This window comes from Anoplophora glabripennis, unplaced genomic scaffold (assembly GCF_000390285.2).
Source record: "Anoplophora glabripennis isolate ALB-LARVAE unplaced genomic scaffold, Agla_2.0 scaffold104, whole genome shotgun sequence".
NCBI lineage: Eukaryota > Metazoa > Arthropoda > Insecta > Coleoptera > Cerambycidae > Anoplophora > Anoplophora glabripennis.
In genome coordinates this window covers 936,920-1,009,008 of record NW_019416210.1, presented here as the reverse complement: position 1 = coordinate 1,009,008, position 72,089 = coordinate 936,920, and the positions used below count along the sequence as shown (strand labels likewise).

At 30.5% G+C, this 72,089-nt stretch overlaps 8 protein-coding genes across 8 annotated transcripts; 2 read left to right on the top strand and 6 right to left on the bottom strand.

Annotated features, from left to right (window-relative positions):
- Positions 1 to 564: 564 nt before the first annotated feature.
- LOC108904802 lies at positions 565 to 10,435 on the bottom strand. The gene is made up of 4 exons (XM_018707478.1): positions 10,243 to 10,435; positions 6,494 to 6,685; positions 1,585 to 1,842; positions 565 to 993 (listed from the first exon to the last, which is right to left on the bottom strand). Exons 1-4 carry the CDS (start codon positions 10,427 to 10,429, stop codon positions 722 to 724), a joined length of 909 nt encoding a protein of 302 aa, XP_018562994.1. The 5' UTR covers positions 10,430 to 10,435; the 3' UTR covers positions 565 to 721.
- Positions 10,436 to 13,883: 3,448 nt separating this feature from the next.
- Positions 13,884 to 17,180, top strand: LOC108904816 (tetra-peptide repeat homeobox protein 1-like). Its single transcript, XM_018707492.1, has 2 exons — positions 13,884 to 13,919; positions 16,255 to 17,180. Exons 1-2 carry the CDS (start codon positions 13,908 to 13,910, stop codon positions 16,897 to 16,899), a joined length of 657 nt encoding a protein of 218 aa, XP_018563008.1. The 5' UTR covers positions 13,884 to 13,907; the 3' UTR covers positions 16,900 to 17,180.
- Positions 17,181 to 29,277: 12,097 nt separating this feature from the next.
- LOC108904801 (ejaculatory bulb-specific protein 3-like) lies at positions 29,278 to 29,974 on the bottom strand. The gene is made up of 2 exons (XM_018707477.1): positions 29,722 to 29,974; positions 29,278 to 29,501 (listed from the first exon to the last, which is right to left on the bottom strand). Exons 1-2 carry the CDS (start codon positions 29,972 to 29,974, stop codon positions 29,305 to 29,307), a joined length of 450 nt encoding a protein of 149 aa, XP_018562993.1. The 3' UTR covers positions 29,278 to 29,304.
- Positions 29,975 to 33,246: 3,272 nt separating this feature from the next.
- Positions 33,247 to 34,457, top strand: LOC108904844 (ejaculatory bulb-specific protein 3-like). The gene is made up of 2 exons (XM_018707537.1): positions 33,247 to 33,466; positions 34,202 to 34,457. Exons 1-2 carry the CDS (start codon positions 33,286 to 33,288, stop codon positions 34,396 to 34,398), a joined length of 378 nt encoding a protein of 125 aa, XP_018563053.1. The 5' UTR covers positions 33,247 to 33,285; the 3' UTR covers positions 34,399 to 34,457.
- A 9,985-nt stretch (positions 34,458 to 44,442) lies between these two features.
- Positions 44,443 to 45,393, bottom strand: LOC111691426 (histone-lysine N-methyltransferase SETMAR-like). The gene has a single exon (XM_023454242.1). It carries the CDS (start codon positions 45,391 to 45,393, stop codon positions 44,443 to 44,445), a length of 951 nt encoding a protein of 316 aa, XP_023310010.1.
- Positions 45,394 to 46,492: 1,099 nt separating this feature from the next.
- On the bottom strand, positions 46,493 to 47,551 carry LOC108904846 (ejaculatory bulb-specific protein 3-like). Its single transcript, XM_018707539.1, has 2 exons — positions 47,351 to 47,551; positions 46,493 to 47,142 (listed from the first exon to the last, which is right to left on the bottom strand). Exons 1-2 carry the CDS (start codon positions 47,541 to 47,543, stop codon positions 46,955 to 46,957), a joined length of 381 nt encoding a protein of 126 aa, XP_018563055.1. The 5' UTR covers positions 47,544 to 47,551; the 3' UTR covers positions 46,493 to 46,954.
- A 2,031-nt stretch (positions 47,552 to 49,582) lies between these two features.
- On the bottom strand, positions 49,583 to 53,541 carry LOC108904845 (ejaculatory bulb-specific protein 3). Its single transcript, XM_018707538.1, has 2 exons — positions 53,310 to 53,541; positions 49,583 to 49,834 (listed from the first exon to the last, which is right to left on the bottom strand). The coding sequence occupies exons 1-2, from the start codon at positions 53,491 to 53,493 to the stop codon at positions 49,638 to 49,640; spliced, it is 381 nt and encodes a 126-aa protein (XP_018563054.1). The 5' UTR covers positions 53,494 to 53,541; the 3' UTR covers positions 49,583 to 49,637.
- A 5,893-nt stretch (positions 53,542 to 59,434) lies between these two features.
- On the bottom strand, positions 59,435 to 67,137 carry LOC108904851 (ejaculatory bulb-specific protein 3-like). Its single transcript, XM_018707551.1, has 2 exons — positions 66,853 to 67,137; positions 59,435 to 59,697 (listed from the first exon to the last, which is right to left on the bottom strand). The coding sequence occupies exons 1-2, from the start codon at positions 67,034 to 67,036 to the stop codon at positions 59,501 to 59,503; spliced, it is 381 nt and encodes a 126-aa protein (XP_018563067.1). The 5' UTR covers positions 67,037 to 67,137; the 3' UTR covers positions 59,435 to 59,500.
- Positions 67,138 to 72,089: the final 4,952 nt, after the last annotated feature.

The window sequence follows — 72,089 nt, the reverse complement described above, 5'->3', positions numbered from 1 at the left end:
GATTATATGATGAAATTTATAAGAGAGATGTTTTTGTGTTTATTGTGAGTACATTAAACATTTGAAGTACCTAAAACAGATTAAGCTTCCAGTACGCCATTTGAAACAAGTCTCTTTTTATCAAAATTGTAGTTATTGATAAAGTACTTTTCTTTATTTAAAAGTAATATTGCATTTAGATATAATTTTTAATTTTGGTATGCCTAATTTTTGTTCGTAAAATAAAAATGTTTTATATATATTTATTGTATATGCAACCAACAATACACAATAGAAGAAAGATGAGTTGAAGTACACAAATATTTTTTTAACCTTTAAAGTGGTATTTAATAAAATTATAGATTATGCAAGAATTAAATACATAACTGAAAGTATTTGACAATACTGAAAATAATATGATAACTTCGAGCTTATTAAAAGCCCGATAATTTTCAGTAAAACTTTCAATGCAAACTTTGGAATGAAGTCCGATTGCAAGAATGAATTTTTATTATTAAAATAATAGCAGTAGTGATTCATTTTTTTTATTCAAACGTATGTATATTTTTAATTAAAAAATCCTGATACTAATTAATACAATTTTATTACCTATTTTGTTGGTATAACGTTACGCTTAAATTTTTAAATCTAGTCACATCTGATTTATGGATAACAAAATCAAATCTACAATCTTTTCTCATAAAGAACAAAAAGATACAAACAATTTACATGTACTTATAACTTATTCTTTCTTTTCAATCTTAACCTCTTTCTCGACTTTCTTCTCTTTCTCCTCTTCCTTCTTCTCTTTCTCTTCTTCCTTCGTTTCTTTCTTAAGTTCTAACTCTTCCTCGTATTTCTTCTTGTATACTCCTTCTTTGTCGTATTTTGCCTCAAGCTCTTTGTACCAGTCAGGTTTGTTGTCTATCAAGTGACGGATGATTTTCTTGCTGCCTTTCTTTTGGGTCTCGCTGCATTTTGAACAGTCAGTGAGGAGAGCATCAGGAAGAACCTCTAAAAAATGGAAAACCTTATCAGTTCAATCAAAGACAAATCCGTTATTAGGTATAATTGTTCTTATAACCATCATTTTGATATTTACAGAGTAAGTTAAGTTAATGTTCTCATTAGATCAGTAGTACAAACTAAAACACTTTGTGTATTAAGTAACTGATGCTGACAATCGAAAGCGAGCGGAAGAATTATGCCGTGAAGATAAATAGATAAAGTTCATAATGTTGTTTCTAATCAGTGAAACAATGGGAAATGCAATTCATTATTTTTTATTTAAAACCTATATCTCACAACTATTGTATAATTTTTGAATCCAGAAAGTAATTATCCACATTTTTAATAGTGGACAATAGTCATATCAGTTACAATGTGTACACCCAAAAGCAGAGGGATCATTAAAAATTTCTTAAAGATCTTAGGGACAATATTCCGAAGTCATGATGATATAAACTTCGAAAACACCTTGCACATTTCTGTAGTGTATACCATTTATGACATCACCTCAAAATCATTTGTGAAAAAGAATTTGGAAAATTCTTGCAACAATATTAGTTTCGATATAGGTATTGTGATCAATGAATCTTTGCTTACTTTTCAGTTCTGCTCCGTCAGGTGTGCAGTTTCCTTTATCCAAAAGGCAGTTTACGTAATTTTTCAACAAGCGGTCACTTTTGATGATCTCATCCAAATCAACATTGTCATACTTGGTGGTGTATTTATCGTCGGCACGTGCACAGACCACCAAAGTTACAACGACGACAAACAACAAGGAGACCTTCATGATTGCAAGAGCATGCAACTTATAGGTCTTGGAATAATCAAAGGGCACATATTTATATGGGAATGAAAAATATGTTGGGGTGGGGTTGCAATTATCACGTGTATTAGCGTTTTTTAATGGATTTTATGATAAAATCCAATCGCTACAGATAATTACGCATAATCTGCATAAAATGTAGGAAACAATTGCTTCTGATTGAGCTACAGGGTGGGTTATTGAATATTATTCTCGGTGATGAGAAGGTATATGTTAATTAATACCTTGTTAATTAATTACTAGCCGACAATCAAAGGATTTTTTAGTTTTTAGATCAGACTTATCCTTTCTTAAAGATTTTGATGTGCTCAAACCAAATTTGAACAGGGACACTTCTCTTTTGTAATAAATATGCAGTTATTTCAATACTACCTTTGGTAAATGTGAGGAATACTCGACTCTAGTCCGAGTTTAACCTAGATGACTGATTTGCTATGTATTTTTGGGTGCTTGACACGAATCTGATGTCCAAACTTGGCTGATGGCCCTTTTTTATGATAAAAAGGGCGAAATGGCAAAAACACATTATATTGAAAAAAAGAAGTGTAAAGTGTGATTTTCTATGTATTTTATGGCCCCCCAACATATAACCAATGTCAAAAAAGGGCACTCTGACCTTCCAAGGGCAAAAAGGGCAACAACTTAATTTTATTGAAAAATCTCAAGCTAGTGTTTTTTAAGAATACAAAAAATCTAAAAGTTGAAAATTCTTTACTTTAAATTCGATTTCAGCATCAAAATCTATAAGATCTAAAAACCAGAAAACTGTTGAATATGTATAAAAACGCCTAGCAATAAAATTTAGTGAGTTTCATAGGTGTCCCTAAAAAAGTTTTCTGCTAAAGGTAAAAAATAATATTAATTGGTATATACTGTAAGAAAATTTCTATTATATGTTCTTTTGGCCAACAACATACTTTAATTTATTTATGTCCTCAAATAATCTTATTATATTCATGGTAAATTTTGGTTATGACATATCAACATACATTTACATCCTCAGTAAAATATATTACTGTTCGCCAAGAACCAACGGGAAGGTATGAACATATCCTTGCCAGGAAAGGATGAGGAAAGGTTGTTAGTGTAGGTTAGAAAAGTTATTAAATAAAAATAACAATAAAATAATTCCGCATTGCTGCACTGCACTGCTAGGCAATTTGGCAACAACTGAAAATTATGGCCCAGTCGCCCAGTGCGGCTGTGTTTGTGCAGCATTTGCCCGCGCGCATTCTACAACTGGTCGCATACATTTCGACTACCTCCACGTTTAGTTCGACCAGACCTGTATATGGGTATGGCTAAATAAATATGGGAACAAGTTTTTCAGATATTTCAATGCCGAGTTGCTGCGTTGTGACCGAACCTGATACGTACTGCCTAGCTCTTTGGTCTTCAGTTGTGATAGGAAAGACTATACCTATATACATTTTTAAGATAACATTACGAAAAAAAGCAAGTGGGGCTGGAATTTGGTGATCTTGGTGGTCACTAAAGATATGCGTTATTCAGGGTGTACAATCTTAAAATTTGTTTTAAACTCAGTGCTAGTTTCAATTTCGTTACAATTTTGAACGTACAATTTTAAATTTATAATTATGTCTCTTCCTGAACCAGTAGAGATGAAGTTAAGTTTCTAATATTTCTCTTAATCCTGCAACATATATTTTAGGGTTTTGTACTAATAAACTAATAATGCTTTTTATTAAATGTATGATATTTAATAGAATCACGTACTATGAACTTTGATTTAAAGTTTCTTCCTGTATATTATTACCTTGACTAAATAAACTAAGATTATAACTCAATTATTGTCGTTACTTTCATTAACTTGTAGCATAAATTTACAGACTGCTTAAGCCATATACAATTGTAATAAGAAATACTTGTCTTGAAGTTGTTGGAATCAAAAACAGTTTTTATATTGAACAGTGCTGTAAAAGTTGATTGATATCTAATAATAAAAAATATATATATAATATATATATGTTGAAGAGATATCGGATTTAGCAATATGTTGGATGATACAATTTTTAAGCATTATAATAAAGAAAAAAATTCTAAAATTCTGTTTTAAGGTGGATGTGTGAGGGGGACAAGCAAATATTTGTTTGATTACCTTCAGTACAAATCACATAATAAAAGTGTAAATCCCTAGATCTGGGCGAGGTCCGGAACATTTTCAAAATTGCAAAAATGTTTAAAAAATTTAAAAAAATACATATTTTTTTACTTATATCTTGGAACCTGTACGTTTTGGAAGAATATTGAAGAGGAAAAAAAGTTTTAGAATCGAATTTTGTACAATATACTGCAAATTAAAAATGTTTAAATTTATTACCTATGTTGCAAAATAGCAATAATTGATGAAAAAAAGGCAAAATAATCAAGTTTTTTTGGTTAATTTTTTAAAAATATTTTAATTGCTCCGAGGGCATTCTAATTTTAGTAAAAAAAAACTTTAGAGCATAATAAAACAACATAGCAAATTTCATTAAAATCGGTTCGATAATTTTCGCAAAATAATTTTTTGAATAAACTTTAAAAAAAAAATTTCGAATTTTCAAAATGTCGCACAGCCATCTAGATACTTGAAACTTTTTTCACATAGAAAAGACCGCTCAACCTATCAAATGGTTTTTGAAAAATTGAAATCGGTTGATTAGGAAGGTCACAGTAAATTTTTAAAGTTAACACTCTTATTTATTTTTAAACAACTGAATTACATTTATCAATTTGCAATGCAGTTTTTTTCAAAAATTATTATTTTTTCTTAATTTTATCTGTATTTAACAAAAAAATTCATTCCCTAATATTTTTTTTAATTTGTTTAAACAAAAATTATTTAAATAACTGTAATAATTATAACTAAATACATTCATATTCAGAGTGTGGAAATATATATGTAAACAAATTTTTGTATTGAAAAAATGCAATAGCATAGGGTAAAATATACAGTATATTTAATGCATAAATAATAATAAAAGCAAATAAGACAGTTGGCATTACGATATTCGAATTCCTTGGCTCGCGACACATCGGATTAAAAAAAAAAGATCGGAATTAGTCCATTAGAAGCGGAGATAATGCAATTTTTTTTTGTACCTTCGCATTTTGAACCCCCGAATCTAGTCTCGGAGCGAAAGCCCCCTCCCCCACTTTTCGTGTTTTGAGTCATTTATTTATGTTGCCGATAACTTATGGATATGACAAATTTTTTCCAGCTTAAAACTCGGAAAAACGAAGCCACTGGATTAAAGATTATTGCTAAATTGTTTATAAATTAACGGTAAATGCCGATAAATTTTGACCGCTTATATCTCGAGAACCAATAAACGGAATTTATCTTTTTTTTTATTTAAAAGAAGCGTCTTTCCGAGTTCTTTAAAATTATAATTTTTGAATAAATTAAAATGCAAATTGATAAATGTAATCTAATTGTTTAAAAATAAAAAAAGAGAGAACTTTAAAAAATTACTGTGGCCGTCCTAATCAACCGATTTCTATTTTTCAAAAACTATTTGAAAGGTTGAACCGTCTCTTCTATGTGAAAAAATTTTCAAGTATCTAGATGCTTTATTTGAGACTGTGCAACATTTTGATAATTAGGAAACTTTTTTCAAAATTTTTTTCAAAAAATTATTTATATTATACTCTATAGTTTTTTTTACCAAAATTAGAATGCTTTCGGAGCAATTAAAATATTTAAAAAAAATTATCCAAAAAACTTAATTATTTTGCCTTTTTTTCATCAATTATTGCTATTTTGCAAGATCGGTAATAAATTTATACATTTTTAACTTACATATTGTGCAAAGTTCAACTTTTTTTCCTCTTCAATATTCTTCCAAAATGCATAGGTGCCAAGATATAAGCAAAAATTCAGATAAAATAGGTATTTTTTAAAATTTTTTAAACATTTTTGCAATTTTGAAAATGTTTCAGACCTCGGCCAGATCTAGGGGTCTACACTTTTATTATGTAAGTTGTACTGAAGGTATTCCAGTAAAAATTAGGTTACCCCCTCTTACATCCAAGAAGGGGGATATTTCAACAGATCCCCCCTGGTGTAATACTCATCTGACTGTCCAGAATCTAGAAAATGTTTTCAAAATATATTTGACAGATTTGATTTCAAAATGCGTTATTAATATTTCAATAAAAAGGCTAATAACAAAAAATTACAAGTATTTTTTGATTTAAGTTCTTAGTGGGTGATATAAATAAAATGATAGTAATAAGGGTCTGTTACTGTCATTTATCTAAAGTATGCTTACGTTTAACATTTTCTAGCAATGTGACAATAAATTCGATCAATTTGTGCTAATAACAGTTTTGCTAACCGAGAAACTGTTATTCCAGTAAATCCAGTACAAAATATACCTGTTTCGAAATTTAAATAAGGCTGTTAACCTAACTACTATTATATATTTTATTTTCACTTAAGTTTACATTATGTATAAGTAAGTCTTAATTAATGTGTTTAAATTTGATAAATAAATTCGGCAATAATTTTGGAAAACAAATGAAGTAAAAGTTATTGTACAGTCTTTAATTTTCTTATTTTCTTATTATTATTTGTAGCAGTGGACAGAAAGCCCAATGTCAAACATGTAATAAAACCTGCTGTAAACAAAATGTGAAAGTACAAAACTATTTTTGATACATCGCTTATTTATTATAGGTGGACGCCGTATCGTTTTCCTTCTTCTTCATATTGTCTTCTATAGTTCCCTTGCGGATCGTACTTTTGTTCCAATTCGTTCCACCAGGATCTCTTGTTGTCAATCAAGTAGCGAATAACTTTTGTTGCGCCGTTTCTCTGCTTTTCACTGCACATGTTACATCCATTTTGCAAAGCATTAGGAACAGCCTCTGAAACAGATGAAGTACATGTTGAAGAAATATAAGGGTAGTTCACATTTAACACAGAATGTAACCAATGATCTTGCAATTAGGTCAAAAATAATGATGGCCCTGGAATTTTCGGAAACAACATACAGTTTTTTTATACAGATTCTAAGGAGTTATAGATTTGTGACCTTGAGCAAATCATTCATATCGAAAAGCTTCTTTTTCAGGTTCAACGTTCAAGAATAATTCGAATTCTCTGACAATCTAGTTCTATAAAAATGTTTATAAAACTTTTCATAACCTATATTTCTGTGACAGTAATCATAGGAGGCTATTAAATTAAAAAAGAACCCAAAGAATAACGATCCTTAGGAGGCTGTCAAAGATAAATACTTAAGTATTAGGCTTCTATAAAATGTATTTTTTTATAAAGAACCGATTTTGTTATTTCTTACAAGCATAAAACATTTACACAAGACTATTTTGTCTTAGATCAGAAGAGGTTTTCATGGTATCATGAAAAGCTTAATTTGTCTTAAATAATAATTTTTAAAACTGTTTGACTGATATTTTTAGTTATTGTTTCTGCAGCATATTTAAAATGTATTACACACATAGGAGACGACATGTTAGGTTTTATTTTATAAGTATTTTAAAGATTTTATAGGAAGAAGGCTAAAAGATGTTTTCTGTTGAAATGTATGTATGAAATTAGCTCTAAATTTACAATACCAAAAATATTTTAAATTATATGAAACATTCATTTTTGTAATTTTTTGTATTGGATTTAAAATATAGTTAAATATTTATATTTAATTATGTTTATCTAAAAAATAGTTCACATGGGACGACAGATTGTAAAAGTGAACATTATAAGGTATAAGGTAAGGAACATTATAAGGTATAAGGAATATTATAAGGGGGTAAGGGTAACATTATAAGGTTTCTTAATAAAACGTTGTATTTTCGTTAAATACTCTAAGATATTCAGCTTTTTCAAATATCTATTGCCTAACTTTCAAACTTATTTGCTAGTGCTTGTCATTTATTTATTTATTTATTTATTTATTTATTTATTTATTTATTTATTTAGTTTATTTTGCTTATATGACATTACATGAATGTATAGCAATGGCCAATATGATGGACAACAGTGCCCCACACAAAATTACATGCCAATTCTGTTCCTGTGCTGTCGTTAATAATTTCAAAATAATTTATTTTAATCATTATCAGTATTTTAAATATGCACTTGCGTTGATTTAGACAATTTTACCCATCATATCCGAATATGTGACATCTTTTCTTATATTAAGGAGGTACAAATTTTATCATTGCCTTTTAATATTAAATTTTAATTAATGAGATAATAAAGATAAATACAATAATTAAAAAACAAAATAGAGTTCATTATGGTTCATTATATTTGTAGCTATTTTTTAGCGAGTTTTCTCATGTCAAATATATCAATTTTTTGTGGATACCGAAGTCTACCATACAAGAAACGAATGAAGTTTTGCACCACCCATAAACTAAATTTCTTAAGAAATTAAAATTTTATTGAAATACATTTATTGAAATACATGAAATACATTTATTGAAATATATTAGAACCTAGTAAGATACATAATGTACCTTTATTAAGTACATTATAAATCTTATTGTCATTGTTTTATCGTACATTTCGAAAAGATAATATTTTCTTAAGAGGAAAAGGGTTTAAAAGGGGATACAGCTGGTTTTCAGGAATATTTTGGGTTGAAGTTTCTACTAGTGTAAAAAATATATTGGAAATCAAACACATAAAAGTAATCGACGTTTACAGCTGCCGCACTGGGTATTTTTATTATATGTCTCAATTTGTATTCAGTGTTTGTAATATTTCGATGTAAAAGAGGAAACCGATAATAGTATACAGGGTGTGCCATTTAACACTCCCGCTGCCAATATCTCCGAAATGAAAAAATTTATTTTAGTTCCGAAAATTGGGGTTGTTAGGTCCCTCGAATAGCTTCAAATTGTAGTTAGAATTGAATAGAATTAAAATCTTTCGGTATAGATGGCGTGGCGATACTAACAAATTTTTTGATCCCTGGAACGTGGAAATGCTGTCCATCTGAATGTTCTTTAAGTTTTGAGTATTTTTTTTTAATATAAAGATTTTCCTTATATTTACTTGATTTCGAGAGATATGTCGACTTCAATATGCAATGTATGATGTAACAGGAAAATCTATTATTTTATTTAAATCTCACTCAGACAAAATATTCTTTTAAAATATTGTTATGGCTTTATTCACATCACATACTAACAAACAATAAATTATAAAAAAAAACTGCAGAAAAAAATTGTACAATGGTAAATCTTATAAAGGGCAGAGACGAACCGAATTTTATCAAATGTTATTAAAAAATGCAGTCATAGGTGGCTCATGTCATTTGTTTAAAATAAAACAGTGATAGATGACACATATTAGTTTTCCAATAATTACAGTTTTATTAGTTTGCGTCTTTCAATTTAATTGTACTAGTTATACGATTTACCATTGTACAATTTTTTTCTATAATTCATAATTTGTTTTTTTATTATTTATTGTTTGTTAGTTAGAATGTGGTGTGAATAAAGTCATTATAATTGAAAAAAATGTGGATAACTGTAGACGAAACTACAGATAACAAAGATAATACAGTCGCATTCTAATACCTGATGAAACAAAATATGTTTCACTTTCACTAATAGAAGTGTGTGTCTAAAGGAACCTACAATACAACCCTTTTAATGATGCAGATATGTATATGCTACGGCTCACCTTTCAATGCAACAGAAGGAGGCGTTATTAATTTATTCATAGTTAATTGTCAAATAATTTATCACAATGAAATATGAAGTTGTTTGACGCTTTTACATTGAAGAAATTACTGTATGCAGTTATATAAAAAAAATCCACATGAAATTTGACGAAGTACATTTTATTTTTATTAACTCTGTAAAATGAAATAGAACTCAATTATAGAAAAAAAATTATCTTGGATATGATGGATTTGTTAATATTTGAACTTGTTTGAATTTACATAAATTATGTTGGAAACAATGAACAACGTCTCTTACGATCGAATAAACTTTACAGCAGAACATTTTTACTGAAGGTTATAATTGTTTATAGTTTTTCATGTAATTAGTTGTCACTTATATAACACACATTTGCATTGATCTATTTAACAAAGGCAGCCTTTGTTTATTATTAGACAGTTATTAACTGCATTTGCTCATGTTCATTTTTATCGTAATTATCCATTTCAATTGAACATCTGAAGAAGGTACTCAGATTGCTCTAAAATTTTCCTTGATCTTTCAAGGAAAAAATGATTTGAAGAAAAAGTATAACTATATACCTAATTTTCATCATTCCAAATTTATAACATTAAAAAGTGTTTGTTCTTTTGAAGAAGCGAGAAAGTTAGCTTTATCAGAACTGATTCTAGTATTTAGTGTTTCAGATATGCAGCTTCTAATAAAGTTGTAAAAGCAAATTATGCATCTTAAAAAACTGGTTTAAAAACAATAAAAATAATACTCACTTTTAAGTTCTAAACCATCTGCAGTGCATCGTCCTTTATCCAGAAGACAATTGACGTAATTTATCAACAGCCTATCGTTTCTTAAAATCTGATCCAAATTTACGTTGTCATATTTGTCTGTGAATTTTTGCGTATTTGCATAACCAGATAGGAGCACTATAACCACGCAAAGGCACAAGAACTTCATGTTGACTGCCAAGAAGTTATCAAGATGTTATTTGCCCATTTGCTTTTATACCAAAAATTTTAACGAGCGGTTAATGACCCTTTCCTCCTCACGCATAATTTGGCGTCGACTAGAAAAATCGGTTTTACCTGTATCTTTGAGTCAGAGGCGTACTTCCTTTTCCAAGAAGCGGAGACAAAAAATAAAAAAGTGTTAGACACTTAAGAGATGTACTTGAAACTGATGTATTAAATTTTGTAGAAAACAACTACTTTGCCCCGTCGAGTATTGAATTACACTTCCAATATCTAGTAAACTGTAATTCTAAAGGAGCATTCGTTGGATATACAGGGTGTTCAAATTAAAATTTCCCACTTGGAAAATATCGGAATCAAAAATTAAAAAAACACCTCGATTTTCATTTCAAGGGGGACACGTGATGGCGTAAGTTATGATCTCTTGGAAACTACCCCTTAGGCATGAGCGTAAAATACTCTTAAACTTTAAAAGGCACCCTATGTTGAGGACACCGGTGACACCTCATTTTAAAGCTTTTTCAATTCTGTTCACGACGACATACGACTTTTTAAATTTTGGTTTGGATATGACAATAAAATCATCACTTAAAGAATAAAACAAATTATCAATGAATGAAAGAATGTTATTTTATTAAATGCTTAAATTTAAATCTGGCGATCTGAGAGGCCACTCAATTGAACCTCTGTGTCCTATCCAGTGATTAGGAAAGTTATGATTAAGAGAATCACGCACAGCTAAGGCATAATGTGGAGGAGCACCATCCTGTTGAAACCACACGTCCTCCTCTGGCAAAGCGTTGTCATTTTCCAATATTTCCGCAATCATCGGGTAGATATTAGTTTCCAGTAGATTCAGATACGTGATTCCATCTAGATTTCCTGGTGGGAAGAGAGTCCCTATGAGGTGGTTTTCCGGTATACCCGTCTAAACATTCAATTTTCTCGGATGCTGCGTACGAATTTCATGAAAAATGGGTGGATTTTCATCACTCCAGTAGCTGCAATTATGGCGGTTGACTCGACAATCCAGTTGAAACACATTAATCGGAAAAACAGATTGAGTATTGAAGTTTTAAGATTCGGTACAGAATTTCTTGAAGTACTTGCAAGTTTCCAGAGACTCAAATTTGGTCCCATTGTGATGTGGCCCATCAGGACAACTACCTGATTACCCTCATTATGTACGACCTGTTCACCTTGATGTTTTCTGTTTACAACCGATCCGGTTTCCGAAAATTTATTTACCAAATTCAGGACATACCGATGCAAAGTGTTTCTGTCAGGATGACGATCATCAAAAATCTGTGCGGCCTGTTGTGCAGTCATTGTTTGTGTGGAACAAACTAATTATTTCCACTTTTTCAGCAACTACATAAACTATTTTCACGAATTGGAATTCAATCGAGTTTGTGATGATTTTACGGGATATTGTCTCGACAAGTCAAGACGAGACAATATTGTCTCGTTTAAAGTAAGACAGGTAAAAAAGTTGAACTGATTGAGTGTGAAGTTTTTGTATTGACAGATAAACGAAATATCAGACGGCTTAGCAGAGTTGAACTCTCGCATGAGGAGTTCAATCGGGCCTCAGTGCTGTAGCTCAGTGTACTGAGTTACCCTCCAAACTATTGTAGAATCCAGAAAACGAAAAATCAAAACAATTTTTTTTTATCGAGAAATTGTTGAAGAATGTACGAATATAACGACCGAAATGCTTCGAAATGTTCTTTCGGAAGTGGAGCAAAGACATTGCTTGGAAGCGAAGGGATACCCTTTTGAACACTTAATAAAATTACATTATTTTATTTATTAATATTTTGTCTTATTCTTTAAGTGATGGTTTTATTGTCATATCCAACCAAAATTTAAAAAGTCGCGTGTCGTCTTGAGTAGAATTGAAAAATCTTTAAAATGAGGTGTCACTCAACATAGGGTGCCATTTAAAGTTTAAGGGTTTAATTTTACGTCCTGACTAAGGGATAGACACCAAAACTTACGCCATTATGTGTCCCCCTTGAAAAGAAAATCGAGGTGTCCCAGGCTTTTTTTTTAATTCCTACATTTTCTAGGTGGGAAGTTTTAATTGGAACACCCTGTACACTACGCTATGGTATGCAGAGTATTTACAAACTTGGATAGGATATCAACAGTAAATAAATCGAGCTGCGAAAACTCAACAGTACCACAGTAACACAAAACATTTTTGGCACCGCTGATTTCATTCAGTCCCCAAGCAACCTTGAAAAAATCATCTTGTTTGGAATTTTTTTTGCGGCCCCTATCAGCCGAGCACAACTTTATTGGATTATATACAAAATTGCCAATGCCTATTTAGCAAACAGCTGACTGTGCGCAGTAAGCGAATAGGGAGGAAAAATGATCAAAGAGAAAATTATCTATACTGTATGTCCAATTTGTTTGTTCTAAGGATAGAAGAAATTCTTTGCTGCAAACGATATCTACAAGTATGCAAATAAGAATATAATTTTTGTTCATAGGTGAACTCTGTACTCCCCTCCACATATGGCTTTTACATATTTAAAAACGTCTTATACTTTCTAATGAATGTTAAGTGAAAATGTCTGTAAATATAATTTTTTACTGCGATACCACAGTAATCTGAAGAAACATTTTTGAAACCGCTGACTATTGACAACCCGTTTGATTCCGTTTACAATTATTTACAGATGTTCACACAAATCGCTGTGGTTAAAGATATTCAGTTGATAGATACAGAAAATTCATAAAAAATGTGTCAAAAACTTGTACGGAAAAAGTTATAGGCAATTATTTAAATTATTCGCTAAATTTATTTCTCGAGATAGAAAAAAAATATTTGCACAGTACAGACAAATACGATAATAAACAAAAACATTTATTTGAACCCTTTACTACCCTGCGCCTATGGATAGTAGCTACATAAAATACGTATTACATAGTTTCTAAACAATATTAAGGGGCACATTCTGTATAAAATATGTGATCTGACAGATTTGTTTACCTGTGTTCAACAAAACTTGTATTTTAAATGAGCATCTTCCAAAAACGCAAAAATAAGTAAAATAGTAGAAAAATATGTGCATAATTATGTGTTTTATCACATCCTAAATATTTTAAAATATAAAAAATCTTGTTTTATTTTTGGTTTATAAGGTTTATTATTTAAAGATATACCTAGATATATTTAAATGCAATAACAACAGGCCTGCTAACACTGGTCATCCGAGGGTACTAATGAACTAAATTTCATAGATTAACATTTGTTTCATATGTTGTAATTCTTTTCGGTCTGATACCACTTATTACTTATTTCATTGGAATAATTTAATGGGCCCGTGATTAGCGCATTACGGTCTTAAGAAAGTTATAAAAAAATAGGGGAGGATGGCTAGGTATATAAGGCAGTAACTGGTGCAATTTGTTAACAGTTGCATCTTCTGTCGTTTTCTTATCTCAGCAATATGAAATTTTTGGTAAGTAGAACAATTAAGGAATAATTAAAAATAATTATTAATTAGTATGTTACAGTAATGTACAATTTTTGCATTGTTTATTATTTAATTGAGAAATTAAGTAATACTTGAAAGTGGAATGCGGTATTTGCACATAATTATTGAAACTCTTAGGAAACAATGTCTATAATATGTACTTACATTTTCTACAAAATTTTTTGGTAATATAGATTCATAAATTTTTCATTTTATAGATTACAATCAAAATCCAATCAATTTTTACACCTCTAATAAGGTTTAATTGAAATTTTGTACATTCTCATTTTATATTAATACCTATATAGGTAACCTAAGTACCTACTTTAATTTAAAATGTACATGGATGAATAAATAAATAATTTTTCAAAATATCTGCATTATATTATAATCGGTATATATGTTTTAAATTGTTATTAATTATATCTAATTTTGGTACTCGTTTTTCTTTTATAGAATTATCATAAATTAATAGCTTTATCTGTTTTTTTTTACTTTAGAAGTATTAAATTAATTCAAATTAATTAATTACAAGAACATTCCTAAATATTCAACAAATGAAGCCTTTCATATTCTAGATAGTCGTTAATAATTATCTAACAATAATGTACATAAATAAAATAAAGCGTATACCTGACATACAGTTATGTAACCGTTTTAATGGGCATAACAAGTGATATAATTAGAACTTCTGACAGAGGTGAGATCACAAATTTAATTTTATTAGATTTTTCATTTGAGTCATTCAATTTTCGATATCATTAATCATGAAGTTGTATTAAACATTTTATTTTTATTAATTTTCATAAATTGCAATTTTATTAATTCATAGTGCTTTGACCTATAGATTTCAGTATGTATAAGCGAATAGAGGGAGCTCGTCCAAAGTATGAAGAACTACATTTACGACATTAATTTAGTACTCAATTCACACTAATATAGCAAAACAAATTATAAATAATTTTTAAATTGATATGTGCTTTTAATATATTTTTATTATAAGCCTCAGAAATAATCTACATACCTATAATGAACAATGTTCTATATTCATGTCTACTTATATCGTTATGTCAATATTGTAACCTATGATTACCAAAAAATTATTGATTTGGTAAAAAGGTATATGTTTACTTATCTTAGATTGGCTTTTATCAGATTTAATTATATAAAAACAATTCAAACATAAGTAAAAAAATATATAAATATGCCATAATTAGCTATTTTAGCAACACTAAATTACTACATTTTTCTTTATATTGGCCTTAATTTTTTTGGTGCAATTAGTAACATTAAAACAGTCTAAAAACAGGCACGTTTTCTGTTTGCCTTTTTACCACAGAATTATGTAGAGGCATACATATTGCCTTTTAAAACAATTGCCTACGCGCATGTCACTGGTTTTTGGAGACATGTTAATATAAACTTTTTTTCATAAGGTGATTTTAGGAAATTTTTTAGATTACTCATATTTAAAGGTCATTTTCTCTTCTGTTTTCTGCTTGTTATAAAAATTGTCCATATAAATAAGAGCAAAAAATATTGAAAATCAAAATACTGTGGATACTAGATTTTACCAAGGTAAATTGATCTAAATTAGTTTATTGTCATCCAAGAAAATTACACCCGAATTATCGCTGGCTTTTTTCTTGACACTCTGTACATTAAAAAAATTGAAACTCAAAAACAGTGGATTATTTTAACAAAAGTACATTTTTTGTATACAATGAAATTTTATGTTGTGGTTAAAAACATAATTTCAATAAAGTAATGTATTAAAATGTTATTAGGAGAGGTAGTTGCAGATGCTAAAGAACACATATTAGTATCTTTATATACTTACTTGTACCTAATTTTAATTAAATATATTGCTTTTTGGGAAAGATACAGCTAAAATTTAATTTAGTGTAAAAAATAATTTTTGACGCTCTTTGTTTAAAAAATAAACGACTATGGGTTCATGGTCTGTAGGAAATAATCATCTTATTTTTTAATATTCTCTTTTTTACACTCATTTCTGAAACAACCTGTATATTATGCGTAATGTAGTCCCATTTCTTTATGTGAAATAATATCTAAATCAACTCAGGAATTGAACCCTAAACTTTTTTTATTGTTTTCAGTTCCTTTTTGCTGTTTTGTAAAATTGTAACATTACCTTTACCTACCTATAAAAGTCTTTAAACAATGTTGAAAACCTTCCAAATTATCTCATATTTTTGTTTCTCCACCACTTTGAACATAGACCAAGACGAAATTTAACTACAACTACTACTACTAAGTATGAATAAGATCCAAAATGTATGTTCGTTCTTTTTTAAAGGTTTGCTTCGTTTTGCTGGCGACAGCGACCTTGGCGGAGGAACAGGCAAAGAAGAAACGTGGTCTTGAACTAGGAGGATTCGGTGAACACGGGGGACTCTCTCTTGGCGGCGACTTAGGCGGTATTGGAGGAGGCTTCGGTGGAGGCTTAGGTGGGGGCTTGGAAAGCCACGGACACGTCAGCCACATCACCCTCACAAAACAAATCCCAGTACCCGTTCCCCACCCCTATCCAGTACATATAGAGAAGAAGGTTCCCTACCCAGTGAAATACGCAGTCGCTGTTAAGGTCGATAAGCCATACCCTGTTCATGTAGCAAAACCATACCCCGTCCCAGTCGACAAACCTTACCCAGTGAAGGTACTCAAGAGCTACCCAGTGCCAGTTAAGGTACCATACAAGGTGCCATACCCAGTTAAGGTACCAGTCCACATCCCAAAACCATACCCAGTCCCAGTGCATAAGCCAGTGCCAGTACATATTCCAGAAATCAACATCGTGAAGAAACCAGTGCCTGTCATCGTCCATACCGGTCATGATGAAGGTCTAGGAGGTGGTCTTGGTGGTGGACTTGGAGGTGGTTTTGGAGGACATGGATTCAGTTCTGGTGGATTCTCTTCCTTTGGAGGAGACTATCATCATTAGGAATCTTCATTCTTCCGCCTCGTTACAAGCTAGCCTTAAAGTCATGAAACGTATTGAACGTGGTTGAGATGCAGATGATGCAACTGCATTTATTGTTTTGGTAGCGTGTTTGTTTGCTAAACTCTATCGTTCGTCGCTTTCTGCTTTTTATTTTACATAATTATATCTGTGATATTCCGTTGTCAGCAGCAAACAAATCATGAGTTCCAATTCAATGACTATCTTTTTCTCATCACCTCTTTTATACTTGTTAAAATACTAATAAAAATATTATTCAAACCTGTAAGCTGTCTTATTTGCATTTAAAATTGCGATGTAGTGTGACATTGAAACACGTGTTTGCTTTAATTTAATTACTGTAATGAATATCTAAATTTCAAATATAATTTTTGTGACAACTTCATCATTTTGTATTGATGATTGCATATATTCAGTTTATTTATTAAAAATTAATTCTTATTAAATAAAATGAATATAGTTCATGGCAAATCAATCAGTTACATCCAAATAATAAAATCAGTTTCAGTTTTTTGTCATTATTAGTTGACCTTGTCGGAATACTTAGAAGAACAAAACTTAATGACCAGTTATTTTTAATATACAACAAATATTGACATATGTTGTCAAGAAACCTATTTAAATATTTATGAAGTATGTGAAACAAGATAATATCATTGTAAAATTATCTTTTTAAAATAATTTAAATACTTTAGGGTTATCTGATCTTGTGACAACCAGTTTAAATAGTTGAAGTCGAATTATGATTGACATTAATAAATCGGAATGTTAATGAAGAATTAAAAACATAGGTACCTAATTAGCAGGTATTTTAGTAGGTACCGTAACAAATATGAAAATGGTATTGTAATAGTTAATTAAATTGTTTTTAAAAGTAATTGTTTTAAATTCTTTAAAGAATGTTAAAATATTTAAACCCACAGGGTGGTTCACAACTAGGGTTAGTGCAGCTTCGTACGTAAACATTTGTAAGGGTAAAGGAATTTTTTAAATTAAATTTTCTGTAATACAGATGAAACTATTTAATAATTGGCATACTGATAAAAAAATTGATAGTGCGCCCTAGTCCGACCTATTGGGCTTCCAACAAATTCATATTTTTACCAATTAAAGATAACAATAAACGCAAATCATGTACCAAATTTGGTTGCTCTATGTTAAGGCATTGCTGAAATATTATCTTTTTTCAAAATGTAACACTCATCTTCAAAGGCCAATATTTCTTCAGTGGTACATTCCAAAAAAAATACATAACAAATCGGCATATTTTAAGATCTTCTCAGAGTTATATGAAACACCCTGTATATTGACACAAATCGAAAATTTTCCTGCCAATGTAGAATATGTAAATGGCCCTCATCCATTTCTGTTACCTGATAATTAGACAGAGCGAAAACCTCGCATTCGTGGGAGAAATTTTCCGAGTCGATTTTTTTGTATTCAGATTCGTGAGATGTTCCTTAACATGAATCAAGATGATGCCAGCTGGAAATCTGGTGCCCATTTGTTTAAACAAACTTTTTTTAAACAAATTGTAAAAATTGTTTTTTTTTCACTCCATTTGGCACATTGTAAACAAAAAAGTCCCTATGCACTATGCTTCTAAAATTGATAGTTTTAAAGTTATAAACAATTTAAGTTGCTAAAAATGCGAAAATGACGATTTTCAACGGCCGATTTCCGGGTTAAAAATTGTCATTTTTGATGTTGCCAGGTACCTCAATTAAAGTTTAAACATCCCCCTACAAGACGTTGAAGAGTTTTTGGGATTCGCGTTATTCTAAAGCCTTGTTTTTTAATTGTTAATAAAGCGCTATACTCATACGCGGATTCGCTATTTCGTCTAACGGATTCAGCTTATGTTTTATGTCTGAACTAAGCAACGAAGAGTTTAATGCATTGCAAAGATTATACCTAAAAATATTAAATAAGCAAGGCAAAACAGTCGATGAAGCTAGAAAATTAATTTTCTCTCATTGTAGCGGAATGGGTATTAATTTAAGTTAAATACCATGCATTTCCGATGCATTAAAGCTACACGTCTTAAGAGCTTCTTTACAAACGTACGTATGGACAAGTTACATTTTTCCTCAATATGAATATTTGGATTTCACGGCTTTTGGTTAACAAAATGAAACAGGTGAATTATTTATTACCAAACATCCATTACCCAAAGACTTAGTTAAACAATGTAAATGTACAAAAAACTGTGAGACTAAAGGTTGTTCTTGCAGGAAAAACTATGTCATTTAGCATTCTAAGTACCTACTATTACTACTCATAAAATAATGTAAAAATTGATTATTTAAATTTCATAATTCATAACAATTTTATTTAATTAATTCAAAATTGTACGAATAGAGTGCAGAAAACAAAATAAAAGGGCAATAGTATCAAATACATTTGATTTTTATTAACATTTATTTAATACTGCATATTATAATTATAATCATAAGAATTCTCACACTGTTCTATGTTACAACCACATAAAGGTACACAAGTGAAATAGTTTTTCCTACAAGAACAAGCTTTAGTCTTACAGTTTTTTGTACATTTACATTGTTTAACTAAGTCTTTGGGTAATAGATCTTTGGTAATAAATTTACGTATTAGAGACGTGCGCGCGGCTCATAGTGCATTATTCACAATTAAAAGACCAAGGCTTTAGAATAAGGCGAGTCCCAAAAACTCTTCAGAATCTTGTAGGGGAATGTTTAAACTTTAATTTAGGTACCTGGCAACATCAAAAATGACAATTTTTAACCCGGAAATCGGCCATCGAAAATCGTCATTTTCGCATTTTTAGCAACTTAAATTGTTTATAACTTCAAAATTATCAATTTTAGAGGCATAGTGCATAGGAACTTTTTTGTTTATAATGTGCCAAAAAACCTAACATTTTTCCGGAGTGAAAAAATCAATTTTTGCAATTTGTTTACCTTAGAAAAAAAAACAATTACGCATTTGGGCCTACTAAAAATGATAGTACCGTTAATTTTTCTTTACATTCTGTTGAACATTCTGGAATTCGGCAAATAAGTTAAAAAAAAGAACTGGAACAATGCTACGACATAAATTATACGACTAAGTAAGTATGTACTCCGTGGGGATATCAACCTTAATAAATTGAGTGTACACTGAAAGAAATGCGTTTTATTGCTTATTAGAATTCTATATACCATTATAAGACCATTGTATACTATATGTGACAGTTAAACAGGTGAATATTGGATATAAAACGCGTACTGTTAGCACAGTTGTATAGTGACTATAAACCTTATTCTCTATTAAATTATTGTAAGTATAACTAGTATACAACGTTTTTTATACCCTTTACGAAATAATAGCAATAACTGTTATTAAAGTGTTTCATATCGTTATTAGAACATCTAGTACTGGTTATAAATTTTATAATAATAAATGTATTAAACTGTTGTATACTCTGTATGAGTTAAAAACATATGTCATTAAGTTTTCAGAAATTTTATTGGATAACTGTAATTACAAGCTAAGGTTCTAATGTAAACATACATAAAACATACTTTTAAGCATTAAAAATGATGACAAATCGCTCCCAAAACTGTCCAGTTTATTTTCTTAGCAACGATGCACCCGTATTTTCTTGTATTACATGAGAATTTGCACTATAACTCTTCCACCTTAAGAATGAAGCATCCCCAGAAAGGTTGAGCTTCTTTCCATATAATTTTATTTCCTCTGGTTGATTGACTTTATACCCATGCTCTTCTTTGTCACCGTTAACCTTCTGTTCCTCCATCTTATGTAAAACTTAACATCAGCGATTTCTAATAGGACCTACAAAATAATAATTTTTAAGATTTAGACAAGATTTACATTTGAAAAAACAAAACAATTACAAGCCATAAAACAGTTAGATACTTACATAATAATTTTCCATTTCACACAACGCGATATGATCATGTATCCCACAAAACATGTGCATATACTGTCCATTTTCATCAAACTAGACGTGTGTAAGTCGATGCACAGCGGACTGTCGGAAATTTTACGATTGTTGTATTTTCTCTTCTTGAGTAAAGATAATAAAGACGTTGTGGTTTTGTGTGTTTATTTTGACAATGATTGAACATGTATGGACAATAAAAGTGGACTGTATAAGATAGTTGAGTACCGTTCTGCTTCATGCATAGCATGCTACTGAAATCTTAGAAGGGATGAGCTCGTGCGGCGAACCCTAAATCAGCGGCTGGAATAGCCAGGTTTCTTATTGAGTCGGCGCACTTCGCTCTCGGGTCTGACATATGATTATTATTACAAGACTATGAATATAACTTAACAACGATCATAACCGATTATGCACCGAGAGGTGACGATCACTTAACCATTATAAGACGCGTTTTACACGTTAAAAACGGAAACATATTCAGTATAAGAACGAATAATTCTGTTAATACAATTGTTATATACAAATTCGGATACTGGTCTTTATACAACAAATCTTCCCTACTATACAACTGGAATATAAAGTCTATAACACCTAATAATGTATAAGTAATTCATTATAACCTTTATTTCATAGATGCATAAGGTGTATTAAGCACCTTCCAGTTAAATTCATTGAATAAGGAGTTTGGAGATGATTGATTTTTTTTTAATAAAAGTTGTATATTGGTTATAAAAGTTTTAATATGCGCTATACACATTATTCTAGATAAACAGTTTAATAAGCCCATTTCTTTCAGTGTAGGGAACTCGAATATGATCTAAGATTTTTCCTTCGACAAGCGATTTATGTGCCATAAGAAAAGTATACAGGGTGCTAGAAGTTTGACTGCCTTAATATTAACAGACGATAGAATTCATTAAAATAAACAATAAACCTTATATGACAAGGGTCCTAAACCATTTCCGAGAAAAAAATTATCAAAATCTCCAACTTGTACAAAAGTTCGATTAATTAAGGAATATTTACATAACTGTGTGCATAAAATACAATGTTTATCACTTTTTTTGAACTTCTCTATGCTTAATTCTAAAAAATAATTAGCGTTGTAATAAATTTAAAATTCGATAAAATTTATATCAAGCAATGTGACAACGGCTGGCGGCGGTTTATTAACACGAGGTATTAAGGTGTCCAGCAACCACCAATTCGCAATTTAGTTGGTATCTGGATTCGACCGTGTAGGAGTGTTTTTTGCGTTCCACTATTTCCTTTTCTTGAGGTGTTTTTCAGCGAGTGCCCGAACATTGGATTCTCGTGTCGTGCGTGCATCGAAAATGGCAGTGGACATTTTGGGCATATATTGTAGTTTGTTTTGTACTTGTGTGTTTAAAAATTGCTGAATTTTGCTTTTTGGTGGAAGTACCTAAATTATTTTTAATACGTATGATTATTTGGACGACGTGAATCTTTGGGTACTTTAATTACATATTTTTCAAACACGTAATTTGATTATAAGTAAAGTTCCTGTTTTAAGAGATTCATAATTATTAAAATTCGAGATAAAATTTAAGCACAACACTATCTCCCTACTATAAAATCGATACATTTTATTTTATTTATTTAAAAATTGGAAAACAACTGTCTTGAAATTTACTAAATGTTTCACAAATAATAGCTGTTTACATTTTTTCCGTAGGACAAGTCTACCGCATATACACGTGTGTGCATCAGCAGGTTAAGCGCTGTTCTCGCGTTGTGATGAAACTCCCAATATTAGTATTCGCTGTATTTTGAAAACTGTTAATCTCTTACGCCCCTGTAATATACAACTTTTTAGTTCATTTATAATTACTCTGTCTCATGTTGAAATAATGGCAGTCAAACTGCTTACACCCAGTATATCTCCACATTAATAGTGTCCTCTATGAAAGAGTATTTAAAAGTAATTGTCGTAATAAACAGTGTAATAAAAATATGTTAACCCTTTGCTATTAAACAGTGGAATTAACCATCATTTCAAAATATTCCTTGGTAACTTTAACTAAATAAATTTGACCACAATAAAAAACATCTTAGTTGTAACTTAGATGTCAATAATTTAAAAACCAGTCTTCAGAAGTTATATGAAAAAGTGTAATCATTAAATTTGATATGTACATTAGATTTGAAATGAAGGTTAAGTAAACAAATATTGATGTGACGGTGGCGTGATTGTGAAGGGAATTCCATGAAAAATATGCAGATTGAACGTTGAATGTTGGGAATATTGACTTCAATTAACTGATAAACATTCTGTTGTTTTGTTCGATGCCTGTAAAAAAGTTTTTAATAATTTTGCGAATGCTCCAGGACAAGGACAGATATATTTTTCATGTTTCTTATGTAGGGCATCTTTGGTATTATATAAATTAAACAATCAGTCCAGGAGATATTAATAAACATGGCCTGTAGATAAAAATCATTATATTTTGACTAGTAAAATTAATTAATATTAATACCCTGCATGTAAGATTGTTAGAAAAGTAACTACTCTAATAAACATAGTAGGTAATAAAAATATGATGACCCTTTATTTACATTGCTATTAAACTGGAATTAACCACCATTTCAAAACATTCCGTGGTAACTTTTGGGACATAACGAACTGATATAAAAATTCCAGTGCTATTAGTCATTTAGTCATAGTATGTAAATTAAACAATCAGTACATATGATATTAATAAACAAGGCTTGCAGATAAAAATCATTTTGACTACCTATGTTTACAATTAATTATTGAAAATTATTTGCTATAGCAGATAACGCCGAATAACCTTCCGATGTGCTATTGATTACAGGATTTTAAATGGAACTATGACGTTCAAGATATTTCATTACATGACTCGTTCAAATGGTCATTGTAGATGAAAAAACCGCGGAGTGCTATTAAATTAGAGGGTGGAAATTGGAGGTAGAGGTGAAAATGCACCTCTTTCAGTTTTTTAAATGTAGCCAAATTTCGCTGTAGTACTTTTTTGACTAATTTGTGAAAATTTTTATTTATTTTTAACAAATAAAACTATTGAAATAATTTTTTATTAAGTAAAGAACCAATTTGTTGTAAAGATAATAAGAATTATAATCATTATTATGTTAAAAACGACGAGAATCTAAAAAATATTTAAGTTTGACCAGTTATAACTCAGTTAATATTAGTCTAAAAACTTTTGAAAACATCATTTTGAAGGGAATCTTATCTAGTTTTTTTGTACAGCAATTTTCTTTGCCTACTTCTACTAAAAAAAAATAAAGTCCAAAAAGTAAAAAAAAATCAAAAAATCTTATTCCTTACTTATACTATACCGAAACTTTACTTCGTTTTCGTGCTATATATATAAAATTGCAAAAGTGCATTTTCACCTCTATCTTCAATTTCAACCCTCTAATTTAATAACACCCCGCGGTTTTTTAATTTTTATGACCCTTCATGTGATGAAAACTCTTTCCTTCCTTTTTTGCAAAATACGAGAATTAAAACGAATACCTAATGGTAAACGCGACGAAAATCGAAAAATTGGCTAATTGTAAGTTTGAGCGGCCATATTTCAGTCAATTTTCATCCCAAAACAACCTATTGTTTTGACGGAAATTTTATCTATTTTTTTTCTATGAAGCAATGCCTATACCTATCTTTACTCAAAGAAAACTAGAGGCAAAAAATTTAATTTTTTGCTTCTTTTTCAAATTGTTTATTAACGATTTTTTGCATAAAATTTTCCTTTAAATTTTTTAAATAAGCCATTTCGATGGGAAATTCAATTCGCTAAATAATTTTTCCTATGAAATATAGGGAAATTTTGATTCAATCCCTATCTTCATTTTCCACCCTCTAATTTAATAGCACTCCGCGGTTTTTTCATCTACAATGACCCTTTGAACGATTCATGCAATAAAATTGTTCGAATGTCATAGTTCTTTTTAACCCTGTTTTTTGGATATAGTCAATAGCCTACGAGGAAATAATTCTTTTTCTACTTCGCGAAATGAAAATGAATAAGTCCTAGTAGATATATTTTGGTTGATATTTTTAGAAAAATTGATTTATGACTGATTTCGCTCAAGAAAATATTTTAACTTCCCACACATTCTATGATTCTATTTTTTTGATTTTGTTTCCTACACACCAGTTCAATCTAAAACTAAAATGAGTTCCAAAAAATAATTGATTTAATTTTTGACATATTGGAATATGTGCCTATACAGGGCAGCCCATCGAAAACGTACCGTAATTTTGCCGAAAAGTTCTTTACTACCCTGTAATGCCTTGCGGTACGTTTTCGATGAGCTACCCTGTATTTAATATACTATTAAATCTGTAATGCTTTTTTCATTTAGATTGATGAATGTTTTGAAAATTCAACAGAATAAAACAATTATTATCAGTTGGATTAACTTAACGAAAATCAAAGATGAAAGTAAGGGTACATTATGTTATAATATATAATATTACTTTCATTCCTTATTAGTTGTATAATTATTTACCCTTTCTTTACATAAATAATACATAATCAATTAAATGTAATTAACATGTAAGTAATAATTGATTTAATATTTCAAAATATAAAAGTAGAAATAGAATTATGTGGCATAAAATTTCACTTTCTACTTTTGGCGCAAGGACTTGTTTCATTAATATTTTTATTTCATTCACAAAATATTCAATAACGTAAATAAAACGTATTACCCATTACCCATGTCAATTTTGAAAAAAATACCAAATGGTTCCTATTGTAATTTACAACCTTATTTCATATTTTGTTGCCATAATTAATCATAAACGAATTGCAAAATTGTATAAAATATAAATTATTTATATTTCCTGTACATTACTGGAACAATATTCCCATCCCCATATACTTCAATGCGCATTACCAAATTTACTATAAATATGAGATTTTTTTTTAAATTTTTTATCAAATCATCATCAAATCTTGAGAATAACAGTGAAATAATGAAAGCAGTTTTATTTTTGACCGTTATTTTTGCAATTGAAGCGTTTTCCACCGACATTTTCTCAGCTAAATGTGAAGTTTTATCATTTATTGTTATAAACAAAGTATACAAACAATTTCAGCTTTGGTACTATTAATTTTCTTCGATATTTTTCAACGCGGGGGTGGACCTATTACGCCCACCTCCATCCGAAGAGCGGCAGTTAAAGATCGATTCGCTTATATACCATAAAAGTCCTTTCATATGGATGAAAATCAACCGTGGCACTATTGGTCACTAAAATGTGCCTTGGGCTCTCGGACTATAAGAGAATGGTATTATAACATATTAAAAATAAAGTAAAACACTTTTTATACCCTAATGAGCTCCTATTCAAAATATTTTTTATTGTGACATCATCGTAACATTTCTGGAGTCTATCAAAGCAGATATTTTCTTAGGGTTCTTCAATTTCTACTTAAGGCTAAATGATATTTATGACTATTATAGGTATAATGTATACGTTAATTATTATAATTATTATATTGCAGAATTTAATATTTTCCTTCTAATTAAGCATTTATGCTCGTTTCATCTTTTGAAGAAAAGAACACATCGAAGAAAACCTCAAAGAACTCTAAAGATGTTACAATCTCCAGTGGAACCTTTTAATATATTTAAATCCCCGTTTTATCAGCTTCTCTTCATTACAATTTAATTTAAATTTAATAAGTAGTAATAGAATGACAGAACTACAGTCCCAAATTGAAACATTCATATAGCCCAGTTACTGTAGCTGAAAATATAGTAATACCTCCGAATTTTTTATGCATCGATTTTTGTCAAAATTTAGAATTAGGCTCGTCTTACCCCCCACTTCAAACCTTATATATGCACTAGGTGTGTTTTTTGTTCTTAAGGGGTGAAAACCACCCCTTATTGGAAAAAAGAAAAAATACAAATTTAAGCATTTTATGTAATCAAATCTTTTTTATTTATGCAGTATGAGTAATTTTATGTGGTATTTAACATGAAATTTAATGTATCTCAAATTTTCAACCCGGAAAAACCTTTATAAACCACTCCTTTGGATGAAAATAATATAAACATTTTTTTTTTCAACTTAAAACGTTTTAATCATGCATTTTTGTCAAATTAAAACTGATTTCTTGATTAAACAATCTTTTTTATTGATTGCAACCTTTCAACCCTTGAAAAATACTCCTTCTTTCGAAAATAAAATGAAAAAATATTATTGAAAGAGTAGAAACATTTTAAATGTGCATTTATTCCCTTCTTATAAAATAATTCTGAATTGATTGCAACTTTTCAACCCTTAAACCCCTTACATTTATGTATGTTATACACACACAAAATTATGATTATTTTATAAATTTTTATTTTCCTTTTTAATAATAATGAATACAAAAAAAACATAATTATATGTAAATGATTCTTATTCGTCGTCACTGCTATTCTCTTCACAATCATGCTCGTCCTCTTCGATGATTGGAGGAGAATTTAGGCAGTTGTCGCCGGATCATGTTCCACATGTCAAATTACGTATATCCAAGTGTCGAAATACGTACATATATAAAAAGATCTAAATGCTTCAAAATTCTTGTTTGACCTAAATTTTCTTAAAATTATCACCTATACACGTGTTTATTTTTTTGACGATAACTTTCTTATTTTTAAAATTTTTAATTGCACAAAGGCTCATTTTGCAGGAAATTGTAAGGGCTACGTGAACTGTTGATTTTTTTAAGCCCTTCATTTTTAAGTTTGAAAGGTTTAAAGGGCTCGAAAAGGGTGGTTTTCTCATTCATATGATAACTTAAAATGGCAATATCTCGATTAATATTAATTTTAGAGAAATAAAAAATTAAAATCTTCAGCAAAAATAAAGCTAAATTTTGTTACTCTTGTATTTTTGTCATACACCTTTTAATTTTTAATTTGCAGCGTAAAAATCGATTTTTTTTTAAATTTGAAAAATTAACATTTTCAAAAATTAAGTTTTTTTTCGAAATCATGCTTCTTTGTAAGTGAGCCAAAGACCCAGAACATATTTTTAAAACGTAAATGAAAAAATCTGTAAATGGATTACATTTGATTTTAATTCTGTCGCCAAAGGCACTGATTTGTTTATTAATTTTTTCTTAAAAAAAATGAGGCTATCATGTTATTTCGATCATATTTCCGTTAATTTTGATTCTAAAGACTTTTAAAACAGCTAATTTTAAAGGTTTTTCAAAGTACTTTAAAAAAGGTTCAAATAGTTTTTTTCCTAATATTTATGGTTTTGGCGTTATTTAACGTTAACTGGTTCCAATTTAGTTTTTAGCTAACATATAATAATGTTTAAAAATCCATAACTCGGTTTATATTGCAATTAGAGAAAAACAAAATAATGCCATTAGATTTGTTTTTATTACCTTTCTTTTTGTTCATTACAACTTTTTCGTTAAATCCAATGGTTTCAGAGTTATTTGCAAAGAACTGTCCGAAAACAAGAACTTTCTCAGTAAAAAATCATCATTTTCAATGACGAATTACTCGGAAAACATTGGATTATCCAAAAAACTTTATATAACATTTGTTACTTAAAACTAACTCCTCTATCGATTTCTGTGGTTATTTTGGGCGTAAAAATGTCCACCCTCAAGAAGGGGTGGGAACCACCCCCCAGGGCAAAAGCACACTTCGGCACTATATAAGTTTTGTTTCTTGAGGCATTCCCCACATTCAGTCAAAATTTTACATCAATCGGTTCAGTTATAAAGAATTCGGAGGTAAAAACCCTTAGTAACTGGACTAATAGTATCGACACTATCGATAAATATAATTCAAGGAATAAACCGATAAACGTATATCGAGGAACACCTAAATTGTCTTACCTGGAAGAAACCAACACATATTTTCATAGTTTCGTTTGCAAAAAGTGGAATTTGATTTGCAAACAATTAATATGGACTACACTTTATCGTTATCGTTATTACTCCATTATTTCTTGGCTGATTGCCATGTTATCAATTTCGATTTATTGAGCTTTAGAGAGGCATATATCTCTTTTTCAGAGGAGAGAGACTTTCTGCAAATGCCAGGAAGTTTAAACCGCTGACGAGGCAACCAGCCTGGAAATGGTTCCAACAATAATTTCCATCGACTAAGAAATTAGATATGAAGGAGAATTTAGTTATTTTTCCAAACCTGTATTATTATTTGCATATTTATACGTATTTTATTAAAGCAATTTAATAAAAGTTACTAAGTCTTACATTTTATTTTTAGCAGTTTTGATTATAAAATAATTAAAATAGTAATATGTATACTGTGACTATATTTTTAATGTATGATACTTAACTATTTTACATATAGGTACATTATACAACTACATGGTGGTACTTAAATGATACACTTTAAGAGATACTTAATATATACATGATACCGACATATGTTATTATTTGTATTGTGAAAAATATTATTTAAATCTGTACTTCTTCTTTCTTACTTAGTTCTTCGTATTTCTTTCTGTAATTACCTTCTGGATCGTATTTAGCGAGCAGCTCATTCCAATAATCTCTCTTATTATCAACTAAATATTTGATGACCTTCTTGACTCCATCTCTGTGTTTCTCAGAGCATTTTTCACATTCGTTTTCTAAAGCTTCAGGGATAACCTCTGAAAATACGAAAACAAAAAATTAGATTTTTTCAAGATATTTAGTCCACATTTCCACATATCTAATTTTATGAATTTTAATTATTAAATAACAGATGATTTTTAATTTAAGACTGATCATAAATTGTTCTGATTAAAAATATTGGACTATTAAAGAAAAAAGGTACACTTGTTTTATTCCAACAACGAGAAATGTCTTTTTGTTCCTAATATTACTTACTTTTTAATTCGGCGGCGTCACTAGAACATTTTCCTTTATCCAGCAAACAGTTCATATAGTTCCTTAGTAGTCTCTCGTTTTTGAGAATGTTATCCAGATCCACATTGTCGAATTTAGTAGTGTATTTCTGACACAAGCACTCAATTGCAAAAATAACAGTCAAAAATAAAACCACTTTCATTGTTTCACTGTTAGTTGCTGTTATTCTCAAGATTTGATGATGCTTTGATAAAAAATTAACCAAATTTCTCATATTTATAGTAATTTGGTAATGCTCATTATAGTACATATATGGGGTGGGAATACTTTTGCAGTGATATACAGGAAATATAAATAATTTATATTTTACGCAATGCATTTATAACCACACATACATTTTAATTAGGAACAACAAAATATAAAACAAGGTCGTAAATTATAAGAGAAACTTTTTTTCAAAATTGATAACATGGTAAATGTTTTTGTATTTTTGGGTATTTTGCCACCTGTGACAAAAACCTAAAATATTAATGAAATAAATCTTTGTGACAAAAGGATCAGGTATTTTTATTTTTGAAGTAAATTTCTATGCATTCAATTTTGTTTCAGTTGTTATACATATTTTGTATATTTTGAATATATGAAATTGATTATTATTGCAAGCTCATGTTACCTACAATTAATGTTATTAATGAAAATTTGCATGTGGAAAATTTACTAACTTTAATAAATTTTTAATTTACGAGATATGGTGTCATTTAGTATTTTTTTAAGGTACTACATACAAACTGAGTGGCACACTCTTTACATAAAAGTAGTAAGACCTGTCTTTAGTTGCAAGTTGCAAATTTGATTCAAATTCATTTATTGGCATACATATCGATATTTAGCATAATATTAACAGTGGCTGTAATTTTGAAAAATGATTTTAGAATGTCATTTGAAATATGTAGGTTAAGTAGGTATATTAAAACTAGCTAATTTGTCAATTTTGAATATCGTTTAGAATAAAATTTATATCTTAGTCCGAAAATTTAAATATGTATCTTGCCACATTGTAAGTACCTAATTGTGCTAGTAGAGCTATTAAATAAAACAAAAGCCGTATAGTAATAATAATTAAATTACGTAAAAGAAGTTAAAATTTTGTTAACCTTGCAACTATTTTTTAATTAAAATACAGGGAGTGCAATGGCGTTTTGTTGGAAACTTTCAACTGTATGTTAAGTGGGTATTCAGCATAGGCGGAGGACAGTTCAACACTATGTTTCTATCTGTAATAAGTAAACGTGGAAAAATTATCCAAAATCTAACTCTCCATATAATATGATTCATCCAATGGGTTCATTCAGTAATATTTAATTTATAACTTGTTTTTTTTTTACATTTTCCGCGAGCACTTAATTACCTAAGTGTATGGTAATAAAATCAAGTCGATAGCTGTAATATTAACCAAGACAAATAATTTTAGTTTGTAAAATAGATGAACCCATTCTTTTTTAGAAATCGAAAAGTTCCTTCTCACAGCTACGCCATCCACAAATACGGAGAGTGGAAAAGTATTTCTATACCAAATCGAACCCTTCACTGTCCTCCGCCTATGGCTAACACCGACATTAAATACATTTTAGAAGTAGGAATGTCGAGTGGTACACATCCTGTATTTGGTTAAGGAATATAGGTACGGGTGTCCCAGTGTGAGCGTACAAAAATTTAACAGGGGTAGACCAGAGCAAAATAAGATTAAAATTCTTGTAAAATATTTTTCTGCCATGCACTCTCAGTATCGACTGCATTAATTCGTAGAAAAATACATGTAAAGATTTACTTTGTTCTTATCTAGTAGTTACCTGTCATTATAAAAAAAAGTTTTATACAAGTGTACATGTCAAAATTAATGACAGTACTCGATGTTACGAGAAATTAAGTTTACAAAACAAGAAGATATTAAGTAGGTATTACGGATTTTTCCAACAATGAATATGCCGATATGATATTTGTCTACTACAGTTTCTGTGATGGAAATTCGTTGGCGGCCTCATGACACGTATTTCAACGAGTTTTCCAAAGAGTCCGTGAGACCGGGAGTGTTAAAATTGGAAATACCACAATAAGAGATAATTTGGAAGATGCAAACATTTTAGAAGAAAATGTAATAGCTGCTGTTGTTGATGATCCTTCCACCAGCGACCGAAGAATATCAACACAAGTAGGTGTTCCACGAAGCAGCATCTGGAGAATTTTAAACCGAGAAGAACTGCACTCATACCACCTACATAAAGTACAAACTTTGCATCCTGGTGATTATTATTTCTATAAAAATATATCGTGGAGCGATGAAGCTACGTTTACGAGAAATGGTATAAATACATAATTTAAAAAAATTTCATTTCTGGTCCAGTGAAAATCCGCATGTGATACGTCCCTCAGCGGTTCAAAGTAGACTCTCCATAAATATTTGGGGATGAATCTTCAACAGAGTCATTCTGCATGCTCAAATTATTGTAGACCGTTTAAATTCAGAGAGATACAAGGATTTTTTAGGAAACATTGTTGATGGCGTACTATATGACGTTCCTTTAACTTTGCGAAATCAAATGTACTACCAACAAGACGGAGCACCTGCTCATAACGGAAGATAGGTATCTGCGTAGCTCGATTTACATTTTCCAGAAACACGAGAGACGATTTACTTCAAAAAATTAATGCAGCCACCGAGCAAATTCAAGCAACGGTTGATTTGCGAAGGGTTTACAATTCCTTGGTCAAACAATGTAGGACATGCACTGAAGTACTTAAATGGGCAACATTTCGAATTTATTGAAATAATTGTTTTCGATTTTTATTTTTAATATTGTCATTTTGCTAACATAATTTCGTTCCTGTTATATAATTTTCAATTTTATTTTTTGTAACCAAATATTAAATAATTCATAGAAAACTTGTTTAGTTTCTTCGTATTTATTGAACCGCATCTGCGTGGGAAACTATACCTCAACGATAAACAACTCTGGTTTTTATATTGACAGGTACCTACTAGATAACAACAACTAAAATCTTTACATGCATTTTTCTACGAATTAATGCAGTCGATACTTTACTCGAAAACGGTTTATTTTTGCGCTATGAAACAAGAGCACAGTCTTTGTTCAGAATTGATTGCAGATTCAGGAAAACTTGATCAAATTACATAAAACGGATATGCAAAAGTTATGAAGACACAACCTTCAGGACAAGTTGACCTAGGCCGAGCCTGGCGTCAGATCGAAATAATCACCATGTAGTTTTAATAGATGTACACGTCACCCAAAAATTACTTAAATCCCTGAAAGGGTTTTTGAGTTAATGAGGAAAGTTGTCATTATTTTTTTCTAAACAACACCCTGTGACTCAGTGAGAGTGGTATTGTCACACTGGGACACCTTGTATTCATAATTAGGTACATTACATTGTACAAACAATCCAATGAACCACTTTGGAAAATTTATCCTCATCCCCACATTTCAGGTCCAGCGTCCATCAAATTAACAGTATAAATAGACGACTAAGACCAAAGTTGTTACTTGTCGCAATATTAGCATAAAAATGCATCTTACACTAATTTTTGTTTTTACTTTAGTTGCCGGTGCGTTGAGTGAAGAATATACGAGTAAATATGATAATATAGATCTAGATGCCATAATGAAAAATGAGAGGCTTTTGAAAAATTATATTGACTGCTTGTTGGACAGGGGAAAATGTACCAATGACGCAAATGAATTAAAAAGTAAGTAGAAGCTTTTTTTTAATTTTGTAAAGTATCTCTTATGGATACACAGACGATTTTTTTTTTGTTTAATTGAGTATTTCTTCCATAATGAAAAGAAAAAGAAATTTCAAACGAACAAACTTTTGCGCTAATAGGACTAGCCTAGAGGTTGATTTTGTGAACAAAGTTTTATACAAGAAAATATACGTTTGTTGACATATCACTATAAATGTTGTAAACACCTTGCAAGTTAACTTTTCCAAGACTTTTCCGTTTTCGCCATCAAAAGTTTTAGGTTTCTTTTCAGGGTAGTCGAAATATTCAACTAAGTAAGAAAAGTACAAAAGAATTCCACAAAATATATTATTGACGTTATAATTGGATATATTGACGAAAAATCAAATTGCATCCAAAATTAATAAATTGATTAATAACTTCAAACTGAGCTGCCATTAAGTTTTGGAAATTTTTAAATGCAGGTCTTTTTGTTGTTTATTTTCATTTTATTTATTTTAATAAACAGTAAGAATTAGAAGAACAGCTAAATAATAATTTTGGTGAATGTGAGCAATAATATAAAAGGTTTTTTTACTAAATAGTAGGTAACACAGATTTTTTTCATTTTTTACAGTTTAAAATTCTGTTGTAAATAATAAAGGAACGTTACCTAGTTTGTAGTTTATCTTATGAACATGTTCATCATCAACAATCTGCAGATTGTTTCCTTTTTGAACAGATATATTTCAATTTCAGAACACATACCTGAGGCATTAGAAACAGAGTGCGCTAAATGTTCAGAAAGACACAAGGGCGGAGTCAGAAGAGCAATAAAATTTTTAGCTGAAAACAGGAAAGAATGGTGGAACGAACTTGTTCAAAAATATGACCCAGATGGTACCTATAGGAAGAGATACCAGGATTTAAGCAAAAAGGAACACGTTAACGTATAATTATATATATTCCAAATGAAGAGAGCTTTTTTGTTAAAATATGAGAAATTTTAAAGATAAAATATATTTCTACACAAAGCATACATAGGATTTTTAGTGTAATTTCCTTTCATGTACTTAAAAAAAATCTTGCTCTTATTTCCAATAGATGTTTAATATCAACAATTTTAGCACTTTTAAAAGCGACGTAAAAGATGACATAAAATATCAAACAATTAGAAACAGCCAATTAAGGGTTAGAGTAATGTTAGAGTAATGTATAAAGAACAAAAGAAGTACTGTTCGATAATATTGTGGCAAGAAATTGACACAGATGCAAAGTATTTCAATCCTCAATTTCCATATTTCAAGAACTACATCAGTTCAGTTCTGAGTTCAACATAAAATTGAAAGTCTATTAAAGTTAGAAACCCTACAATGTCGTTTGAATTACTTAAATATTTGTCTCGAATTTGCATTAGAATCTTCAAAAGCGGATACAATTTTTATTATTAAAGGATGCTGGTTATATTGTTTTCTTTTGTAAATTATAAAACTGCCTTTTGTTTTTGCGTCTGATATACGTACAACCAGTATTAATTATTATCCATGCATTTTCGGTAATATCCAAAATCAAATCATGTAGGTAGTTCGTTTTGATGGCAGATTTCAGTTAGATACAAATTACAAAAGTACTTGTAACTTTTTATTGTTCATTATTTCAAAAATAATTCGAAATATGCTAAAACCATATCCGGACTATACTTCTCATGAATAGACTTAAAAAGTTATTCGTAGATGAAATTCCTAGTAAAAAATTATAAAAACCAATGTCACTGTACATTTCCTTTACTTTATTCTTTTATTTACATCATAAAACATAGTTTCCTAGGAATTTTTCTACGCACTCTTGTACTACCCAATGGAAACCTTTCGACATGCTTAATAGCGACTGGTTATGTAAATAAACGTTACACTAAACTAGATAATAGACATATATTGTAAAATAACCAAAAACGGGTTTCTGTGTTCAAGAATATGCGTCAAAGGAGAACCCATTATTTATAATTATTTTTTTTAATATCTGTTCAAGTAGAAACAATTAAGACATAAATTATATGTCATTAACTCATATTTTTTATACAACATTAGTGACAAGTGCAGATCAGTAGTGAACATACATATAATATATTATAAGGACAAGACAGAAAAACTAGAATTTTGGTTTTCTACTTTATTGCAAAGGTGTAAGACTTAAACAAAATATATTTTTTTAGAATATCTTATAAAATGAAGTCAAATATTATTATTCAATAGGTACTTGAAATCTAGATGTTTAAAAAATTTATAACCCCATAGACAGACACCTAACTGCTGATATTGCGCGAAACAACTAGGTTCTGTATGAGCCACATCCCGACAATCGGGATCCCGACCGATTTTCCCGAAATTTTCGGGATTAAGTTTTCCTGATCTCGAGATTTTTAGGATTGACATAATTTTAAAAAGTTACAAAATAGACCGCATGAAGCAAATCGCTTACTGCCAGTGCTCTCAACAGAATTGCTTCCATATCATTTTAATATAAAATACAAGAACTTTTATCCCAAGCAAGCAGCATAAATTAACTCAACGGGCTTGCGATGCTTGCGTGGAATAAAACTTCTTGTATTTTGAATTAAAATGATAGACAAGCAATTTTCACTGGATTTCACTTGGTGATATACTTCATTTTTATATTTTTGAATTTTCGCGGTCGTCAGTCGATTTTCTGCCGCAGTTGATATTATTTTTAAATATTTTTTGCTAAGAAACTTACTTTACTACCTACTTACTAGATTGTTACATGAAAGTCGCCTATTTAGTCGATGTTAAGAGAGATTTTTGTTACTTTTCAAAGTTTATTTGCATAGTTTATTACATAAAAGTTTGTTCAATTTAAGTAATAAGTTTAGAAATCTCATTCATTCTTGAAAAAGAATAACTTTAACATAAGGACTGACTGATTTTAAGTCTGGTTTAACTCTAAGTCTGATTATAGTTAGAGTTATTAGATTAACTAGGTGTATACTTACCGCAAAATACGTTGATTTTCGTCTAAACTTAGATTTGTTGATTAAAGAGCTGATTTCTGTAAGACTTTCTTCCCCGGATCTCGGGACTGACTAAGTATAATCTCGAAATGTTAATGACACCAGCGATATCTAGTAAATTGCGAGTAATATAACGAGCGTTCAAATAAAAACGTGGTCGAAGTTGGCTCTGACACACTGGACGTAGGGAGTAGCTTATAGCAACCAACTTAACCTCATTTCTCAACGACCTGTATAGCAGCTGTCAGTTTCAATAACGTTAATGACTATATAACTTTATTTTAAAGAATAATCGTGATAACAATAACAAACAATTAAAGGAGCTGCGGAAAGTGTCCTCCTCCTTGTTATAACAATAAATGAAAGCAGCTGCTGAAAGTGTCCCCCTCCTTGTTCCAAGCACTTTTCACACCTGTTCCTCAAAGAATTTTTCTAAGATGCTCGGGGTATTGTTAATTTCACGAATCTTGTCTATAAGTCGAGCCTGCAGATGGTTTAAATCAGGAATAGGCAGTTCAAAAATAGTGTTTTTAAGGTAAGGCCACAAAAAGAAATCACACGGCGTAATATCACATGACCTCGGTGGAAATTCATGTTCAGCATTGAGACTTATTAGTCGATTTTGGAAAACTTCCCTCAACATATTCATCGTCTCGCCTGCCGTAAGTGCCCTTGCGCCATCTTGTTGAAAGTAAAAGTTTGTAATTTCGTTTTCTTCCAGCTGGTTAACAAAAGGAGCGATAATTTCTTCTCTATACCTTTGTGCAGTAAGAGTACCAATAAAAAAAATAGGTCCATAAATCCTCCTTCGATTGAGAGCACCCCAAACTCCAATTTTTTGAGCGTGTAGAGGGCCCTCGACAAAAAAGTTATCTGGTTTTTCAGAAGACCACATTCTCATATTCTGTGAGTTTACGTAAACACTTAAATGAAACCAGGCTTTATCAGAAAAAAAGGTGATATTATGAAGTCCACCGTAGTTGTTCACAGGCAATATAGCGCTTTGACAGATGACGTTTAAGTTCATTTGCTATACGCTGCGCCCTACGTCCAAATTTTCAGAACCAACTTGATCACGTTTTTATTTGAACGCTCGTTATAATGCCCAGTCAGCAGTTTGCAGTCTGACTGAGACAATTTATAAAATCTTAGACGAAGGAAGATACGTTGCTGGTCTTTTTTCAACTTAATATGTGCCTTTGATTGTTAAAACATTTCATTCATTAAAAGTAAATTAAAGGGTCAGTGTCTGTGAATCAAAGTGTTACTCTAGGTGTGCCTCAGGGATCAGTACTGGGACCGATGATTTTTCTTTTATTTCTAAATGACTTGCTTACTTATATGAATTCTGCTGCTATAACGCTATTCCCTGACGATACATCTCTTGTAGGTTCAGCTCCAACCCATAAGGATCTCGTTAGAGTTTGTAAGAGCTGTATAATATTTTTGACAAATGGTGTAAATCCAATAGCCTTATTTTAAATATTATTAAGACAAAATAATATATTACCATAATAAACCCGCCGCAGGCACAAAATAATTGTATTAAAACTTTGATAATATCATTTTGGAATCATCTGAAAGTATCAATTTTCTGAGTTTCACCTTGACATCCAGTTAAAGTGAATAGAAATGCATTATGTGCAACATTGAATATATCACATTATGCTATACCTACCTATCACGAATAAAAAAACGGTGCCATTGTGTGCCTTACTAAATGTTTATTATATGTAGTATACTGCTATTTATAACATGTCATTTTGTGGGGTTGTGCTGCTAACAGTTATAGCTTCTTCCTAGCGCAGAAACGTATAGTTAGAAATATATTTAATATAAATTCTGAAATATGTCAGATATTTATTGAGAATTTTCCCATGTATCCATATTTTTAAAATATAATTGCACGTCAAGGAGAATATCAAATCAATCAAATCAAATAATTTATTGGTGTCTATACATTAAAATGTTTACACAAGTCAAAGAAAGAAAAACACGAAAGATACAACATATAAGCAATACTACACTAAAGCTAAAAAAACACATTCAGATAAATACAACGTAAACAGCACAAAAAAGTGAATATTACGAACATACATTAAATATCTAAAAACTGGTCATCAAAATTGTAAAACGCTTTTCTCTTAAGATATTTTCTAATTCTGGCCTTAAAACAGTCTGAATTTAGTGATCGAATCTCAGATGGAAGTCTATTAAAGAATTTAATGCAAAAATTATTTGTGCCATCTCTGGATTTCGCTAATATAAATGAGACATTCAAATATGTAAACTGACGGCATTGTAAGAATATTTAGCAGTTTGAAGTGTTCCCGACAATCATCTCTGTGTTTTATTCCAGCCATAATTCTAATATATTTACGTTGTAAACCAAAAATTTTATCACTGCGAGACGAATGACCCCAGTTCAAAATCGCATAAGTCATGGTAGCATGAAAAGTACCATAATATGCAGATATGAGTACAGGCTTAGATACTACACGATCCAAATTACGCAGTAGGATAATATTCTTAGATAAACGTGCGGATAAATCATTGACATGTTTTTCCCAACTCAATTTAGTGTCAAGGTGAACTCCAAGAAATTTAATGCTATTTGAGTTATCACAAGTATTGATATGGCGAAGTGTAAAAAGCAGAGATTGAGTTTTGTCAACATTTAAGTTCAATCTATTAGCAATAAACCAGTCCTTTATCAACGGCAGCGTATCCACTGAATCCTCTGTGAGCTTAATTAAGTTATTATTTGACTTCATAACTTCAGAATACTAAAAAATTTACAACTTTTTTACTCGAAACTGTGAACTGTTTTGTATTTCTACACACAACTAAGAAATTTGGACTGTTAGTTAACTACCAAGGAATACAATTTTATAATAAATTACCGAAACTATATAAGATAGTGAATACTAGTGTTTCCTTATGTTTTCTATTTGTAAACCACTACCCCGTAATTGGTTTAGTACTGTGAGGTGGCGTAACTAGATAAAAAAATTAATAAAATAAAATACTTACATTTTGAAACGACTGTGTTGAATAAGACTAAATTAATGTGAATTGCTATTTACATAATCATATTTGCCCTCTTTTTAAAAAATTTCTTATAAACAATTTAAATATTTGTTGTTCTAATAGTTAGGATGTTGTTCTAACTATTAAAAAATTAGAAAATAAAAGATATTTTTTTGATTAATTACATTACACAGCCCCACAAAAAAATTGAAATTATTTTCTCCGATATCTGAGAAGGTGCACTTAATTTTTTTGGGGTTGCTGAATCCGAATCCGGGGTCCGTTTAACCCCAGCACGTCAGGGTCAAGGGCATCTGAAGGTCAAATTGCGGAATGACTATTAAAAAATCTGGAAAAATTTATATATATGTTTTCGGGGTCGCTAAATCTGAATCTGGGGTTCTCTTGACCTTGAAGTGTCAGAATCAAGGTCAAATAAAGGTCAAAACCCTAAAATTTGAAGATATGATCATTTTGATCCTGGATTCTTGAAGAGCAGAAAATTTTACGTCCGAATATGTATTGACTTTTTTTTTAGAACAGATCTTTGTAGGTCACGTGATGGTCATTCAAAATCAAATCCATTTTCCAGTTTTTGGCTGTAAATTGAGATCTTGGGTATTTGATTAGTTGATATTTTTCGGGTCGTTGATCACGATTCTGGTATTCATTTGAGCCAATCACGTCGTAATATAACGATATAATATTTTCTTACTCCGGATTCTGTAAGAGTGAAAAATTTCATCCGTGTGTTTGCATCCAGGGCACCTCCCCGTGGTGACGGCGGGCAACGGAGTTGTCCCGCTATCCGGCAAAGTCCCTGGAACAGGGACCGATGCAGGGGGATGGAACCCCAGTATCGGCGGCTGGTCAGGGTGGGAAAGCGGGCCCGCAGGCGTCGTCATCCAGTGACCGCGGCTCTGTTGAGGTGGCTACCTTGGCCTCACCAGAGTATAAAGCTACAAGTAGTAGAACCCATAGACATGAGCATGACAACCCAAAAACGCCATATCATTTCTGTTATGTTTGTGGTAAATACGTATTCGGATGTAAAATTTTCTGCTCTTTCGGAATCCGGGGTCAAAAATATCATATCATCAAATTTTAGGGTTTTGACCTTTATTTGAACTTGATTATGACACTTCAATGTCAAGAGAACCCCAGATTCAGATTTAGCGACCCCGAAAACATATATATAAATTTTTCCAGATTTTTTAATAGTCATTCCGCAATTTGACCTTCAGATGCCCTTGACCCTGACGTGATGGGGATAAACGGACCCCGGATTCGGATTCAGCAACCCCAAAAACATAAAGTGCACCTCCTCAGATATCGGAGAAAATAAGTTCAATTTTTTTTGTGGGGCTGTGTTATTTAACAAATTCAATATATCAGGTATGTGTTTTTATTATATTTAGTTATATCATTTTTCGCTTTTATTTTGGGTAATTATTTGATAAAAATAGAATATTTCTTTAAAACAAAATTTTGTTATCTCAAAATAATAATGATTGCATCTGTGTAGAGCTAAAGTAGAGAAAATGGAGATAATGTTGTAAAACAATACCTAATAGCCGATTTTGTTTCTATTCAAAATCGGAAGGTTTCCACTATACTACATATATCCGTATTAATGAATTAACAACGTTTGATAGTTTTAATATTGAAAAAGGAGAAAGTCATGGGTTGGAAATTCCCTTAACAATTTAAATATGTTTAAGTGTGGCATAATTAATTTGCCAATTACTATCTATTATTATTATGCTGGAAAAGAAATAAATATTAAAATTAAATTACTAATATTCTAGTTCTCCTTCAATATAATAACACTTTATTTGTCCAACAGTATAACCAATATAGTGAACATGTCTTATAAACAGTTTTAGAATTCAGTCGGATGATAACATATTTTATTAATATTCCACATAACATTCATGAATGTTTTTGACGCGTTTGTGGAATTTTTTTAAGGTTGCAATTTTAGAAACATTCTGAAACCTTGCTTAGTTTTTAGTTGACCTCGGCAAAATTTAAAAATTTCCTTGTTTATAATAAATTTTCGATTATTTGAATGAAAAAATAAGTAAATAATAACAGAAGTGATATTTAAAGTGAATTAAAGATTGAAGCTAGTATAGTGTATATCTTTATTCAATTAATTTAGTCTCTGCAGAATACTATACTATTTTTAATTAGTACTTACCTAATTAGTACAATTATTACATTATATCTATGAGATAATGAATTATGTGCGAATAATTCAAGACCATTTTTACTTTCTATTACGTTCCTTCAGTTTATTCCTATTTCATAAAAAAAGACGGTGTTATGGCTAAGTCCACACAGAGGGCCATGGTATTATTCGCTATACCTTTTTGTAGTCATTAGTTATACAGGGTGTCCCAGAATAACGTGTACAACGGAAGACCACAGATTCGTGGACTCAAAATAGGCAGATTTAGGCTAATAATATCCAAAATCCCTTCGTTTGGTCGCTAGATGGTCTTCGTGAGAATTTTTTCAATTTTGTAAATAACTCGAATGCGTATTATTAGATTTTGATTATGTTTGGGGTGTAGACTTTTGATTTCAATCTACACATTTTAGTGTTATACAGAGTGTTTTTTAAAACTTACAACTCCTACAAAATTGATGTATGGTGATAATATCCGTTCATAACTTTTTCCTCTTTCGGGCAATAATAACAATTATTATTTTTTTTTTATAGGTTTGGGCCTCTTGTAGAATTTTGATTAAACGAGCGGTTTGGGTACAAAAAATATTTTTTAAATGTCTACATTATTTTGCCACCCATATTACAATACTTAACAGTGCTGATTTTGTAGGTTGACTGTAATTTCAGTTCGATCTTTAAGTCATTATACCTGCCAATTTATAGTGTTTACTACGATAAGATATACCACATGTTACTTCGATATAGATACACACACACATACGACGAATTATTTACAACATGCCTAATTTTATTGGTAAATAGTAATTGGTAAAAACAATCAAATACAATAAAAAATGCTGGAGATAAAAGTAACAAAGTTGATGTTATTAGATTTAGTACAATTTATTATTAAAACTGTTGAAAATGACCATGCAGTGCATGCAATGCAGTTTTTGAGGGCAAGTTTTTAAAACATTTATCTCAATTTGGATATGTCTCCCACAACTCTTCGTCAGTGTTAGATGTGGAAGCATACACTGTTGTGTACCTCAAAGATAATAGTCGCAAGCTGTTAAATCTGGTGAACGAACAGGCCAGTTAACAGGAACATTATCCCTTCTACCGATCCATCGACGAGGTAATCTTTGGATCAGATACTGCCGGACATTGACAATGAAATGTCGTGGAGTTTCATCATGCATAAACTACATGTTAGCTCTGAGCCATAATGACATATCTTCCAATAACTCGGGTAAAGTGTTTTGCAAAAATTCTAAACAAAATTCACCATTCAGTCTATTGGATAGAATGCGTTGTGTTTGATTGTTTTTTCAAATTTTTTGAATAAAATTAGGCACGTTGTAAATAATTCTAATTCGTCGTATGTGTGTATACATTTCGAAAAATGAAGTAACAGGTGGTATATTTCATTGTCACTAAGAATTGTCAGGTACAATGAGTTAAAGATCAGACTGAAATTAGTCAACCTACAAATTCAGTGCCTACTAACACTTTGTTAACTATTATGATATGGATGGCACGATAATGTAGATATTTAAAAAATATGTTTTTGTACCCAAACCGTTCATTTAATCAAAACTCTACAAGAGACCTAAAAACTTTCAAATCGTATCAGATAGAAAATAGTTGTCATTATTGCCCGAGGAAAAAAGAGGAAATAGGAAAACGTTATGAACAGATATTATCACCATACAACAATTTTGTAGAAGTTGTAGGTTTTAAAAAATACTCTGTATAACACCAAAATGTGTAGATTGAAAGTAAAAGTCAACACCCCAAAAATAACCAAAATCGATTAATACGTATTCGAGTTATTTACAAAATTAAAAAAATTTTCACGAACTTTGAGGCCATTTAGCGGCCAAACGAAGCGATTTCGGGCATAGATGAATTAGCCTAAATCTGCTTATTTTGAGTCCACAAATCTGTGGTCCTCCGTTGTACACGTTATTCTGAGACACTCTGTATATTATGCTGTTTGATACGTTCAATATATTTAATAATATTTACAGAATAGAGATATCGAAGCAGATTTGTTTGTCGACTATGTTTCTAAGGCATCGGCATCCTGATGAAAAGTACTTTCTGTGCGATCATCTTCATTTTAAAACCGTAGAAATTTGTAACACACACCATTATTCCACAATATTAACTGCTTTTAACGCATATACAGGGAGTTTCTAAACTATGGTGCCAAATGAATGTGACAGATAGAAAATGTAATTTTGAGCAAAAAGTTTCATGTAAACATAGGTTCGAAAATGCATAATAAAAAAGTTACAGGGTGATAAAGGTACAGTTTGAGAAACAATTTTTCGCAATAACTTCTAGAAAACTTAGGCAATTTAAATGAATCTTGGTGCAGTTTCTTAGACACTAAAATGCAACAATTTCGTGCAAAAACAATTTATTCCCATCGCCCAGGAGCGGAGAGCCGGGGTAGCACATAGGATTTTATTATGAAAAAAAAATTGTCCTTTGCATTTTCGGAAAATTGATCAAATTTTCTGAAAAATAAACTAATATGTCACAAAAAAGGTACTCTTGTTCAATGTCGCCAACATGAACCGTTCTCTTTAAAATTTGCAAAATTTATTGTCGTGCACCCGACAACAAGAATGCTGTAATCAAGAAGGCTATGCTTTATGTGGTAACTGGGTATGGATTTGGTTTGTAAATTTGTTATAACAAATAACATTTATTTTTAAATTACAACATAACAAAACTACTTACTAAAAAAAAAAGTTATTTAAGCATATGTTGAAAGTGATCACCGTTAGCTCTAATACATGCTCTAACTCTTTTTAAGAAATGAAAGGGGAGCTTATTCAAAACTTCTTCATTCGTCTTTATTTCATTGAAAGTGTCCGTTATTCTTTGCCTTAAATGATCCTCGTCTTCTATTGGAATTTCATACACTTTAGATTTTGCGTATCCCCAAACAAAAAAATCTAAAGGAGTTAGATCTGGGCTTCTTGGTGGCCATGGCTGAGGAGCATCCCATCCACGACCAATCCATCTATTTGCAAAAATATTATTTAAATGTCGCCTTACTTGTCGAGAGTAGTGAGGAGGGGCCCCGTCTTGCATTAGCCACATATTTCTTCTGGTTTCCAAATCAAGGTCTTCCAAAACTTCAACAAAGTCGTTGTTCAAAAAATGTAAGTAATTTTCCCCATTCACATTTAGAGGAAGTTCAATTGGACCCAAAAGTTTATTGCCAATTATTCCCGCCCATAAATTGATTTTAATTTTGTATTGTGAATGTCGCACAACTGTTGCATTTGGATTTTCATCATTCCAGTGATGACTATTTCTTAAATTGAAAATGCCATTTTTTGTGAAACAACACTCATCAGTAAACAAAATACGTTTGGCGAACATCGCATCAACACGAACCTTTTCTGACATCCAGTTGCAAAATTGTAGTCGTTTTGGCAAATCTTCAGCAAGCAATTCTTGTACTTTAGTCGTATGATATGGATGCAGTTGTTGTTCCCTAGCAATCCTCCATACCAAGGAATGTGGCATATTTTCGGCGAAAGCAATTCTTCTGGTGCTTAAAGTATCATCTTCTTCAAAACGTTGGAGAACACGCTCTTCAGCCTCTGGAGTTCGGATCGTTCTGGGACGGCCAGTGTCATAATGACTTTTTTTAAAAGTACCTGTTTCTCTAAGGCGCCGGTCGATGGACATAAACAATTTTCGAGAAGGTATTCTCCTATTTGGATAGGTTACAATTAACTTTTGACAGGAAAACTGAAAGGTTATTTTAAATTTCATGGCTACTATGATGACGAACTTCCGTTGCTACTTCTATCTTGTCGGGTGCACGACAATAAATTTTGCAAATTTTAAAGAGAACGGTTCATGTTGGCGACATTGAAGAATAGTACCTTTTTTGTGACATATTAGTTTATTTTTCAGAAAATGCAAAGGACAATTTTTTTTCATAATAAAATCCTATGTGCTACCCCGGCTGTCCGCTCCTGGGCGATGGGAATAAATTGCCTCACTTTTGTAGAAGTTATTGCGAAAATTTGTTTCTCAAACTGTACCTTTATCACCCTGTAACTTTTTTATTATGCATTTTCGGACCTATGTTTACATGAAACTTTTTGCTCAAAATGACATTTTCTATCTGTCATATTCATTTGGCTCCAGATTCGGATTCAGCGCACTTAAATCCTTCGGAAATATATATTCAGGTTTCTGCTTCCAAAAAAGTTAAATTTTGTTGGTCTGTGTTATCTGTCTGGAAACGGTACCTATTATCTTTTAGTCACGTTTTTGCTCGACGTATCTCAATCACGAATTTAACGTATATGCATGAATAAAGCCACATGATAAAGGAAGATGGCTGTTTTTAATATTATGTGTGACTCTAGCATCAGATAAACAAATTTGCACAATGAGCTTACTAAAATGAAACATCCAACATACTTTGCTATGTTAGTAAGTTGTGACGTGCAGTTCCTTCATTTTATCATTATTTTATTATAAGATAATACATAATACGTTTTATTTATATACATTTATAATACTATCACAAGCTTTCTACGATGTATTTGTTTTAAGTGAAAATAATTAGTTTTCTGGGTTCTATACATACTTCTGAATGCGTTTCAAAAGTATAGAATAAATTCAATTTAAATGTGAATCAAGAGTATTTTCCAAAAATCATCAGGTACGTCAACTTTGTTTTATAAAAATACATGTTAATATACAGGTTCGGAAAGTCCCCATGGTACATCGGCCGTTACGTGAGAACGATAAAGTAAGTCATAGAAATCCGTGCGATAGACAAGGATGGTTACATTGAAGACGTTTCATAATCTGAATAGTAAGTCCCACTTCTAACCCGAAACGGGGCCAGCCCTGTAGACGAATCAATTTCTGAGAGTGTGGATGTTTTACTGCATACAACAATGTAGAAAAAGCGGATGAAGATAATTTTCGGTAAAGTTGAGAGTTTGGAACGGAAAATAGTTTGAAAAATTACATCGGTGTTCAAATAAAATTGGATTTTTTATTGATGAAGGAATGGTAAATACCAATAGCACTTGCGAGTAAAATACAGAAGTAAGATAGAATTAGTTCATCCTTGCTAGAAATTAAATTACAGTCAGAAATAGATTTTTCTACAGAAATATGTGTTTTTATAAAACGACATTTACATATCTGAATATTATTGTAAAAAACTCATCGTTACCTTTTAAATTATTATATTATATTCCATACTTTTGAAACATGCGTATTAATCTTCATTTAACCACTCCCTCTCATATTTTTCCTTAAATTCTCCATTGGGGTCGTATTTAGCCATGAGTTGTTCCCATGTATCCGGTTTACTGATAACTAAAAACTGGATCACTCTTTTTGCACCTCTCTTCTGACCTTCAGTGCATTTGGCACAATCGGTTTCTAACGCATCCGGTAAGATCCCTATAATCAACATGAAACATATTTACTATCGATTAATAAACGGATACCTAAATGTGATTAAAAAGATAATAATTTACATAATGCACTTTCCCTGTTTCCTCGGAAAAAAATTGTTATTTACGTCTGCTGGTGTGTATCTATTGAGAAGCCAGTATTTCTACACCAGAAACTTTAAGCAAAGGAGGACTTGAAAATATGCTAATCTTACTTTTTAATTCTGCTCCCTCTGGTGGGCAACTTCCTTTGTCCAATAGACAATTTGCATAATGCTTCAGTAACCGGTCACTTCTTAAGACCTCTTCGTAGTCTATGTTATCAAATTTCGAAGAATACAGTTCCTTTGGAACAGCAAACCCAGAGAAAAAAATTGTCAAACACACTAGTTGGTTCAATGTAATCATAATGCATAATATTTGCTGTAAAGCTCATATTGTCGTTTTTTAAATACATATTTCTAGTAGGGAGGAGAACTGTTCATTATTTTAATCATACCTGTTCCGTAAATAGACATTTCCTTTTGAGGAATGAAAATGCATGTTTGCTAAAATTAGAAATGCGTATGGAAAAATACCATGATTCGAAGCAGTGGATGCGAACAGTTACAGAGACGTCTCGTCTCAAAGGAACGCCTTTGTATGAGGAGCAGTTGTGTCCATAGCTGCTTTAGAACCAGCAACAAGAACCGACATAAATATCAGGTTAAAGGTTAAATATTCCTAGCTAAGGCGAAGTGCAATATAAGTCTGTAACAGATACATAGGCAACGCCTTAACAACCTTAAAGTTGTCTTTTGTCCACATTCCATGGTGAAGGTTTTATTGAACGAAAATATCGATCTCAGGCAATGTAACCGCTTATGTGAAATTGTATGCTGGAAGATACCGTACCAAGAAACCAAAAGTGTTTAGCAAAAATAAAATATACAATTTTGTAAACGAACCACCTAAAATACTTACTTTTTACTTAAATATGTATTTAATGATGAAGGCAATTTAATGCTATGATTTGTATATGTAACGACATACAGAAGGGACGAATTTATTGAGCAAGGTAAGAAGTATAAATATGTTGGTAGTGAATATTTCGACTTAACACAGAAACCAATAAACCTCGACCTTTTGTTGTTGTCGGTAAAACAAGGGCTTTGAAAAGTTTATAGAAAATGAAGAACTCGAAATTGCTAAATGTCTTGGGTTGTCCAAATCACAGGACTATGTGGGTCATAGTTTTAGAGATCATCTGCAATATGGTTGCAGATACAGGAGGAGAAAATTAAGTAAAAAAAATTGTTACTTTTGATACAGTAGTAGATAATAGTTATTTACACCATAAAGGAGGCAACTATTATTTACCAGTCGAGGACGATGGCAATAATGTCCGAGAGTTTTCTCGTGTAGGCACTCGATAGCCCCGACAGCACATATTTGCTAATGAAGGTAGTGACGGTCTTAGGCTTTGCATGTAAACTTACTTTGGACAACGTCAATTTCAAAAATTTGGAAATAAAAACTAAAATTTCACGCTTTTTTATGCGCTATCCAGCAGGCAGATGTTACAACCAACCAATCGGCAAGAATACCCTTTCTATGATTCCTAATAAGATTGTACAGTATTTGAAACTAGAACATCCTGAAACATATACAGGCCATCCATTCCGAAGAACATCGGCAACGTTACTGGCTTATACAGGAGTTGATGTATTAGCAATCAAGAGGCATGGTGGGTAGAAATCAGCCACAATTGCAGAAAGTTAGGTTGCTGACAGTTTAAGTAACAAAAATGAAACAGAATTCTTTCCAATGACACTTCAACTCCAGGTTCTAGTAGTACGTCGCATCATGCTGTTTTAATGGATCAGTCAGTAAATATTGAGCCTCCGATGACTGAAATGGAGCGGTCAAATCATTTTGAGAAAAATGTGACAGTTAGTAAACGCGAGGGGAATAATTATCCAGATTTTATAAATGTTACTAAATGTAATAACTGTACAATTACTAATAATTAATAAAATATTTCTATTTATTTGTTCATACAATATGTGTTTATAACTCGAAATCACTTTTTTCCCTAGTGGGGTAAGTTCCACATCTACGGTAAAATCTGCTTACCTCCTTAAAAACAATGTATTAATAAGTAGTCTATTTATTATCGTGGGAGCAAATAAAAGTAATTTAACTGTTAAATGTATTAAACTTACTAGCGTATTCCGTTGAAATAGATTCATATAAAGCAGGTTCATATAAATTTATAATTGTTCGTTTAGAGTTTTAATTAAGACAAAAAGCCACTTCTGATCGATTAACTTTCAGTTTATATAAGTAGAAAAAGTTATTTAAAACAAATTTTTAAATATTTGCTCATTTTCATCGTTTATGTGAATTATCTTTATAAAAAATATCAAAAATAAAATTTTGTATGGGTCATTTTAATAATAGAACTATTTTTGTTTATTTTTAATTTATTTTTAGATAACAATCATATTTTAAACTAGTAACTTAGAAAACAATTCCTTCTTTGGCGAACTCTTGCTCATTCCTCTTCCTGTAAGCGTTATCAGGATCGTACTTGGCAGCCAACTCGTCAAACCAGGATCGCTTGTTCTGTACCAAATGTTTCAAAATTCTTCTTGATCCGTTCTTCTGCGTGTCGCTGCATTTGCTGCAGTCTGTCAAAAGCGCATCGGGAATATTTTCTGAAACAAACACGTAATCGTAAATATATGTATTTCTTCGGTTATAATACAGGGCGATTCCTATTGCGAGCAGATAACTTAACGGAAAGAAATTCTTTGATTTCGTAGAAAGCTAGCTGATAGAGCACCTCGATGACTTTGATTGAGAGTCCAAGCAAATTGGCAAATTCCATGGCAAATTGTAGATGGCGTTGGTGTCAAAAGAAATTCTTCAATAAATTCAATAGTTTTTTTTGAGCTCTCATTGGACGTCATCAAGCAGCTTTATCAACTGATCTTTATAGATTTAATAAACCTCTTTCCTTTGTCAAGTTATCGGTAGGAGAATTATATGAATCACCATACACGTAAACACGAAATTTTTTAGTTAGTTCTGATAATATCTTTAAATGCATTGAAAACTCAAAATTGACAATTTATAGCTACATAATACCTCTCGGATGGTGTAAATTAGTAAATAAATAATGTCAAACAATTTTAAAATAAGTTTTCAACTTGAAAAGATATACTTTTAATTTCATGAGAAAAAGGTTGTTAAACATTTCTGCTTGCGTTAAAAAATTCAACAATGTAGTTTATAGTGGATCCACATACACAGGGATTGCTCTATAAAAAATGATTTGAAGTACAGTAATTGATTTTATCCTTATAACTCCATAATACTGTAATACACTTTAATATGCACTCTTTGTCCAGCATTATACAAAATCTAAGCAAGTAAAAACAACATCACATTACTGTACCAGTATAAGCTTTCTTAAGGGTGTAAGATAACTGACAATACATTCAAAATAAGGAAAAAAAGGCAGATTTTTACACGACTAGTTTACCATTCAGAAAATTGCGTGCGGCACAAACATAATCACACCTTGCAGAATGCTTTTAACACACGCATTAATCACAATTATTGAGTATCTTTACAAATTTGCTTACAAATCAGAAAAGGTACATTTTCTGATGTTTGCATGTTCTCCGTGATATCTTTGTTTGTGAAAAATTAAGTAAACCTCGTCAGAATAAAAAAATATACCGAGTGGTTCAGTTTTGATATTCAGGGCACGGCTTCGTATCTTTTTTATTTTAACAAATAGCTATAACAAACCCTATATATTTTTAAATCGCCGCTCAAACTCTATCGAACGACATTACTAGATCATCTCCTTTCATATGTCAAAATTTCTGTAGACAACTGTTTTTGTTCAAATAGCACGCTATATATTCGTTTACCAGTTCTGTAAGATATTTTTTCTGCGTTCAGCTATATAAGGAAGTCTATAGTTTTATTAGAAATATTGCTAGCAAATGGGAAAAGAGATGAACCCTACTTTCAGTAGCTTTATTCTGAAAAATTATAGCCAGCTGCGGAACAACTGAATTTTGACGTTTCTAAAAAGTAACGGTTTGTCAAAATAATTGACATTTTGTACCTACCTATTCTATCTATAACTAATTAATTATAACATGAATACTTACAGTAACCAAGAAAAACTAGATATGATTTTAATTTATGGAGAGGGCCGAAAAAACGCTAAAGCTGCCAGGTATTTATACCAACATCGTTTTCCGCAGAGACAACTTCCATCAGATAAAATTGTCGGAAAGTTAGCCATGAATTTGGCGGCAGATGGCAGAAGTTTTCAAAAGAAAAGAAGAGTTTTTAAACCCAGAAGGGGAAGAGATGAACAACATTCGATAAAGATGTTAAATGGCCTGCTAGATTTCCGGATCTTACTCCTATAGATTTTTTTGTTGACCTTACCTAAATGATATTGACGACTTTAAAAATAGAATAAGAGTAGAATGTCGGAGATTAAATGAAGAAACACTAGAGAATGTTTGTAGAGAGAAAATGATAAACAGAGCTATTCTGTGTTTTGAAGCAAATGGAGGTCATTTTGAAAAATTGAAATAAGTATTGTTTTAAATTGTTATATTATTATCGTTTTCAAAATAAAATATGTTACTTTAAAAAACATAGTAGCTTGTTTCCGCATTTTTCAGAATAAAGCTTAATCTTTTTTGCTATTTTTTTAACAATATTTCTAATGAAACTATAGACTTTCTTACATAGCTGAACGCAGAAAAAAAATATCTCCCAGAATTGACAAAAAAATATATATTGTGCCATTTGAACAAAAGCAGTTGACTATAGCAATTTTGACGTATTATGTTAAAATGGAGATGATCTAATAATGTCATTTGATAGAGTTTGAACGGCGATTTAAAAATATATAGGGTTTATTTATAGCTATTTGTTAAAATAAAAGAGATACAGGGCCGCGAATAACAAACTGAATCACGCGGTATATTCTGTGCGAATAAACTGCCTTTCTCGTATAAGGAATCAAAAAACTTTCTTGATGAAAGCTATCCGGAATAAAATTTTATTTTCATATGTCAAATTTAATATGTTTTTATTTTGTTGAATTGCAAAATTAAAACAGACTGCTCATGCACAAATTCGGACGATAACAGACATTTTAATTCTAAACATCTAATATTCTATTCTACTAGCTACAATAAAAATTTTCCCAATTCCTTGCGCAAATTGGGCGCTCAAAGAATGGAAAAATCGTAGTAGAGTAGGCAAATCGTTTTCAAATTTGTAATACGGAATTAAATTTTAATTCTCAATGCACTTTATCTATAAATAAAATAATTCTTGTCTCACCAAGACCTCTTCATTTTGCATAAATAATAATGTCAAATTACTACTCGAAACTTGTTTGTCACTGTATTAGTATTATTATGTATCTTTCTAATAATTTCTTAATTCGCATTTTATTAAGCATTTTCACATTTAAATTTTTTTAACAAGAACGGTTTTTTCCTATTTTCAACTCCATGAACACACTGCATGAATCTTGACAGTACAAACAAGAACGTTTGTGTACAGATTTCTCTAATTATGTAACATATTTAACAATCTGGTACTCATTATACAACTGACCTTTCATTCTGTTTGGTAATTTGATTAATGTGGGAATATTTTTGTTCCAGTAAATGGAAATAACAAAATAAACAAATTCAACTACTGGCAGCAATCAAATTTGCATTTTATTGATTTGACTTTAAAGATTTGTTTACAAAAATCAGTATATTGTTTAAAATAAAAGAAATAATGTGACAGTAATGAATTGTTCCAAGTCATTTTTCTTACATGATGTTAGCTTAAATTAATGTGATAACTCTTAACAGTGCTATAAATAGTTCCAAAAAGAATATTAATTTTTCTTCACAAAGAAAATAATAGAAAAATTTCTTAATATATCTAGTGAAAAGGTTTGATATCATGCAACTGTTTGTAATACAATATTATCAATTCTTAAGAATAATCATATTTATTTTTGCTTTGAAATATGGATACTATACTTTTTCATAGAATAAAAGACGTTTAAGATGCTATACTGGCTAGTTTTCATTAGAAGAATTTTAAAAAGTTCGTATATAAAAGAAATGCTCATGTGTAACTTACTCTTAAGTTCTAGTCCATCCGGAGTGCAGTTTCCTCTCTCTAAAACACAGTCGATGTAATTCTTCATCAGCCTGTCACTCTTAATGATCTGGTCCAAATCAACGTTGTCATATTTTGTAGTATACTTCTGGCTAGCAACTATGCCAATTAAGGCCACAAATAAGACTAATAGATGTTGGTTCATTTTTTGAGATGTTTATTTTACACTTCAAATGGTTAATGCGACATGTGTGGCAGGTTCTTTTATACTTTATGTTGGTGAAGATGGTGAGGGGGGCGTTTTAGAACAACAAACTGCAGTGGCGCGCGAGTTTTGACAAACAGTTGACTCAATATTCAGGGAAGGGAGCGTTATGTAAGATGTAGTTCTTTATTTCCTTGGTAACAAAAAATGAGGCACAGTTTACTGACAGGTTTTTGATAGTGCTGCTGAGCAAACAAGCTTTAATCAAATATTTCTCCTTTTCAGTATAGAAGATCAAATGTTAGAGAAACAGCAACCCCAAAATTTTCAATTTTTTTTTTTTTGGATACCCAAGGCTAGAATGATTTTTTTAGAAGCGATTTTTGGAAAAGTCACTTACAGACTTTTTATTAAGAGGTTAGTAGCAGTAATTAGCATCACTCAAAGCCCCTACATGTCATATTTCATTACTTTAAAATCCTTAAATTTTTTTTATGTAGACTTAAAATTTTATATTTAGTTTTTATTTCTCTAAAAAAAAATCTAGGAGGCGTTGGAAACACCATAACCAATTACTAATACTGGTGATTACAATTAACAAGTGTGTTTACGGACGTAAAATTGTACACATACTGGGTCTTGACTAAAATTATGAAAATAACTTAAATATACGTCCCAAAAAAATTTTTAGAGGGCGTTTTGATTCTTGTTGAAGTACACTTTAGGTATGTCTTTTAAAAAATGTTTCATCAGTCGATTTGGAATTTTTAGTAGGTGAGATTTTTGTGTTATTAGGACGATAATAAAATAGTATCCATTTTGCAATCATTGGTAGGGACACTAGTTACGTCTTGTTGGTATAGCAAATGTGATATAAACGTATCTGTTCTTCACATATAGGCAATTCTACCAAAAAATAATAAAAAACGTGACTTACTTTTTTTTAATCAAAAATCGTACACTATTTTTGAATGTCAAGAGACTCATTTCCTGGATAAGTTTCAATTTGAAAGATTTGAGTTTCAAATTTGTTCCTAATAATTTTAAATTACTTAATTTTTGGTAGGTATATTAAATTTATATATAATTTTTCCCCGTTTTTAAATAACACAACACATCAAATAAAATAAAATCTATTTCCGGCAATAGAAATACCGCTCTAGTCTAAAAAGTGTATTTCTGTTCAATTATGTACAGGGTGATTCTGCCTTCTTATCTTTCTATTTTTGTATCTAAAACAAATATGGTAAAACGCTAAGTTTTAGGAAATTCTCTTGCGATTTCAAAGAAATATCGAAGGATAAACCAAAAATTTTGATTTTTTTTTACGGAAACGCTACTATATATTTGTCTATTTTGGGATCATATATTTGCTTTGACAGTTTGCGCTATATTTTAGATTATTTACTGACCCTCCACAGTGGATAATGTGGCCATTACAAAAAAAATTCTTGGCATGTATGTCTTTTGCCTAGAACATGAAGAAAGTAACTATACAACATTTTTTATAATAAGATAGATTTTCTATTTTAAAATATAGAGATTTGTTTAGTGAATTTGACTGCGGATAACATACCAACGCAATGGTTCCCTGGCAATCTTGACTGTATGCAGGATCAGTAAATAAACCAAAACATTGTCCAAATATACGGCATGTATTGTAATTAGGAAAAATGGAGGAATCAAAAAAACGTCAAACCAAAGATGTTCCATTAAAAAAATACAACATTCAATTGTTTTAAATGCATTTCTGTGATCTCGCAAAATTTCCTAAAACTTTGGTCTTTACCACTCTTTAGATAGAAAGATAAAAAAGATAAAAGAGACATAATGTTGTGTGAACAGGGTGTATATGCCATATAGTTTAAATCAAAATGTAGCCTCAATTTTTCTAATATTATTCTGAATAGTACGTAACTATACGGAAACCACTCAAAAGTGATTACCTGCACTGCAGACAGGCTGAAATAGATTAATTTCATTGTAAATATGAGTTAGATAGGTAAGTAGTCAAAATAATTAAAATATTGTTCAAAGAAAAAATACTTTGTATAACAAATTAGTTATTTTTTTAACGTTGCCTTTGTATTTCATAGTAAGGTTTATGTAAAAACGTAGTTACTGAAATTTTAAAAACTTTTGCATATATAAAATGAACATTCAATAAAACATATTTAATAAATCGCCTTAGTTAAACTCAAAAGCCCTCATAAACTGTGTCCTGTTCTTAATGAAACACCCTGTATGATGTTACAAAGAATGTTTGACTAAATAAAAATTACCTAATCAACAACTATACCTAAATATAAGATTGTCATAAAAAAATATGCGATTATTAATAACAGTATGTTTATACAGGGTATGCCATAACAACTGGGGTTGTTAGGTCCCTCGAAAAGCTTCAAATTGCAATTAGAATTCTTAATTCAAATATTTCCGTATAGATCGCGTGGCGGTACTAAAAATTTTTTTGATTCCTGGAACGTGGAAATACGGTCCATCTGAAAGACCGTTAAATTTCAAGTAATTTTTGTAATACAAAGTTTTTCCCAATATTTTCTTCTTTATATCTATAGATATTTACATTATATTTTTTAATATTATTTTTTTTTATTATGAACGTCACTTGTAGCTAACCAAAAGATAGGAACCACCGTTTAATATACAATTTTGGAAATTTAATTGTGTTCGTAGTATCACAGACAAACTAGCTATCGCCGCAGACCGCTACTGGAATAGACCAGCAGTTTTAAATTACCGAATTGCCGATAGAATACACCACCAGCAGAATTTTAGGAAGAACCAAATGCAGCGGCCCGAATTGCTACGCCTATCCTAGCAACATATAAACAGCGCTTTGGTAATGTTGCCAGACGTACTTACGGATTTCTTTTGTACACTTCTTTATCAATATCTGTTTTTTGCGTTACTGTATTTACTTAAATGTATAATGTAGGTATTTATAAAAATGTTTTTAAGGAATCAACGAATATCTATGTAGTTTCATATGATATTCTGCAGCAGTCTCACAGTTAGGTAATTTAATCATAATTTCGTTAATTACCTACTATTTTCATTTTTTGGTATTGAAATGCTGCAGAAAATATATTTCCAAATAAACAAAATTCGTAATGATATTTTAAACAGCTTGTAATATAATTGTAATGATATTTTAATCAGCTTGTAATAAGTATAATTTTTTTAATATTTGATGATGATTAATCTATTTCATATCGGTGGGTTAATAGCATGTCGCGTCGGGGAATGGTACAGGTTTCTTTTTGTATTTTAACATCCACTTATAGGTTTAATAATTAAAGATAGAAAAAAACTTTAAATACAAATGTACGATTTTTCTTTTATTTCTTTTGATATCAAAATTTACTGGCATAAAATATGTGTTTAAAGTAAAAAAATCATAAAAAAATGAAAATTCATCTTTATTGAAAAAAACATACAGCGATTTTTATAACTAACCTTTACAACAACAACAACAACAACAAAAACGAAATAACATTAAAATACCTACAATTTTTACAAATCAACATGCAACTAATTTTGATGATACAGTTGAAAATATGCTTTAATTTATTATTTATTGTTCCAAAAACAAATTCAGAATTATCAAACATTTCGGTCTATATTTTTTCTTTCAATGCTTGTAAATTTCAAGTCTTTAATAATATATTTTGTTGAAGTGTCATCACAAATATATGTGTAGAGGACTGAGATCGGGGCTGTTTTCTGGCCATCTCAGGTTTGTAATAATATTTTTTAGTGTTCATTGACAGGATTCGTCCTCCAAAATAAATTTGCCAATATTCCTGAAGAAGTTTTGCACATTATTGTTATTTGAATAATACAGTTTAATAATGTTTTATTTTAAATATAAATCCCATGTATTTTTAAAGGAAGGTTCGTTTCTGTCGTTTTTGTCTGATTGTGTGCGAGAGAGATAGAGTTATAGTGTGTGATAGAGATAAAGAGACTTTGTCCTCATAGAGGGCATTTCTTTCTCTGTTTCTCTTTCTCGCTGCTATCTTCAAGAATCTCTGGAGCTTCCCCAGCATTTTCATGACACCCATATAGGGAGCCATCGTGTGGCCTTTTTAGCCTTCGTTATCGAGCTATGATGTCACAACAAAAACGGTTTTTGCTCGTAACTCGGAAATGGCTGGAAATATTAACAAATCTCCCCTTTGTTCTAAGTAGAGCACTCGGTGGGTGACGCAGAGCGGGGTGTCACAATATATGAATGAAAAAAAGATCAGTATTTGCTTGTACCTCGGAAATGACTCAAATTATCAAAAAATCTCCCATGGTTCTGATTGGTGATCGAGTGAAAAACGTCAGAAGACAACATGTCGAAAAACAATTCGGGACCAACGGTGTGTGACATCATAGAATAAGAAAGTGTTTATAACTCGGAAACGGTGTGTTGAACCGAAAAAAATATTGAAAAAATCTCCTCACACCCCTGGTTCTGATTGACCATTCTGCGTTGAATGCAAAAGGTTCGAAATCCGTATGTGGAAAATAAATTTTGCAAACAAGAGGTGTGAGGTGATACAGCAAAATAGGTCTTATAACTCGGACGCGGCGCGTTGAATCGAAAAAATAATTAAAAAAATCTCCCCACACCCCTAGATCTGGTTCTGCGTTGAATGGAAAAGGTCCGAAGTCCGTATGTCGAAAAACAAAAAAATTTGTCAAAATTTGTAACATCAGTAGCGAACGCATCATCTTATCTCTGTAAGAGATCATTGATTGATGATTCGTTGCTTTTTTTTAATAAATTCCGTATTCAACTACTCCTTAAGGTTCCATCCATTTTACGTTGTGTTAATTTTTTTGAACACCTTGTGTCACAAATATGAGCACTACCAATGGCATTCATGATATGCAACACTTGTGTCAATAATTATTTTACCTAACTAAGTAAATCAACAATAAGAGAGCAGTACCCATCTAAGGATACAAAACCTGTATAATACATTTTTTTTAAATATAGGTGTTTTTATCGTACCAAACTGGAAGTCGACGCACAAATATAAAAACATTAATTTCAAGTTTTTGAATTCTCCCATTCCAAGGTGATATAAAATAAATAATTAATTAGGTAAATTCATAGTTTTAATTCTAACTTGATTTATTTTATTTAGCATTTATCACAAATGTGATTTCCAAACAAAAGATAAGTTCCAAATCTCTTTAATTACATAATTGAATGCATCAAATTTATTTGGTAGTTATCATTTGGCAACAAGCCGGCTAAGGAGACCCTGCATCCATTTTAGACTGCCAATTTCCATCATTTAACAAGCAGTCTGTGGCGATAAGCTATATTGTCTGTGGTAGTATAATTGAAAATTGAATGTAAAATAAACCTCTGATTATAAATTTTATAGTATTACTATTACATTATCGTTATATTACCATTTATAGTGTTTAGAATTAAAAAATAAGGAAAAAATTAAAAAAACACGAAGTAGAAACTTTTGTCCCTGCCAATTATTAAACATAATATTGCGACATTTAATGTCCATAATTATATATTTTTTTGCTTGACAACTAGCTACGCCTATGTAATTGTTTATTAAAAAACCCATATACTCCGCCTTGACACTGATGACCTGTTTTTTCTCACCTTTAATGGAGTATGTGTTTCCTATGAGAAAATATTGATTTAGATATTTAACGCTATTTATTCTAAGAAAACTTATGCATCAAATATTAAACAACTAATATTTCAAGTTCAGTTCATGTGGCCTCAGTGGTGCGAGAACGAGAATACGATAAAATAAGTGACTTCTTTAAATATTTAACATTTTATACGAGCGTATTTTGATTTGTCATTAAGCCTCAAGTTTTATACAACAATTTGAGTATCCTCTAAATATAGACTGCTTTCTCTGAAAAGCCTCTAATAAAAAAAAAAAACTGAAAGTGTAATATGTGAATTTATTATTCATTCGATAAAAACATTTAATTTTTATATATCTACAGACTAAAAAGTAATGCCTTCTTTGGCGTATTCTTCACGGTTCTTTTCCCTGAAGACACCTTCTGGATCGTATTTAGCAGCGACTTCGTCGAACCATTCGCGCTTGTTCTTCACCAAATGTTTAAGAATTTTCTTGGTGCCCTCTTTCTGCTTATCGCTGCACTTGCTGCAGTCCGTCAGGAGAGCATCGGGAATGTTTTCTGAAAATAGAAAAAAATATAAGCTCAAGATTAGCGTTTTTTCAGGTATAACGTAGATACTTTGTAACGCGTAAACAACCTCTTATGCTTCTGTGTAATTTGAAATGTAGGGACCTATTTACGTAATAGGCTTTAGACGCTGTTTAACGCAAAACATCAGACGACGGTCAAGGTATTTTAGAAAGTTGGTTAAGTAAATTAAGTCTTCTTGTTTGTAAAGGTTGTTTTGCAATATTGTTTAAAGAGTATCTGAATGAAATAAGATGAGGGGCAAATGTCTACAAATGTTTCATTACAAATTTAAAAATTAAAAAAGTAGTTAGACAATTTAATTAAATTATGTCGATGGAAAAGACAGTACAAATAAACTAAGGCAAACAATTAAAGGGTCAAAAGAATTTTCGAAATTTTTCGGTGATTTTTGACAGACTGTATTTAGGTGAAAAATGGTCGTATCGGTAATTAAAAAAAGCATTTTCAAGCTCTAAGATTCTAGTTTTTAGATTTTTCTGTTGGAATTTTTTAGGAGCTACGGTTATTTCATTCCATGAACCAGATAGCTTGTTGTACGACCATTTTTCATCGAAATATCAGACTTTTAATGAAAAAGGATCCTTTTGTCTTCAATTCTATTTCTTAGAATTGCATGATAACCGTAGCTTATAAAAACCAGAATCTTAGAGGTTCAAAATGCTTTTTTTACTGGATACGACCATTTTTCACCTAAATACAGTCTGTCAAAAATCACCGAAAAAATTTCGGAAATTCTTTTGACCCTTTAATTTTTTACATTTGTTTATAATGCACCAAAGGACGAAAAAAACTTCTTACAGGAATTACTTAGAAAAATATGCTTGCTTTGATATGTAAAACTTTTATTAAAATGAAGTTATAATGTAGAGAAATGTCGTTAAGGACATAACAAATGGATGAAAGTAAAATTTATAACGTAATTGTTGTAAACATTCATATTATCAGGAGTTTTTATTGACAATATGTCTAATCGATTTAATTGTTACTTTAGACACAAGCTTTTACATTTGTCGTTTCTTATTGCACAAATCGGCTCAGTTAAAGACTTGAGTGAGGAGTTTGACCACATTGTTATAAAAAAAATTAAGCAGTCGTTAGTAGGCTACCTCAAGGAAACGATATTGCAAGAAGACTGCTAATAAACTGCTTTACTTGAAATATTGTATGGTTTAAATAGTATTGTTCTTAAAAGATTGAATTCAAATATCAAGTTAAAACTGTTTAATGGCGATTAAGACGGTATGGATCTTTTTCAAAATAGTACTTACTTTCTAAATTCAGATTACAGATGTTTATACTGCTGATGCATAGATAAAAGACGATGAGTGTCATAAAATAGGAGCTGGTCAGGTGGAAGATATGTTGAAGATATGTTGAAGATATGTTGAAGATATTGTTGAAGATATGTGAAAGATATGTTGATAGTGAAAACCAATAAACGAGGTACTTGAAAAATATAATTTAAATTTATAAAATATGCGGCCTCTAAATTAACAAGTGGCAAAATACCATCGACTGTTTGTTAGCTGTCGTAATGGAAAATGTTATGTTCAATCATTGGGTATTGGCAAAATAACTATTGGGACTGCTGGATATCTTGGGTTTCCCTATCTTCAGCAATATTTGGGGCATAATTTTAGACAAGCGAAGATGTAGAATCAGGAGAATGTGTTTTAAAGTTGAAGAGACGTGGTGGCTAGAGGTTATTGACAGGGGAAGAATCTTACATTGAAGAATCAGTTCAAATTAAAATTGTGATATCAAACCTGATTTTGTTCATAAAGCCAGCTAAAGAAGCAATCTCAAACAACTCCATTGACTACTTATTAGTAGTATATTAACTGTTTACTTCATCGAGAGAAAGAATTGCTTAGAATTCTTATTGAAAGTAGTGTTAATTGCAAAGTAGATATACACATTATTGAAAACAAATAATGAAAAGAATCCTAACGTTTTTACCAACAGGTGCTTTCACTGAAATTATCAATAACTTTTATTGTGCAGAATCTTATAAAAGCCAACTTTTACACTGGAAATTATGCAAAAAACTGCCACTTTTGACACGATTGTAAATAATATACATTTCTCATTATACAGGGTGTGTATTAAGTACTTAAATAGTGACTAGCTTTAAGATAAAAACTTCATATGAATATGAGTCCGCAGTGGCTTGATTCTTGAGATACAGAGCGTCCAAAAAAATGTTTATTTCAGCAATTACCTATTCTAAATGTTATTTGTAGAAGTAGTCTAGTTTTAGTCTTATAAATGATCTAAATAAAATAGTCAATAAAAGACACATTTTTTCATTTGTTTTTCTTAATGATTCATCTTATTCCAGTATAGGTTTAACTTTAAACTCGTTTTTTACAAAACGGCTGCTTTCAGCAAAATAACATACAGTGCGACACAAAAAAGTTAAGGTTATTTAAATCCAGGTACAACACTGTATGTGGCGCCATGTAACGTTAAATAAAAAACTAAGTAAATATTTGAGTTTCTCATCATCAATACTACCAGTTTCCCGAAATTCGTGAAATTGCCATGTAATTGAACAATATAATCAAAATTCCAAACAAAACCAAGCCGTTGCGAACCCATGTTCATATGAACTTTTAATCTTAAAATTAGTCAAAGATTTACCCTTTAAAGTTTGTACAAGTACTTAATATACAGTGTTTCAGGATTAAGTCGACGAACTTTGAGGACATGTCCTTCTCTTGGTACTATTTTTTAATGTAAAATTGTCAAAAATTGTCTCTATGGCTTTTCTCATATTTGCTACCGTTTCATGGCAAATTCTGTTTATTTAACTTCACCCATTGTTAATAGATAAATAGTTAAGGGTATGTAAATAGGCTGCTATCTAATAATGTAAGTATTGTTGCGTGTATCATTTTGCTTAATTATAATGCCACCAATATTTTCAAATGTTGAATAATTTTTTTATAGTTACAGTCAATTGTTATTTTATTTTTCTATTATCTTTGTAGAGGTTGCTTTTCCAATTTTCTGATAAATTATAGTATAAAATGAAGCGGCTAATTTCCAGGCACTGGATGAATAACAAGAAAAAATTAAGTTGATGAAATATATTTTAACTAAAGTAACATCAAATTGTTTAAAATGTAATTTTATATCGAACAGTGCATAGAATATTTCAATTTTATTTAAAAATTATGGCAACTTGCGCTTAAGGTGGCCATATTCCCGGCCGAGAAATAGTGAAATTTCTGGCGTTTTTAGGTACTGAAATCTTTAAAAGTAAAACGTGTAGAACAAAAGTAAGCACAAAAATGAAATCCTTGACGTTTTGTTTATTCATTGTTACCATTTAAATTTACTCAAATAAAATAATAACTAAAAAATAGCGTTTGTAAAACATGCGTTTGCTGTTATTCTTACCCCACATTTTAAGAATTATTTTCACGTACTTATAAAAAAAAGTAAACAATTTTATATGTAGGACTAAGCAAGTAAATGTTATAAGAATATTTATATGTGGAATTATATATAAAAAAGTTAGTATTTTCGTAGATTTCAGTACCTAAAACCTTGATGGTTTGATCGTTTTTTGCACCTGTTTATTCGTTTTACTGCGGTGTCTTTGAAAATACCCAGATGGCATGACATAACATTCCTATTATTTGATAAGCTTTAGATTATTCAGTTATTAAATGTTTGAAATTATTTGTCTTTGCGGAAAACACTATTTGAAGAATATGGGGCCCTTAAACCGGAAGCGATACAAAACTAATTTACATATGAAACATCTGTTGCCTATTTTATTTATATCTAATACGATGTTGACATTTATACTAAATATTTTTTCTGTAAGTCCTCTATTAAGACAATAATGTCTATGCAGGCTAGAATTAATAAAATGTTCCTTCTTATACTTATATGTTTATACAAGTATATTGTTCATAAAGTCATATACAATCATTATGTACCTATATGTATATATTTCATTTTTGAATAAATAATTCGATATAAATCTAATAAAATATATAAAAACGAAGAATTAAATTTGTTAATAGAATTTATTGCGTCTAAAATTGTAACAGAAAGATATAATCTTGACCTTGTGCTTTTAATTAACTTTTTTTGTGTAAGAAAATAGGAAATAATAATACGGAAATATTGAATTTTATGACGACTTTTTTATTCTACTCGAAGAGTTTAAGATTAAATCTTAGATAAAATATATTACAGCAGTCATTGTTTGAATAAAAGTACTGATGAAAAAAAATACATATTGGAGTTGATTTAGATACGGTCGCACATTTTCATAAAATACTGGAGACAATAATTACCAAATGAATAGATGATAATTTGAAATAATTATATGACAATTCTAACTTATTCAAATATGAGCATTCCAGATTACAAAGTAAAAATTTTGTGAAAAGTTATTTCGTGTAGTTGACTGGGTTATTTATACGAGATGTCCCGTTCATGTTTCAAAAAAACTTGTGTGCAAGTTCCTCATGGAAAAATAATAGGGGTAGTTCATGAAAAGTTTTTTTCTTAGACGCCCTATTTTCGAGATACAGTGAGTTGAAGTTGTTACTTTCCAAATAGTTTTCCTTAATCATCTTTAAATCGGCAAAAGATAAAAATATCAAAATTTGTACACGAGTAAACATCAACTGTGTGTTAAGAATAATGTGCGAACGGTTTCTTTCTGAAAAGCAGTGTCGCCGATACAGGTAATTGGAGGGGAACAATCGAAAAAAATATGTTAAAAGTAAAAATTTATTACATTTCTAAACGGTTCTGTAAACTCTAAAGCATACTACAAAAACGGAATACTTTTCGAAATTCGGTAGTATGTACCATTTTCGAGAAAAATGAAGTTGTATTGAAGGAAATGGGGGACAATGTCAGAATCTACTGTAGTATTTCGAGTTTGCACATTTATTTAATTAATTACCATAATCTGTTTATTTTGATTTACTTTTTTAAATGTTAGTTTACAACAAACTAAAACTTAAAATAAATTTTTAATTGTTTTTTTAGTTAATAAAATAAATAATTTTAACTGTTTCATGTGATAGGTACGTAAGAAATTAAAATCATAGCCTTAAATACATATACTGTTGATAGCTAAATGTCTTCAGCTTATTCAATGGTAAGGACCTCTTTCAATTGCAACTTAATTTTTCTTGAAAATGGTACATGCTACCGAATTTCGACAAGTATACCTTTTTTTGTAGTATCCTTTAGAGTCTACAGAACCGTTTAGCAATGTAATAAATTTTGACATTTAACATATTTTTTCTTCGATTTGTACCCCTTCAAGTACCTGTATCGGCGACACTGCTTTTCAGAAAGAAACCGTTTGCGCATTATTCTTAACGCACAGTTGATGTTTACTCGTGTACAAATTTTGACATTTTTATCTTTAGCCGATTTAAAGATAATTAAGGGAAACCATTTGGAAAGTAACAACATCAACACACTGTATCTCGAAAATAAGGCGTCTAAGAAAACAAATGTTTTTCCATGAGAAACTTGCACACAAGTTATTTTTAAACATAAACGGGACGCCCTGTATATATTATGTAGGTATAGAAATTACCAGATGAGTATCCATTTTCCTTATCCTCACTTCATAATAACAAAAGATTTAAAATCGCTACATTTATTTATAACCGCACCATTTTTATTCTTTAATCCATGTATTTTTATTTTACTTGATACGAGAAGGAAAACATTATTCTATTCAATTCTAACTCTTTTTAAATTCTCATTAAATTAAGTCATGTATTTGAAAAAAATATATTTAAATAAATGAAATAGTCAATCTAGTCATTAATAAATTATCTAAACTAAAAATAAAAAATGGTCTATCTAAACAGCGCCTACTAATGAAGAAGAAAATGTACACAATTTTCTTTTTATTACAATCTGCTTATTTACTCTTGAGATATTTGGAATTAGAATATATAACCAGAAAACCAATTTAACATTAATTTGAAAGACCAAAAAAAAAGTTTTTTTAAGTAAACATCCTATATTTTTTGCTGAAAATGATACACGATAGACATTTATTTGCTTAACTTTCGGATTCACTGGAATTTCACCAGTACTTATTTTTGATCAACCTCTTATATTTTAGTTATTAGTATTTTTAATTCCAGCAGTGTACTTAATATGTTATAGTTTTGATGTTTTATAAACTTAACGATCAACAAAACATATATTTTTATTTTTAGTATGTTCAGTTTCAGAAAATTGGAAACCGTGTTTTGAAAAACATTTATTTTCTCAAATGGAACCACTGACATCAAATATTTATATGAATTGTTTATTACATAGTTGTAAATCTTGCTTTCTTTAAATAAAAATTATTTCAATTTTCCAAAGCTTATAATTCCAAATTTCAAAATTATTGTTGAGGTATCCATTTGTTTATAGTTTTTATAAATATTTCTATTTTTTCGATTAGTTCGTTTAAAAAATGTTAATACTATTACTTATATTTATACGAAGTTAGTAAAACATAAGTCCTTAGGAAATTGATTTCTGGTAAAACCCGAAGTTGAACAAATGACTCACCGAAATGTTTGTAATACGATCTAGCCGTTAAACTTCTTTTCTCAAAAAAATATCCGTTTTTGATTTTCTAATTGTATATTCTGATTCTTCAAAACTTACATGTGCATTAATTTTGTTCTATTCAAGTATCTTAAAGAAGTAAACCGCAATAAAAAGAGATTACTGATCCCCTTATACACAACAGACGTGTATAACAAAATCACTAAACAAAGTTGCAAATTTTCAAGGAGATTACCTTTTATATTTTTCATTTTAATTACTATAAGAAAGAAGAAACTTAGTAGCAATGAGTTAATTAAATAATTTCTGCTATTTAAGGATTGCTGTTATAAATTAAAACTTATTTTGCTCATTAGACTATGATAAAAAAAAATCGATTACCTTTTTAAATACTGCAAAGTAGGTACTGCGTATAGCATAGCAACTCGCTTACTATTATCATTTAATCATCTTTGAACATTGGAATTTAAAATTAATTCTAAAGGCTTATAGCAGCGGAGTAACACAAGGTTCAAAATTAAAAGGAAGATGTACCGCGCCCATAAAACTATTACTTACTTTTCAATTCTTGACCGTCTGGTGTACAATTGCCTTTCTCCAACATGCAGTCCAAATAATTCTTCAAAAGACGATCACTCTTAATAATTTGATCCAAATCGACGTTGTCATATTTCGTGGTGTACTTTTGGCTGGCCACAGCGCCAACCAGGACGACGAACACGGCTAAAACGTATGCCCTCATTTTTGTGTGTGATATAGCACTTATTGCGAACTCAGAAAAATTGAATATTACCGCACTTCACTTGTTTATTTATACCTGTCAGTTTTAGAGGGGACAAACTGTATGGAATAATTTCAGGGGCATGGATTGCTTACATTTCTGGAGGTTTTAAAATAAGTAAAAAAAACAATTGATTCGATTTTTATCTTCAATTTTTTCAGGACAAGGAACGAGGAAGGAGTATATCCAGTAACGTAGGTATCGTAAGATTTTGATCTCTTCATTCTGTGCAGCTTATACAATATGTTTGAGCAAACATCAGCAAATAAACAAAAAAAATCTCTTGTTTTGTCCTTTGTTTTCAAAATAATGAAGAGCATATTTCAGAAAACTTGCAATTGAACTGTTTTATTTCATTCATAAATCAAAGTGGTTACTTAAATAATTATTATCACTATTTTTTTAAATAACATCTTTCTGCTACTTCCAACAAAAATATTAAATATGTTAATGCTTTCAACTGTCAGAAGTACATTGTTTTTGAAAGCAGTAAACTTTTTGCATTTCAGTCAATAGAATAAATAGAAGTAATTTTGAAAATTTGCCATATTACATTTATGCTGCTTATTATAATAATTATATACATAAGCACAAACGATTGCAATTCCTATGTGCCATTGTTTAATAAATTTAGATACAGTTATAGTACTACTTGAATTGTTATGTATGCTTATGCCAACTGTTGTTGATGTGTACCATCCACTACTGATAATGGTAAGGAATGTTGCCTAACTCTTGGCGTCACTAACATTAATACTTCGTTTACCATGAACAGTGACAAACTGTTACGTCTAGGCCCGAGATAATGTCATAGCTGATAGGTTGAATAGAATTTCGTGAAAAATTACAACAATCACAACCGGTGAAACAGAACCTTGTGTAATTTTGATCTTATTGTATTCTTGCTGGGAAAAATTCCCAACCAAAACTATAAGTCGTTTACTTGGTTGATTTAGAAACAATGTAAGCTTAGGAATTTTACAAATTTATTGCTGTACTACCTGAACAACTAGTTTCCATTTCTGTACTGAACAAAAGATTTTGTACTTTGTGCTTGTTTTGGTCTAAGAATATGTATTTGCGACAAATCTCAACTCAACAATTTTTGTTTTAAAATCAAGATTCTTGACAATTGCAAAAAAATGTTTGCTTTCGACACCATTTATGGTCACCCAACAATCCATTAATGGTGTCTTAAAGTACTATACTCACTCTTTAAAACGCACTTGGATTTATCCCGATATCACTTTTCGTCTTTGAGAATTCGCATGTTGAAATTTTTAGTAGTTTAACTTATTTCCTGAGTTTTGAATATACTCATAACACAGCACCACAAACCTTATGGGTTTTGGTCTTAGGATTGAGCGTATTAGCCTCTTTTGCTTGTAAATTTATTTCCAGATTGATATAACGCGTAAAATATAGGCCATATATCGAATTTTTATTAATTTTTTAAAGTTCATTGCAAAATTTGACGTGATAGAGTATTTTGGAGTTCAGATTCATGATCAGCAACCCCAAAAACATGTGAGATCTCTACTTCCCGGTGGCGATGAATTTAACATAACCTCAAATATGTCTAATAATTGCGATTTTGGCACTTTTAAGTTAGGATATCTCGAAAACCAGAGCCAATTGAGAAAGAACCTCGGATTTGAATTCAGCGCACCTAAATCCTTCGGAAAATTACATTTTCTGGGTTAAAGGGTCGGCCAAATTTTGTCGGTTTGAAGGGTCATGACGTTACAAATGTCGAAATAAATTTGTAAACGTAATTTCACATACAAAACTAAATCATATGTTATAAATAGAAAATTATCTTTATTTTCATTTAAATCAAAATTTAATTTTATTTCTTATTTAATCGTCGGATTCGACGCCTATGGAATAAAAGCTGCCAGGGTGTCGCTCTAAAAAACCTGTACTTAAATCCACCTTGACAATAATCAGCTGTTTTATAAAGTCCAAGTCATTTTCAATAAATTAATATTTATTTTTTTCTCGTGCAATTTTTACCATAAAAAGTAACAGTTATTAAATCGTAACGCAATAAGCTGTGTTGCTTAAAGTTTTTTTTTTATTTTCGCGTTTGTTGTTATTCCATTTCTTGTCAATGGTGGTAACGTCAACATTTAGTTGAAGATTAGATCGCCTTGAGATTATTCCAAAGATAGAACAATAGATTCAGTGGTCACTACGATGTTACCGATAAGTATTATCTATAATATTAAATTATTGATTTCAGTTAAAATATATAAGCTTTTAGGTTAATCGTACTTCTAAGAGTGAAATTCACTATTAGCAATGCAATTTCGATTTAAAAAATGTATTAATAACAAATATTTGTCGTTTATACTAAGATAGGTAGGTACCTAAATTTGTAGGCCAGGAAAATAAGCTGGGAAATGACTATTTCGCAACTTTTTGTTTCGACAAGCTGAATTTATCACTATAGATGCTAAATATTATGTACAATAACATATTAGTTTCCACTGTCATAAAAATGGGAGGAAGATTGTTTACAGGGTGGTTCATTGTATAATCTTTACGTAAATTCAAGTTTTTCGCTTATAACTTTTTTCCGTTAATTTCCACGAAAAAACAGTAAAGTGCTTTTTTTCGTCTTCAAAAGACCTACAAAACTTGCCCTCGAGCGTCAAAAAATATTGATGAGATCAAAAGTTATAAACAGAAGAAGTTTATTTATGACTTTTGAATTAAACATTTATAAACTACGTTTTGGCATCGCATCCTTTCATTCCTTATTACTGTCTAATAAATCACACGAAATCTGGAATCGGTAAGTTGAATAATTAATTTTTTTAATTTTTAATTATATTTAGTTTTGTAGGTCTTTTGAAGACGAAAATAAAAGTAGTTTACTGTTTTCTCGTGGAAATAAACGGAAAAAAGTAAGTGAAAAACATTAATTTACGTAAAAATTATACAATTATATGACTGTGGAAACTAATATGTTATTGTACATAATATTTAGCATCTATAGGGATAAATTCAGCTTGCCGACACAAAAAGTCGTGTCCAATTCTATATTTCCTGGCCTATTCGATCCTATTTGATTTAATTAAGGTTCATATTATACTAAGTTGTGTGTGAGACGTTGTTATTTATTTTTTAATTCTATGATATGCAATTTAGTTTATTTTTGTTAAAGTGACTTATAAGTTGTCTTTAGACAACTGCTTTAATTTGATGCTAGTTTTAGCTGCTATTTCACTCACATGAGTGTAAAATCTCACACTCAGATATTATACCATATCAAACTATGTTTTTCATAATTATTTATTTAGAAGTTGTGTAGAAAATACAGTGTATATTTGAGGTACCTATTAAATTATGTATTATACCCAGATATGTTAATACAAATATAATAACTCGTTATATTTCTAAAGCTATTCTAGTCTTCTATGGTTTGGGCAATTTATTATTACAATTGAAAAAAATTAAGTATGAATATTAAGTTCGTTTATTGTTTTCTTATTCGTCGATAAATATACCTTCACTGTCTTGAAGGTCAATGTTTTATATCCAATGGCGTTAAATTATTGCCACAGGCGAATAGATTAGCATTTATAAATAGTTCAGGTTCTTAGAATAAGTAATTTTTGAACACCACAACTTACTGAATTATCGAAAATCAGAATTCACCTAAAAACAGAAGGACACCAACTTACAAATAGTCTTTTTTTCAGCATGTTTGGTTGAATATCTAATTGCCTACTAATATTGTCAACTTTGACGCTCTCTAACCGCTAAAGGAAGCAATTTTTGGCTCCAAGATTCTATGATAATTCCATGTAGACGCAATCTTATTGGGACATCCCTTGTGGCTGGAGACTTCGATGCTAAGTAACATTGGTAACTTATATCCAAAGGACAAAAAATAAGTTAAGGAATTAAGTATCCTCGAGATTATTTTTTCTGAAATCGTTCGGAAATGTGTACTTTTCGGCCTAATATCAGACCGCAAAATACCGTATGCTAGTATTTTAGTTAGTTAACTTTCCCGTATTGATTTTTTATATTTTATTTTATACAGTATAAATACTCATAAATACGCAAAGGCAAAGAAACTCGCATCAAAAATGCATTATTTAGTAAATATAACATTTATTGAACGTATTCCACAAATTAAACGCTTATTATAACTATTTATTTATAAATATTTATAATTATGTCGCAGTGTGTACAACTATTAAACATTGGCTGAACTTTACTCGAAAAGTCAGCGACATTATTTCTTCTTCGACAATATTATTACTATTAGCAAATTTCTCTCTGTCTCTCTCCCTCTAAATATTTTATCTGCTATATCTAATTTATTGGTAAAAGATTCCTCTATATAAGTAGGTACCATTCAGCAACGTTTGAAGATTTGTATCACCTATGTCTCTTTATTGCAATTAAATCTGCCCTAATATTAGCCAAAATGACAGCAGAGGATTGACGGAAACAATGTCCTGGTGTACTTATCTGTATTTTGCAAATTAAAAAAAAAAATTGGAACAGTTTCAGGTATTTTACCAAATTGATGTATTTCTACTCACTGAAAAAACGCTATCCTGTTCCCAATTATATGCCTATTCAACCAATGACATACTATGCTCAGTATTCCTCGGATATAACTTTGTTCGGTTCAAACATAACTTTCTTATTGAAAATTAAAATTAACATTTCATTGTTTTAATTATAAGCTTCTTTTGAAAATCATTAACGATTCAATGGAATACTATTATTCTTTATTCTATTAACAATTATTGTTTTAGCATTAAACTATCGTTCAGTCAATTATAAGACATTTTGGACAAAAGTTGTAATATTTTTGAAACATATACATTTAACTATTGTTCTAATGATAGGTTATTATTGTTTGCAGTATAGGATATTATGAAATGTATACGTTTTTATCATTGTCACATTTACATAAAGTTCTCGATGCAATTATATTTATTTAATTATAGGAATTAACTATAAAAATACGAAAATGTGACGTCTT

Coding starts and splice junctions, on each gene's coding strand:
- LOC108904844 (XM_018707537.1), top strand. CDS start 33,286: ATGCATCTTACACTAATTTTTGTTTTTACTTTAGTTGCCGGTGCGTTG. Junction 33,467..34,201: donor TGACGCAAATGAATTAAAAA/GTAAGTAGAAGC, acceptor TTTCAATTTCAG/AACACATACCTGAGGCATTA.
- LOC111691426 (XM_023454242.1), bottom strand. CDS start 45,393: ATGTCCATCGACCGGCGCCTTAGAGAAACAGGTACTTTTAAAAAAAGT.
- LOC108904846 (XM_018707539.1), bottom strand. CDS start 47,543: ATGATTACATTGAACCAACTAGTGTGTTTGACAATTTTTTTCTCTGGG. Junction 47,143..47,350: donor AGAGGGAGCAGAATTAAAAA/GTAAGATTAGCA, acceptor TGTTGATTATAG/GGATCTTACCGGATGCGTTA.
- LOC108904802 (XM_018707478.1), bottom strand. CDS start 10,429: ATGAAGTTCTTGTGCCTTTGCGTGGTTATAGTGCTCCTATCTGGTTAT. Junction 1,843..6,493: donor AAAACGATACGGCGTCCACC/TATAATAAATAA, acceptor CCCCAACATATT/TTTCATTCCCATATAAATAT. Junction 994..1,584: donor TGACGGAGCAGAACTGAAAA/GTAAGCAAAGAT, acceptor TCCATTTTTTAG/AGGTTCTTCCTGATGCTCTC.
- LOC108904851 (XM_018707551.1), bottom strand. CDS start 67,036: ATGAGGGCATACGTTTTAGCCGTGTTCGTCGTCCTGGTTGGCGCTGTG. Junction 59,698..66,852: donor AGACGGTCAAGAATTGAAAA/GTAAGTAATAGT, acceptor TTCTATTTTCAG/AAAACATTCCCGATGCTCTC.
- LOC108904845 (XM_018707538.1), bottom strand. CDS start 53,493: ATGAACCAACATCTATTAGTCTTATTTGTGGCCTTAATTGGCATAGTT. Junction 49,835..53,309: donor GGATGGACTAGAACTTAAGA/GTAAGTTACACA, acceptor TGTTTGTTTCAG/AAAATATTCCCGATGCGCTT.
- LOC108904801 (XM_018707477.1), bottom strand. CDS start 29,974: ATGAGAAATTTGGTTAATTTTTTATCAAAGCATCATCAAATCTTGAGA. Junction 29,502..29,721: donor TGACGCCGCCGAATTAAAAA/GTAAGTAATATT, acceptor TCGTATTTTCAG/AGGTTATCCCTGAAGCTTTA.